This window comes from Diospyros lotus, chromosome 7 (assembly GCF_014633365.1).
Source record: "Diospyros lotus cultivar Yz01 chromosome 7, ASM1463336v1, whole genome shotgun sequence".
Taxonomy (NCBI): Eukaryota; Viridiplantae; Streptophyta; class Magnoliopsida; order Ericales; family Ebenaceae; genus Diospyros; species Diospyros lotus.
Window position 1 is genome coordinate 29515242 of NC_068344.1, and position 72089 is coordinate 29587330.

General features: G+C 34.6%; 3 protein-coding genes and 1 long non-coding RNA gene across 12 annotated transcripts; 2 read left to right on the top strand and 2 right to left on the bottom strand.

The window, feature by feature from the left end:
- Positions 1 to 1164: 1164 nt before the first annotated feature.
- Positions 1165 to 3549, bottom strand: LOC127806510 (uncharacterized). Its single transcript, XR_008024429.1, has 2 exons — positions 2994 to 3549; positions 1165 to 1776 (listed from the first exon to the last, which is right to left on the bottom strand). It is a non-coding gene; the product is annotated as an uncharacterized LOC127806510 (long non-coding RNA).
- Positions 3550 to 4472: 923 nt separating this feature from the next.
- Positions 4473 to 6901, top strand: LOC127806616 (protein SUPPRESSOR OF MAX2 1-like). The gene is made up of 3 exons (XM_052344003.1): positions 4473 to 5392; positions 5980 to 6283; positions 6372 to 6901. The coding sequence occupies exons 1-3, from the start codon at positions 4629 to 4631 to the stop codon at positions 6771 to 6773; spliced, it is 1470 nt and encodes a 489-aa protein (XP_052199963.1). The 5' UTR covers positions 4473 to 4628; the 3' UTR covers positions 6774 to 6901.
- An 8252-nt stretch (positions 6902 to 15153) lies between these two features.
- On the bottom strand, positions 15154 to 36798 carry LOC127806618 (uncharacterized). Of its 3 annotated transcripts, none has more exons than XM_052344012.1 (9): positions 36662 to 36798; positions 36461 to 36585; positions 36040 to 36140; positions 25269 to 25464; positions 24794 to 24886; positions 24566 to 24625; positions 24382 to 24456; positions 20198 to 20278; positions 15154 to 15653 (listed from the first exon to the last, which is right to left on the bottom strand). In XM_052344012.1, exons 1-9 carry the CDS (start codon positions 36750 to 36752, stop codon positions 15306 to 15308), a joined length of 1170 nt encoding a protein of 389 aa, XP_052199972.1. In that variant the 5' UTR covers positions 36753 to 36798; the 3' UTR covers positions 15154 to 15305. The 3 variants fall into 3 exon arrangements, with proteins under 3 accessions (XP_052199972.1, XP_052199974.1, XP_052199973.1); XM_052344014.1 differs by having other exon boundaries at positions 36461 to 36572; positions 36662 to 36786; XM_052344013.1 differs by lacking the exon at positions 24382 to 24456.
- Positions 36799 to 40699: 3901 nt separating this feature from the next.
- LOC127806617 (uncharacterized) lies at positions 40700 to 48806 on the top strand. Of its 7 annotated transcripts, none has more exons than XM_052344011.1 (10): positions 41011 to 41136; positions 41319 to 41378; positions 41654 to 41810; positions 41905 to 41991; positions 42711 to 42838; positions 46972 to 47068; positions 47157 to 47234; positions 47336 to 47561; positions 48239 to 48462; positions 48597 to 48806. In XM_052344011.1, exons 3-10 carry the CDS (start codon positions 41691 to 41693, stop codon positions 48618 to 48620), a joined length of 984 nt encoding a protein of 327 aa, XP_052199971.1. In that variant the 5' UTR covers positions 41011 to 41136; positions 41319 to 41378; positions 41654 to 41690; the 3' UTR covers positions 48621 to 48806. The 7 variants fall into 7 exon arrangements, with proteins under 7 accessions (XP_052199965.1, XP_052199968.1, XP_052199969.1 ...); XM_052344010.1 differs by having other exon boundaries at positions 41021 to 41136; positions 41250 to 41378; XM_052344005.1 differs by lacking the exons at positions 41011 to 41136; positions 41319 to 41378 and adding an exon at positions 40700 to 40864.
- The last annotated feature ends 23283 nt before the right edge of the window (positions 48807 to 72089 follow it).

The window sequence follows — 72089 nt, forward strand, 5'->3', positions numbered from 1 at the left end:
AATGGTTTTCTTTATTTGGTTTTGCCATTTTACTTCATTGTCCACTGTTGGATGCCTAGAAAGAGACTGGGATTTATTTGGTTTCATATTGTTATTGTTTTTGGAAATATGGAACTTGCAAATTCAACATACCATTGGCTGCAATTTAATTAATTAGTTTCCCTGACTTGATATTTTATCTGTTTGAATTTTCTATCCAGGAACATCTTAAGCCATATCATCCAGGACCAAAATGCAAAGAAGCAGCGTGAAAATCGACAACATACTAAGGGCTTGTGTGGGGTTGGCTCCAGAAAACAATATGATTTTGGAATACAAGTGAAGCATCGTTGTTTAGGAGGAAGAATTAATAGCAAAGAACTTCCGTATGAGAAATGTTGTTTTTAATTGTTTTAGGGGCAAACTTGTACGTGAACCCTCTGCCCAAGTGTTCTTTGTATTAGGAACTTCATGCAGCGTTTCAATTTTGAAGTGTAAAAAAGTAGGGGCAAACTGAGATCTTGATTTTCTATCTCGACGTCTATATTATACGGAAGCAAGATTATTATTAGGTTTTTATTTATGTCATGGACTATGCATCCTCAGCTTTGATACAGCTATCTGCCAATTCAAAGTGATTTATTCATTTTAGCACTCACTATAGTTTACTCTCTGTCTTGTGCCATGTTATTTGCTTTTTTTCTTTATTCTTTCAATCTTTCTTTGGATAGATTGTTTTATGTTATTATGGTTTGAGGGATTTCATCTAAATGATGTTGTTTGCTGAATATATGGACTTGCACAGTTACATGACCATCATATTCAAATTAATTTACATATGTTTTCTTCTATATAGGTTTAATACAAGTAGGAGATCCAATCATATAGGTGTAGTTGCTTATGAATATACATAGGCTTAGCCCCCCAAATGAGAGAACATGACTGTGAGATTGTGCCATGACTAACGATCACAAACACATGCACTGCGCATGGAAGCAAGGCGGTTGCGGGTCTATCGAGCATTTAGTGGGTCAATTTACCCTGCTGATTTTTTTCATATGTAAAATATGAGTATAATTATATTTTGATCTACTTTGCAATACTTAGATATTACATGTCTATCTTTAAACTAAAGTTTAACGCAAGCTTAAAAGTGAATTCAGGGATTAAAGTGAGCCAACAAAGATCGAAAGAAGTCAATTTGAGAATTAATGGCTTGATGAGCCAACAAATAGAAAATAGTCATGTTACTTTCTTATACTAGTTAGTACTTAACGTATTTGTACAATGTGACAAAGGTCATTTCTAATTTAACAACACATGTTAACATCATTTTAGTAGATTCGAGGTTTGACAAGCTCAAGAGGGTGCGTTTCCTTTTCCCTTGCGAATTGTTAGATTGAGAGATATCTCCACATCTTTCTCTTCAGAAATGCGAGCAAGACGTTGAACTAAGCGAGCCAGCTCCACATCTTTCTCATTAGATGCTTTGGCCGAAACACCACCACTTGATTCACCTTCGTCATACATCACTTCACTTACTTGTTCTCCAAAAGCATCAGCTTTCTTTTCAGGGCATTCGTCAGCCCACTTGAAATATCTGCAATCAGCACTACAACAAAAAAACATACGTCCTTTGTTCACCGTATTTTTCTCTACCTCCATCCACTTCACAAACCCCTGTCCACATGAAGGGCAATGTTGCTTTGTGGGACATTCCGACAAATTGTGACCAGAACGTCTACAGCTATGACAAATTCCTCTATTCTTTCCCGTCATTGTCAAATTCTGCAATGTCTACAATCACAAACAAATAATAGTTCAACAATTTCAACCGTCTAATATAAACTAACATAAAATTAGATAATAACACAAGTACTTCACTTTTTAAAATGTTTCAACCAAAACTATGATTTCAAATTAATGTAGCTTAATTTATGCATATCAACCTATCTAACTTAAAAGCTCATCAATGCTTGGATGGGTAAGCAATATAAGGAGAGATTTTAACAATGAACCATGGGTTAATCAAAAGCAAAACCATATTGCTCCCATTGGCAATGTCACATAATTAGAGTAAATATATATTGTTTTTGCTCAATATAGGATATCACATTGGTCCTTCAGCAAGCAGAGCCTTCAGTAAGAAGACTTAGTCAAAATTTATCACATTCAACCAAAAAAAAAAAAAAAACATTATGCATGCATAATATAGGTTAATGTAAGGTAGAAGAGTAGTATTGGTATACTCTGTAGGTGTGGTTCAGATTAGTTTTTTGACTGTTATGGCATGAATAATCAGATACCTCCCAGATATAGATATTCCCTAGTGTAGGTTATATCTCAAAGAATCATCAAGATTCATTTTATGCATGCATAAGAGGAATCTTCACAAGTCATTTAACATAGATTTGCAACATTCTCTTAATGTGTGGGTACTAAATGGATTTGATTCATGTTTGTTTGTTATTACCTGGATTCTCCACATATACTACAAAGCTTATAATAGTTTTGCAGTTGATAATGGATCAAGGAGGCATACGTTGTACGCTAGATAATAATACATTTAGATTTTTGATAAACTCGTCCTACGTGGCTATTTTCTTACTTTAGTACTTTGCAATTTGGCAAGTCTTTAGCTTGTGAATCTAATGTGTGTTTTCTTTTATTATTTTTTTCTTTTCCCTTGCACAGCTTCATCCTATTTTGATTTTGATTGGCCTCATCATCTTTAGAGGAGAAGGTGATTTGTGATTTTTTTATTGCTATTTTCATATAATTCATGACAGTTATTTGTTCCCATGCCATTACTATATCTTTAATTATTTTCTAAATGCAGCCATTATTAGTTACAAGACTCTTCCTTGGTATAATTGGTGTTTATGCCGCATTCAAATATCACAATGAGAGCCATATAAGTTAATGTAATATGTCAGTCACAGCATCACAAATATCACAATGAGAGCCATATTATCTCTTTATGAAAATACAAATTAAATGTCTGAAATGTTTACCTCTTCAGGTAGGTGCGACTGGCCAGCTGGTGGGGGGCTTCAAAGACCGTTGGCCGACGATGAGGGATGTAGTGGCCAGCAGGTGGGGGCGAAGTAGTTGCAACAAGTGGTGGCCCCAGATGGTTGTGGGGTTCGTGGGTTGTTGCGATTGGGGGCGGTTGCTGCTAGGCGATGCGATTGGGAGCGGTTGCTGCTAGGTGATGCGATTGAGCTGAGAGAGACGACCGCTCCTGGTGTTCTGGTGGTCTCGTCGACGGAGCTAAGAGAGACAACAGATGCTGGTGTTCCGGTTCAGTTGACGAGAACGACCATCTTCGGGCAGCTACTGAAATGATGATGAGGAAGGGGGTTTGACGACCATCTTCGGGCGGCTACTGAAAGGATGAGGAGGAAGGGGGTTTCAATCTTCGGGCGGGAATTGAAAGAGCCTAGACTTAGAAGGGGTTTCAGGGTTTCAATGGTTTCTATGAAATATTAACAAAAACTGAGGGTAATTTTGTCAAATGATGGCCTTTCTGTAAACCCGTCTGTAACTTCTTTCTGGCTGTCTAGAATTTTCCAAGGTGAAATTCCTCGAGATTGCTGGAGCTCAATTTCAAGATTTACGTAACAGAGATTAATTATGAAATCTAAGATCAAAGATTCGATTACGATTACGAGATCTTACACTAACAACTACAATCAAAGCTCTTTGGAATCAACGCATACTCATCATCAACTGTTAGATAACGCTTGAGAGACATCTTTTTTATTTTTTGAATTATAATATTAGTATTTTTTAGATTATATCTTAAATTACATAATATATATAAAATAATAAAAATATCCCTTAATCCTAGTCCCACTGCCTCATTGCTTTAAATGAGTAATATTTACATCTCATAATCTTAAATAAAAAATATTTTTACCATTTTATATATATTATATAACTCAAAAAATATCAATAAGATTCCGCTTATTTTTTAGTTTGTGTTCGGCACCAGCAGCAATTTGTTGCGTATGCAGATAATATTTTATTTTACATACAATATGTAGTAACCGCCGCCAATATTATATACATATACCCACACACACACACACAACAGTTGATGAATATACCGTTGAGCCTAATCGTGCGTGCCAAGTTGGCCCAGCTCACATGGCATGTAAGGAGGCTCAAGTGTCGGCCGAGCCACAAGGTCCTCCTCAACCCCAGAAATGAGAGGGAGCTGGTTTATAGGCAACGTACTCCGTTTTATATTTCTAGTAAGATTTAATTTAATTAAACTTATTTTTATTGACTGAAATTGATTTTTCAATTACTTTATGATTAGGCTATTATTGAGTCTGAAATTTTACACTTATCATAATGAATCATAAAATGCCAATTTGGTCCATAAACTTTTTCCATCTTAATTAATTTAGTCCATTTAACTCTTTTTATGTTCAATTCATTGCTTAACTTTTCAAATGGTTGTAACTTAAAGGTGAATTTTGTAGAAGAGTTCACACTCGGAACCATTGACAGAAAGATATTGATTCAATCATAGAGGAATCTGAAAAACCAAGTTCAGAGCAAGGGCAGAGAAAGAAAGAAAGAAAGAAAGAATCAATATCTTTCTTTCGATTCTCGACGACCGGAGCGTCAGCCGCGTCATGCGCGAAGCCAGCTTCTCCAGCCCCGCCGTGAAGGCCACAATTGAGCAATCGCTGAATTCCCAACCGCAGAACATAAACCCGGCCCCAGTTGGATTAGGGTTCCGTCCCAATCCGGTCCCCATCCCCAGTCGGAATCTCTATTTGAATCCCCGGTTGCAGCAAGGGAATTCGGCTCAATCAGGGCAGCAAAGAAACGAGGAGGTTATCAAGATTAGGGATGTGTTGTTGAGGAGCAAGAAGAAGAACCCTATTTTGGTTGGAGAGTCGGAGCCAGAGGCGGTGATAAGGGAGCTTCTGAGGAGAATTGAGAAAGGGGAATTCGGGGAAGGACCGCTCAAGAGTGCCCAAGTGATCCCAATTGAGAAAGAGATCACTCTTGATAAAACTCAAATTCCGACGAGGATTAAGGAATTGGGGGCCCTAATCGAGACCAGAATGGGGAATTCCAGCGGTGGAGGCATTATTCTTGATTTGGGTGATCTGAAGTGGCTAGTGGAGCAGCAGCAGCCTGCCGGGTTGGGGGTTCCCTGCTCCGGCGCGGTGCACCAGCAGGTGGAGTATGAGGCCGGGAGGGCGGCCGTGGCGGAGATGGCCAAGCTGGTGGTCCGATTTGGGGACAGTGGTAGGCTTTGGTTGATTGGAACTGCTACCTGTGAGACGTATTTGAGGTGTCAAGTGTATCATCCTACAATGGAGAATGACTGGGATCTGCAGGCAGTTCCTATTGCTTCGAGATCGCCTCTTCCCGGAATGTTTAGGAGGTATACCCCGTGATCTTCTCTTCATTAACTCCATTTACAATGCGTTTGTATCAATTTTTAGGTTTACTTTAACTGATTAATTTGAATCCTAACTATACTCGCAAATCATCCGGAAATAGAAATACAAGTTTCCATTGTATATTCTGGAATTTGGAAGTAGATACTATCATCCACAGCTTGCAGCATCCAGAACTTAATTTTGGAAGATCCATGTTCTCCCCCGCTCTTTTTTCTTTTTCTCCTTTCAGATTCTTGTCTTGTGCAGTACGTCTGTGTTAATTACCAAGGATGTTTGATAATGTTTTTGGTGAACTTTGCTCGACTTAAGAGGCTCTGTCACAGCCAAATTAGTTTCTATTCCAATTAGGTTCATGTTTTCTCCATTTTTGGTGCGTTGGGAACGTTTTCCCTGGTTCTCATCTTTTAAAATTTCTATATGTTTGCCATCTGTTTCTTCAACCTGCAAAGTTATCGTGATTCTTCTTTCTCTAGGGGGTGGAGGTTCAGATTTCTCAATGAAACCTTCTTTTCCCCTTTTGATGCCTAATCTCACTCGGTGTTATTATGTGGATTCTCTGAACTTTTAGGCCTGGGCCTCATGGAATTCTTAGCAGCTCGGTCGAGTCTCTAAGCCCATTGAAGGGCTTCCCAAATGTGACAGCTGCTTTGTCGAGGCGTGCATCTGAAAACTCAGATCCTGCTCGAAGAATGAGCTGTTGCCCACAGTGCACCGACAGCTACGAGAAAGAGCTAGCAAAACTGGTTGCAAATGTATACGAGAAATCCTCTTCTGAAGTCGGGTCAGAGGTAGTAGCTCAGTCAGCACTTCCACTGTGGTTGCAGAATGCCAAAGCACTTAGCGGTGACACTAAAACAGTGGACCAGTCCCAGGTATGTTCAATTGAATTATGAGCTCGACAGTGCCAGACTGTATTTTGGCGATAGATTTCATTATTTCCGTTGAAATCATTTTTTGCAGACCAAGGATCAGGAAATGGTGTTCAAGCAGAAATCTCAAGAATTACAGGAGAAATGGGCTGATACATGCTTGCAACTTCACCCTAATTTCCATAACAATCTTGGCTCTGAAAGAGTTGGTCCAGCCTCTGTGTCGATGACAGGATTGTACAATCCGAAACTTCTTGTTCGCCAGCCTCTCCAGCAGAAGTTGCAACAAATGAAGACTCTCGGGGAAGCCTTGCAATTGAATTCTAATCCGGCGGCCAACCAACCTTCAGAGCGAGCAGGTAGCCCTCCCAGAAGTCCAGTGAGGACAGACCTTGTTCTTGGGCCTACAAAAGTAAGCGACAACACCGCAGAGAAACCCCATAAAGATGATGTTACAGATAAAATCGAAACAAAAATAGTGTCAAAAATTTAAATTATGTCTTCATTAATATTGACAATAAAATTGTACAATTAATCCAAATCTCAAGACAATAGACTTCAAGTTATTAGACACGTTCGAATATCAATTGTAATTTCAAAATTATACAAATGTTCATATGACATGACATTTGTTAGTTCAATGGTGTAATTAGAATCGAGCAAAGTTAAGAGTGCCACAATTAAAGAAAAAAAAGATAAAAATTAAGGATTGAATTTATGCATTTACCTAAAAATCTAAGTTCATGATCTCATCTTATTAAATTTGTGATTTGTATAATGAATTGATTGCCAATCTTGTCAAATAGTGAAATGATGTTATTAAAATTCAATTTCTTTAATCTTAACAACTTAACTGCTAAACTACGTGGCGATATATTGTTCATTCACACGTTGAAAAAGAAAATTCGTTAGCTAGTTATAAAAAAATTATTAAAACAATATTGTTGTGATGATATTTTATACAAAATTAAACTATATATATAATAATAATAATAATGTATTAAAGAACCAAGGCAAAGACAAAGTAAATAAGAACAAATCGACCATCTATATAACGTGCAATTGGAAGTTGACAAAATAAATAAAAAAAAAAGGAAATGGAGGATTTCTTTTTATAGGCAACTAGTTGTTGCCTAATGGGTTGGAAATCTAAATTAAAAGTGTGAATTACATTTAACACACTTATGATTTGATAAAAAAAAAAGTAGGTGAATTCTTAATATTTAATAAATAACATTTTTTTTTAATTTTACAATTTTAACTATAATTTTTTCTATGTTGTTACTTTACAAAAATTAAAAATTTTAATATGATTAGAATGCTTTAACATTTTATTTTTCTGACTCTTATGTCTTTGTATGATAAATAAAATCATTATCAAGTTATAGAGAATAAAAGATTGATACATAACTAAATTCTAATCAATTGTTAGATAAAGAAAAAAATAAATATAATAATATTTTTATTATATTAATAATTTTAACAATAATAAAAAAATGTAACTAAAGTTATAAAATTAAAAAATTACTGTCGTCATTTCTCAAATATAAAAAATGTCATTATAATTTTGTCAAACCTCTTGGGTTGTAAGTGTAATTTACCAAACTAAAAAGAAGATGAGGCTAACTTTTCTTGAGTCTGTGACAACTTAACAGCCACCACTTGCAACTTTACTTTTGGCGCGCGCGCGCATGTATATGTATTTCCACTAATAATAATGTTATGTCTTATTGCAAAAGGAATATCAAATTGATAGTATAAATATATAATTAAATATGCGTGAACTTGGGATGCCTTACTTGAAGTTTTCGGTCTCATAATTTTTTATGCAGACGTTTTACGTCCAATTATTTCGAATAACGCTTGTATTCTCTGTATTATCGTGGCTATTGACACAGAATTAGTCGATATTTATTCTCTAGATACTGTTATTGCTTCTTCTCCGAAAAAAAAGTTTACGACGCGTGAGCCTTCTACCTCCACGCGGCATTGCTCCGTCAGTCTTTCACACAAATAAATTTGAATCTAATGTACAGTAATTACACAGAGAATAAATTTGAATCCTTAATATGAAAAATAAATCTGAATCTAATCCATAGTGACTCCATAGAGAGTGAATTTGAATCTCAGAACTCAATTCGTCTAATACTCTTTATTGATCACTAGAATAACTCCCCAAAAAAAAACCTAAATCTGCGTGAACTTTATATATGTTTGAGTTGTTAAAAGCAACGAGAGCCCATATTTTTAAATCAAGAAAAATATACTGTTATTATTGAGAGGCTATTAGACAATCATGTTTGAAGGTGAGAGTGGTGAGGTAGCTGTGGGGTAGTCAATGGGACATAATGGATGGTTGATAATCACATTGGAGTGTCATTATTAATGACGTAAAAAAGTAAGAAGCCTTAGCACCCGCATTATTTCAGCACCTAATTTTGATATGTTATATCATATTTTGTATGAATAATGTTAATAATTACGATTAATAACATATATATCATATTTTTATTAAATTAGATATTATAAAAAAGAGATAATGATACATAATTTTTTATAATATTTTTTAATAAAAAAGCGTTGCATGACTGATGACTCTTAATATTATTTATTATGTATTAATGTTTAGAAAATTATTAGTGATTATTTATTGATTAATAAATAATTATTGTTAATATTAATCATCACATAAAATATTAAAGCCTCTAAAAATGATAGTTTCAATAAATATAAATATATATCGAAAAAATACAAAAGTGATGTAGTCATTGCAGAAAAGGACTGCCCCTCTCAGCCATCAGGAGGAAAATGACTTCAATTTCCCCCAATTATCTCAGGATTAATAGAATCACGTAAAGCCAACTCATTACCAAGTGGATCAGCTAAACGGGCTAGGCCAATTAAGCTCACGAGTTTTTTTTTTTTTTTTTTATCAAAAGGTGAAATTCCCCGAGACTCCCGCACTCAATCCCAATATTTATGCAGTAGAAGATGATCACGAAATTCAAGGATAAAGATTCAAAGAGTGGACCTTACACTAACTATATGACGACTATAGTGAAGACTCTTCGGGATCAAAACGTACTCGTCCTTAATTGCTGGGCTATACCCGTTGAGGCATCTTTTTTTATTTTTTGAATTATAGTATTATTATTATTTAGACTACATCTTAAATTACATAATATATATAAAATAATAAAAATATCCCTTACACCTTATCGCACTTCATCACCTCACACTGTCTCACTGCCTTAAGTGAGGAATATTTTAGTGATACATCTCATAATCTTAAATGGAATATATTTTTGTCATTTTATATACATTATATAACTTAAAATATAACCCAAAAAATACCCATAAGATTCCCTTATTTTTTAGTTTGTGTTCGGCACCAGCAGCAATTTGTTGCGTATGCAGATAATATTTTATTTTACATGCAATATGTAGTAACCGCCGCCAATATTATATACATATACCCGCACACACACACAACAGTTGATGAATATACCGTTGAGCCTAATCGTGCGGGCCAACTTGGCCCAGCTCACATTCAAGTCTGGGCCGAGCCACAAGGTCCTCCTCAACCCCAGGAATGAGAGGAAGCTGGTTTATAGGCAACGTGCTCCGTTTCATATTTCTAATAAGATCTAATTTAATTAAACTTATTTTTATTGACTGAAATTGATTTTTCAATTACTTTATGATTAGGCTATTATTGAGTCTGAAATTTTACACTTATCATAATGAATCATAAAATGCCAATTTGGTCCATAAATTTTTTCCATCTTAATTAATTTAGTCCATTTAACTCTTTTTATGTTCAATTCATTGCTTAACTTTTCAAATGGTTTTAATTTAAAGGTGAATTTGGAAAAAAAAAAATTATCAATGTAGATCAAAATGGACCCAAATTAAAAGAATATGATAAGGGTGTTAAAAAAAATTAAATTACAAAAGCGACAATTAACTTTTTTTTATATATCTCAAAATTCTAGAATATAATAGAAACATCGATTGCGGTTGAGTTGATGTTTTATTTGGATACACTACGATAATAGTTGTGAAATATATGTGGGTAAAGGTATAAATGTACTCTTATACTTTAATACAAAAGTTTTGTAGAATCTCAAACTTTTAAAATGTTCAATTAGAAATATTAACTTAAAAAAAATAGAACTATTATTATTTTTTTAATTTGTATTAAATTAAATTCACTTTTGTACTTGCATTTGAACTTCCTTAAAAAGTGTTTAATAGTTTCACTTGTTAAATTTTTTTAAAAAAAGTTCAGGGTGTCATAGAGGTTTTTTTGATAAAGTATATGGATACATTTAATTTGATATAAATTAAAAAAGATTTAATAGTTCTTTTTTTTGAAATAGAGATATCTAATAGGGCGTTTGAAAGTTTGGGGTACCACAAGAATTTTTTGCTAACTTACAGAGATGCATTTATTCCGTCACCTAATATATGTTAAAATGGGTAAATATTATAGTTAGTTCATTAATTTTATATTTTTTAATATAATAATCCTTGTATTTTAATTTTTTATAGTAATTATTAAATTTTTAATCTTGTCATAATTTTTAATTTTTTTTAAAAAAATCATTAATCTCTATCAAAAAATTATCATATTGCTTATATATAAAATAAAAAAACAAAAAAAAAAGAGCTGTTGTTGATGACCTGTGCTTAATATTTTAAATTTTTTTCACAAATATATATCTACACACATAATTTTACATATATATATAAAATTTATAATAAAATATTGATAAGACATAAAGAGGAATTTTTTGATTTTAACATAATTTTTTTGGGATGTCGATGGAAAAATGACTTCGAAAAAAATGTAGTAATTTTCAAAGAAGAATAAAGATCTAGTTATAAATTTTTCTACTAATGAGTCTCTAACAGCGTTATCAATGACGATAGTTTGGCTAGTAATTATTTCTTTCATGTTTCTATTTTTTTATACTTGTTACATTATAATTTTTTGGCAAAATTTTTAACAATGGGACTAAATTATAACAAATTAATTTAAAATTTTAATATACAATTGTTACATGACAAGTGAAAGTATAACAACTATTTTATTATAAACTGGGTTTAATGCTGAATTAGTGGAGAACCGTCTTTGAGAAGCATGAAGAATATTAATGCTGAATTAGTTGATGGAACTAAACTGTTACAACTATCGAGATTTTGGAATTCTCGATATCTTTGAAGTGTGTAGAATTAATTGGGTAATTTCTATTTCTAGTGCCACTACAGTTATTAAACTGGCAATGACATTTGCCTTTTTATCCGACTTAGATTTAAAAAATATAAGGTAATGGATTCGACTTCTAATTTGGAATATGTTAGCCATCTTCGCCTGCTCCCTCTCTTCTCTTTCCCTCCCCTTCCCTTCTTGGCATTAGCAGTTACAAGTGACCAATCAGTGCTGCACATCGAACTTGTAGTAACTTGTAGTTTGTGCATTTCGTTGTGTACACTACTAAGAAATTGGATTCTATATCCCCATTACCATTCGCACTTCATATGTTCTCCAATAATCTGATCACCTGCTAATTTAGGCTTTCTTTTCGAGTTTTCACTTATGATTTATCCATATATATGTTCGAGATTGTAGGTGAATTAAAGAATAAGAGAAGACAAAGAAAAAGAGAGGAAAATTTTGGACAGAATAATTTGGAACAGGTTTTATAATGCAAGATATAACCTCATCTTTTATAAATTAAGTTAGAACTCCTGCTTGTATGTGCTAAACAGTATCTGTTACAAAGCTTTTCATAAGATAAGACAACCTTTACAATAAACTCAAAAGGGAAAAATATTTGGGTAAAAACTTACAATGAAACTCAAACAACTCTCAAAGAAAGTGAATGAAAACTCACAAGGGATTTAAGAAATTACAATAAGAGAGTATAAAAGATAGAAAATTAAAGTACTTCACTATCTTTCTTGATATCAAAACTTTGAAGACAGAAAAATAACAATAACAACAGTTGGCTTTCAATTCACCTTTTCTTTTTGTTATTTCTCATTCTCTTTAAGAGAACATTTTCTTATCAACTCAGATCAATGTGTCACTTTATTCTCATGCATGCCTCTGATATATATATAGCTTTAGGTTCTTCAATGCACTGTTTCAGTTTGCCCAGGGAGTAAAAACTTAAAACCTGCAAGATATATAAGGTATATTTTGCAAGTTAGTTGTATTGATTGTATTTACTTACCATTAGTGTGAAGGGTTATTTATTAGCTTTGTTCTTGCATTTATAAAGATTGTAAATAGTTTACCTCTTATCTAAAATTAGAGTTTTATTCATCTTAATAAAATCTTAAAGTATAGTCTTGAAGAGTGAGAACGTAGGCTTCTCAAACAATACCTCTACCAATAGTATGTGTTGTTTGTGCTTTAATGTTTGGATTATAGACTTCTTGTCACCTACAAACTTGAGAGTTTTTTAATAGAAAGTAAGAAAAGTTTGTGATTACCAATCTTCTCATGTTCAAATAGAAAAGTAAAATCCAATTACACCTATTCCTAGACAATAATAGCGTGAAATGTTATATTACTCGTGTCAGACAACATAACATTTATTCGATGTAAACAAACTTTTAAGGGTTTATATTGGCCCCACCCTTTTTCTCCCCCCTCCCCCAATGAGCAACAAATCACCTATGCAACAACATAATACCCAGTCTTTATGCTCACTTATTTATTCTTATTTTCATTATTGAAAATCTAACACCAAGTATTTTCTTATTTCTCCTAAAATAACATCATATTAAGGCTTTATACCACCATACATACGCAGTTAGCTACATGAATTCTACCTTATTAGTCATCTCTCTCTATGGCTTTATCTAGTAAAAATATATTCTTTATAAAATTCTAATATGCCATATGAACATCTTATATTCATTAAAAAAAACTAAAAAAAAAAAAAATCTTCTGTACTTGTAAAACTTTTTGGCTACTGAAATTATTTTTAAGGTTTAATTATAAAAAAGCCACTATTTATTGTATTTTTATTTATATATTAAAATTTTAATTTTTTTTAATGCTAGCTCTAGATTTTTAATTTGTATCAAATATATACTATTATCAATTTATCATTAAAATAATTGTTAATTTTTAATATTTTATTCTTAATTAAATAACGTGATTCTAATAAAAAAGATGAATTAACCAAATAAGATAATTTAAAATGTAAATCACTTATGTCTAAATCTCTTATATGCTAAATATAATGGATTAAATTAGACACATGGGTGATATTGATACAAAATTTAATACCTTTTATAAACTGAATATACATAACATTCATTATTCTTATATTTTTTAATAAACAATTTCAACGAAAAACTAACAATGGTACAAAGTTATAATAAATTAGAAGTTTGGTCTTAATATTGAAAAAATTAAAAGTTCACTACATAATCGACAATACAATAAAAGATGGCTCCTTTATGGTAATTAACTCTATTTTTAATTCTCAAATACTTTTATTGGTCAGTAATAAATTCACCATATTCCAAAACATTTCATTAACTAATAAAATTATTTTAATTTAAAAAATAAAATATAATAAATGTATATTATCTAGAAGTAAGCTGTATTTAGTACATTTTAAACCAAACTACTTATGTATTACACCTCCCATTAGTTACATTCATTTTAACACCAATTAGCAAGGTAAATTACATTTTTAGTCCCTCAATTTTATGTTTTATAATAAATTAGTCTTTTTACTTTGATTTGTCACATAAAACCATTAAAGTTTTAATCTTGTTATAATTTAATTTATTTTTAAAAGTTATGTTGACTCTGACATTGTAGATGCATAAAATAAAGAGGACAAAAATAGATAATAAAGAAACAATGGGTTATTGGTGGCTATTACTTGACATTTTGAAGACTGCAAAAATATATAAATTTATATACATGTAACTTCACACACACATATATATAGATATATGAAATTTAGAATAAAATTTTAGTAGGTGAAAAGAAAATTTTCTTTGATTTTGGTAAGAATTTTACAAAAAATTGAAATAAAAATGACTTAAAAGAAAAATCAAATATTTTAGAAGAAAAAGAAAAACCCCATGATAGTTTCTTCCACTGTTCGATCCCTAATGGTAGTTATCAATGATTACTACTGCTTTTGTGTGTTTTTTGTTTTTTGTATTTACTATGTCATAATTTTTTGATAAAGTTTGATAAATCTTTATAAAACTAATTGTAACAAGATTAAAAATTTAATTTTTATTAACAATTCTTAATGCCCACACCACCTAAATTAAGTCTCCCATTGCATTAACTTTTGAAAAATCATTACGTTCCCTCTAAAAATGCCTCCATAAAAAACCTTCAAAGATCTGTATTGCACTCTTTATTTTAAGCACAAACTTCTAAAGCTTCATCTTAACCAGAATTCGTTATTAAGAAAAAAAAACAGAAAATAAAAGAAAATTCTCATTTTTCTTTCGTGTTATTCCAAACATGGCCTCTGACTTGCATTTACGTCAGAATTTAAGATGTCTTCAAATAAATTATTCAACATGTGGACTGTTTGTAGGTCATAAGAAACAGATTTCATATTTTGATGAACAAATTCTCATCATCAAAAGATATTATAATGCCAATGGATCATCTGAATCATACCCTGATTCTGACTCCAGAGGTATCATTTTGCATACAAACGCATGCACCCAATACCAAAAACAAACAGAAATGAATCTAAAACAGATGTTGCTGACTGTAAATAATTCCTAGAATTGAAGTAAAAAATAGAGCTTCTAACTGTTAATAATTCCTAGAATTAAAATACAAAACAAAGTGAAGAGTCTTGATAAGAAATAGGTCAAGTAGCTCCTTTGTGATCGAAAAGTCATGCGTTTTGAGGAACATGCATACAAATATAGCCCTTTCCTAACTATTGGAAAGCCAAGAGCCTTGTGCATTGCGACAGCCCCTGAAGCTAAAAAATAATAATGCTTAGCTCTCCCGTCATGAATTTGCACTGTTTCCAGAACTACTTGGGAGGGGTTGAAGTTTGGCATTCTTAACAAGAACATTGCCATCAGAATCAATGCTGTATGAAACATCTATGCCTTCTAAAACCAGATGATAAATAATGTCACCTGAAGAAGCCTCCTCATTTCCACTGTTGGCAGCTCCCTCATCTCCATCATTGCCAAGATCCAAAGAGTTAGCGCCAATTTTTGTACCATTTTCTGTGTTCACAAGGGAATTATGTGGTCGACTACGCTGGGATATTGATCGAATATCCCAGGAAAGCACCTGCTTGATCAAGCTTTGAAATTCATCAGGGGATGCATAGAGCGACTTCTTTCCCTGAAATATTGCAAAACCCAAGAAATTATCTAAATTAGACTGTTTATAGAACAGGTTTCTAATGTGATGCTGATTGAACCTGTAAACAAATAGATATGGCCTGCTTTAGTACTCACTAAGCACCCACCATTAAAGGTGGCTTAGGCTTTACAGAACAAACCATCAAACTTAAGTTGGAGAACTACCATCTGAGGATGCTATGGCGGCCATGAGAACAAAATAGCATTACAACCTAACCGGAAACTGACACAATGTTTGGATTATTGACTTCTTGTAGACTATAAACTTGAGAGTTTCTGAATGGAAACAAGGGAAGTTGGTGATTACCAATTTTCCTGGGTTCAAATAGAAAAGCAGAGTCCAGTTACACCCACTCCTAGACAACAACAACATGATACCGAGCCTTTATACCCACTTCTTCATTCTAATTTTGATTATTGAAAACCCAACACTGCCTACCTTCTTATTTCTCCCAAAACAACATAATATCAAGCCTTTATACCACCATGTGCTACATGAATTCTAGCTCTCTAGTCATCTCTCTCTATGGCCTTATCTGGTAAAAGTATATTACTTATATAAATCTAATATGCCATATGAACATCCTATATTCATTAAAAAACTAAAAAAAATCTTCTGTATTTGTGGGACTGGATGTTGTATATGACCTTCCCCAAGGTATCTTGGTGCAGGCTCGTTCCCACTTGACTTCTCATTGTCTTTCCCTTCTGTTTTCCTGGCGCAGCAGGAAGAGTGAGAAAGGGTAAAGTACATGACTAAACCCTCAACCTTGTAAAAACAAAAGAAAAGGATTCTGATGCTACTAAAGAAAAAGATTTCAAACAAAAAAGTGATTCTCAAAGAACTGAAAAGTATTTGATGAAAATTTCTCTCATATGTAGCAGGTATTTATCATATGGCTCAAAATGTTGGGTATTTAGGTACTAACATGTGCATAACATGAGCATAGGAGAGAAAAAATATTTTGGTGGATGTGTGGCCAAACAAAAAAAAAGGTCACATGCATTAAGGTTGGGGGACACCTATTGAAGATATGATATGAGAGTCACAGTTAAGATGGTCTGAATATAAGAGAAAAATATTGATAAATGCACCCGTAAGGTAAGTGGCTGAAAGGGAAAAAATTTATAGCAAAAGAGGGAGATGAAGATCATCGCAAACTTGGTGGAAAACTCTTAAATACAACATATGACATAATAACCTGACATAGGAAATGGCCACATATACAAATGATATGTCTTAAACTTTATACATATTTTTATCTAATTTCAAGTTTAACTTTATGTTATTTGTCCTACTTAAAATGTTTGTTTATATGGATTTTATATAATTTAAATCTTTTTTTTTGTAGGAAGCAAGTAAAGGAATTAAAGTCAAAGAATTGGGTTTAAAAGAAGATATTATAAATTAATTTTATAATACAATTAAAGAATTAACACTTATGGAGAGACTTGGAATTGGAGAAGGTACGGCCGCATGCATATATATATTATTATAGAGCAATTGAGGGGAGAGGGAATGGGAGGAGAATTGGAGGCAGGAGAGGAAGAACGGATTCTGGGAGAAGGAAGCCAAGGCGCACAGCGAAGCTGCAACACCCACGCACGTACCAAGGCCTCACGCATGCAGCAGCAAGGCAGAAGGCGGACGTGGGCAGGCGCAGATCCGTTTTGCCCCAGATCTGGGCAGGGAGCTTCCTCTTCTTCATTCAATTTAGTTTTTATTTTTATTTTAATTGTCTAGCTAAATTGTTTTACTTAGGGTTTGGATGAATTTTAATTTTGATAAAGGATTGTTATAAATTAGATCCATTAACAATAAAAATCACATGTTAGACTATGATATCAAAAGATGATTAGTTCATGTATGAGAATCGAGAAAGTTTAGTAAATCAAATTCCTTTTAAGATTAGAGGTTTCCAAATAACTTAATACTTATTTGTTCTTTTGATATCCACTTAGAAATTTGACAGCATAATTGAATTAATAAATGATTAATATGACTTGAGAAAGCTTATTAATTAATTGAGAAAAAATTACCATCACATACAAATAATTTTAAAATACTATAAGGGTATTTTTGGTCTTGAATTTGATTGAATAAATAATTACATAACCTAGATTAAATGAAATCTAAAGGGAAATTCTATTTGCAACCATAAGTTTTGCTCTCCGCAACCTAATTTTAATATTCCTAAAATACCCTAAGATGAAAACTCATATTTGCCCTTCATTTAAATCTTTAACGCTCAACCACCCATCATTACTTTTCAAACGCGTTCACTCACTTTCTCGACCACGATTGCCATAGCCATTTTAATCACCCACAACTATAACTGAACATTACACAACCACTATTATTCAACACCAAACATTGCTCAGGCCAGTTCTCCTTGCCATAACCAATTACTAGTTACTATCAACGGTTATTATCAGTCATGGAAGATTATTATCCACTCTTATTTATGTATTCCAGCGAGAAACAACACAATTTACAACATTTATCACTAGTTAAATCACATAATTTACATATAAATACACGAGGGATGAATTAAAAAAATAAAATTAATTAAAAAATAAAAAATACGTCTTGAAACCCCGAACCTCGAGGTTCGGGGGTTGGGAGATGCCCTGAATCTCGGGATTCGGGGGCTAGAGGATGCCCCGAACCCCGAGGTTCGGGGGTTGGGGATGCCCCCGAACCCCGGGGTTCGAGGCAAGGAAATGCCCCCGAACCCTGAGGTTCGAGGGGTGGGAGATGCCTCGAACCCCGAGGTTCGGGGTTGGGGGATGTCTCCGAACCCTGAGGTTCGAGGGCTAGGGGATGACCCGAACCCCGAGGTTTTAGGTGTTCGAGTAACCCCGAATCTCAGGGTTCGATAAGCACTCGAATCTATGGATTCGAGAAAAATCAATTCTCCCGAAGTCACGAGTTCGGGAGAATGCAATTCTCCCGAACCACAGGGTTCGGGAGAATTGCATTCTCCTGAATTCAATTAATATATGTTAACATTATATTAATTAACATATATTAATTGAATTCGAGAGAATTGCATTCTCCCCAAATGTATATAATATATTATATACTATTATTATATACTATTATATATTATATGTATATTATACTATTATATGTATTATATATTATATAGTATATATTATATGTATATTATACTATTATTATATATTATATGTATACTATTATATGTATATAATATATTATATACATATATATTATAACTATATACATATATATATAATGATTTTATATATAAATTATTTCAAATGTATATAAATTATTCCGAATCATCGTATCCCGAATCTTTGGATTAATATTATATTTATTTTTTCTTGAATTAATGTTGCTTTAATTTTAATTTATTTTGAGTTAAATGCAAATCGTAATAAAATTATGTTTATTTTTATTTCTTTAAAATTTATATTAAATTTATGATATTTTTTTATAAATTAAATAAAGTTAATTAAATAAAATATAACAGCAAATACTAAAATAAAATATTATTACAAATAACTTAACATACGTTGAAAAATTATAATTATAATAATACAGCAAATAACAACAAATAATTATAAGAAGAAGAAGAAGAGGATTTGATGCGCGTAGGGCGTCTTTTTTGGGGATAGTGTTTGGAGGGTATGTTTGGTACATAAATGGTTGCAGAAAATAATAAATATGGTTGTAAATAGTAAAATCTAATATTTTACTTTACACTGGTTACGAAGAGCAAAATATATGGTTACAAATAGAATTTCCCAAATCTAAACCCTAATTGCATTCATTTATTAATTTTTCCCATAAAAGAATTTACTTTTGCATTAATTTTTCTTGTTAGTTTTATTTTTTGTTTTTAATTAATTAATTAATTAATTAGTTCAACTTAGATTAATTTAAAATTTATTTGGTATTGTGATTTAGTCCTTGTGGGATCGACACTCCTTTCATTGCTATATGCATATTTGATTAGGATATACTTGTCTGAATTAATTGTGCATAAGTCACACATTAACGACAGATGGATGAAAGCCTAGAAATCATGTAATTGATCCCATTCCGTGGGATTAAGGCTTGTAATTTTTGTTGTTATTGTTGTTTATAGTAGGTATTTATAGGGAAAGAAACCTAAATTACCTTTTACTAAGATTCTAGGCGTTTTAACTTTACAAGACTTACCTAGTAAAATAATTACACTTGTTTTATTTTATAGGATTTATTATCTAGTAAGATAAACAAATAAATAAAATTAGATTTACTTAAATTTTATATGGTTATCAACAAGATAATCACTAAAATTAAATTTACTTACAAGATATTAAAATTGAAATTAAATTTTCATTATGTGCTTCCTACATTTTTCTTTTAGTGATCAATTGCATTATACATGGACAATGCCAATGCAAAACTATAAGAAATGAAACAGAAACAATTAAATAGGTAATCTAGATATTGACAACAAATTTGAAAAAGCAGCTACAATTAGTTCCAAAGATGCAATTAACTCTAACCAGTTTTGTCCAACAATCGGCTAGAGCAGTTGTGAAATCCTCAGAGAAGTCCACAGAAGTTACAGTTAACAAATTGTCTGCCTGTCCAAATATCAGATCTTAAAATAGAGTTTGAGGGAGCCAAAAATGTACATTATATAATAGCAACCACAAAACCAGAAACATCAAAACAAAGCAAATATCCTTTTCATGAATATGTAGAGCACAGGGGAGTGGTGTGAAAATTTTAATTCAAGTCAAATTTGAACTATAAAAATGAGAAAGTTCAACAACTCAAAAGTCAAATCTCATCATCAGTTATACGTCACTGTGAATAAAATAGTGTATTCTACCAAAAATGTATAATACAAGAGAATATATATATATATATAAGTATTTTAAATTAATTACACTAATATCTCTTACTTATCGTATTTAACACTCTTCCTCAAACTGGAATATATATATTTAGCATGCCCAGCTTGATACAAATATAATTTACACGAGAACCTCTACGTGACTTGGTGAGTAAATTAGTCAACTAATCATTGGAATCCACATATGTTGTAACTACATCCCTAGATAGCATATTTTCTCTAACAAAGTGGCAATCAATTTCAATGTGTTTAGTTCTCTCACGAAACACAAGAGTAGAAGCAATACGTATTGCAGTCTGATTGTCACAAATCAATTGCATAGACTTGACTTGAGTAACTCCTAACTTCTCTGCAACATCCCAAAATTGGGAAATTAAATAAATGATTATTAATTTGGTCGAGAACAATTAATAATTGTTAAATATTTTTGGGTTTAAGAGAAATATTGATTTAATTTTTATTTTGGTGATTATTGAGTATTTATTGTTTAAGGAAAATAATTATTTATTGGGTTAATTTAAAGTAAAATAGTAAATTATGATGTTATGAGGAAAATAAGGAATTAAAGGTAATTAATTAAATTATTTGAAAATGGTTGATAATTATTAAGTATTGTATTTGAGATGATTATTGAATATTTGTGGGTTAAAAGGAAATATTAATTTATTTGGGAATTTAGAAATTTAAGAAAATGTGTATTTATGTTATTTTGAGAAAATAATTGAGTTAATTGGGAGTAATTAAGGAAATAGTAAAATAAATTAAATTGGTGGATTTTTGAAAGTTTTAGGGTGTGAGTGAAATAAGTGAAAATGGAGTTTTGGGTGCATGTGTAATTAAACTGTATTGTGTGGGGTTAAAATGTGATTTACGGAAGTGGTTATGATTCATTATAAAATTAATGGGCCGCATATAATGAGCAAAGGAAGCAGCCAGCTCATCTGGTCACGTACGCAGGTGCAAAGGCAGGGGTCGCGGGACCGAAACCGCGCAGGCGCACGCGCTGGAGGGAGTTTTGGCTGATTTTTCAGCCAAACCTTGCCCAAAACGGCGTCGTTTTGGGCAAGGCGGTGGGCAGCCAGCCGCAGCCACATGGCGCGCGCTGGTGCGCCCGCGTTGCTGCTCTCTCACGCCTACTGTTTTGCACGCTTTTTAAGGCCAAATTGGCTATGTTTTTCTGCCGATTTTGCTGCTATAAATTGCTTCAATTGAAGCTAAAATTTAGATTAAATTGGGAGCGAAGCAGAGAGCATTCGGGAGGAAGAAAAGCGCGAAGAAAGGAGAAATTTGAGGAAAAATTGCAGAAGTTGATTTTTATTCCGTGCAATTGAAGATCCGAAGAGCGAGGTAAGTTAGTTAGCGTGTACTAAACATTTTCTACGGATTAAATCGTATTTTTAGGCTGTATTTCAATTTATTTTAGTGTTAATATTATTTTACAGTGCGTGGACATTTAAGGCCAGAAATCTGCAAAATAAGGCAAGCTCTCTTTACCTTCTATATTTTAGTGACCTTGTATACTTGTAATAGCTTTCGGTTTTAGATCGATATAATCAGATTATTGGGGATTCGCGTATAGGATTTGTATTAGTGTTTAGTATAGTTAGTAATAATTGTTAATTTGCGCAGTAGCTGAGCAAGGAGATGGAAATCTACTATTAAAATACAAGCTCCTAACCCTCTTTTCCCGTTCTTTAATTCCCGTGAGAAATTCCGTAGTTTCTCGTATTTTATCCCTTCCCTTACTCTAATTCGGCGCCTAGCATTATTTATTGAGTTATTATTTAATTGTTTTAATTTAAATTAAATCCGAGACTTCTAGAGTTTTATTTATTGTGTGCCTACGGGGGTTTGTACCGCCCCCATTCCTTTCGGAATGATGACGAACCCAGCTTGGGGACTGGGTTCCTAGACGTGCGGGTTTATTTACGATTTTCTTAAGTTTATTTATGATTCGGTTAGAGCTATTGAGCAGTGGGGTAGGGGTCGACTATTTGGTGATGTTGGGGTAGACTATTGTACGGCCCTGAAGTGGACCGTCAGGCGGACACTCCTAGTCACTGGCCGTTAACCGGTGCCGGGCACTGCTGACTAGCTCTGCCAGTATGTGATTTACTGCACGATTAGATTCATTATATTACTGTTCATGATTTGATATGCACATGGGTACGGGTTGCATGTTGGGGATATTCATTTATTGAGTATGCTTGGACATGAACATTCTAGTATGATTAGGTTGCATCTGGCACAGGCATATGCATCGCGTGTGGTTTACTATGTGGGCGGAACATGGCCTGATGCCTGGATGTATAGGCGCCAGTGTATCACGTTGATGCTCACTACGCCATTGCATTTCTATGTGCATTGCATGGCTACTGGTAGTTATTAGTTCTCAAACGGGAGGATCGTTCTGAGGGAGCCTATGGCTCGGGTGTCGAGAGTACCAACACGGACACACGGGTGGCGGGAGCACCGACCCGGGATGGTGCGCACAGGCTGCTGGAGATATTTGTTACCTTTCAGAGCAGCGGCAGGTTCGTATGGGACTTGGGTGCCGTGTGACTTGTGTGGGCCCCAAGGACCGACATGTGCTTTTATTATACTATACTATTGTGTTGTAGCGTCTCATGGCTTGTGTGTACTTGGGGGTTAGTTCTGGGGGAAGTTTATTGGTTCTATGCAGCCTTCAGCCTTTCTTTTCTTATGCTTGCTGAGTCTCTCGACTCACTTTGTTTTTCCATCATTCCAGCTAGTGGCTGCGTGAGTCAAGGGCAAAGGAGTCAGCTTTAGCGGCAGAGTCGGTATGGTGTATAGGCAGTCCCGTCAATCCATGTCAACTCTGATGGTTGAGTAAGATTTACTCTATTATTTTTACTGTGCCAGGTCATTCCTCGAGTCTCGTGTATGTCGGCACAGGAGTTTGTATTCTTTTATTTATCTTGTGACCGCTGTGCTAGCGGGGTACCCATGGTGCATGCATATATATATGGTTTCACTTCCGTTGTTTTAAGTCTTGTGTATGCATGCCAAGGTAGTTCTTGTCTTGTGTTCATTCTTTCTCCTTCAGTAGGTGCTCCCATTCGGATAGTCCGAGAGGTTGGGATATCCGGTCGGGGGTGCTTACATTCTCAATTAATTGTTTCAGCCATATTAGCTCACATGTCACAACTATTGTCCTATATTCAGCTTTTGCATTGGACCTGACGACAACAATTTGTTTATTATTTTTCCAAGAGATTGGGTTTTCACCAGCAACCATGATACATGAGATTTGAGAACCAACGTTGGATAGCGACGGTGATGGCGGCGAACAAAGTGACTAGCGGGGGTGGTATCGGTTAGCGGCAACGACGACGATGGTGGCTGGATCTTGGGTTGGGTTACGGTTTGTCTAGTGGCTCTAATACCATATGAATAAAATAATGTGTATTTTACCAAAAATGTATAATTCAAGAGAATATATATATATACAAGTATTTTAAATTAATTACACAAATACCCCTTACTTATCTTATTTAACAGTCACAATGTTAAGTCTCAACTTATCAAGCATCAGGATATAGTTCAAGTCTCAGGAATATCAATTTGTGCAACTAATACCAAAAATTAGAGCTGTGTTTTGTCTTTGAATAGGAAAACAACTGCTAGTTCTTATTTTTACAATGTTGGGTTGAAAATGATATGCACAAAGAACGTTTGATACAAAAGGTAGGTTGAATTACAAGTAGCTAATGAATCATGGAGATGGTGTTATTTTGCTCCCCGTGGCACTGTTACCCATAGAGATATGTGAAATTATAATTAGCAAATGAATTACGATGATAATACCTTTACCCATGCCGGCACTGTTGCTTCTTGGATGCAGTCACTGTATGGCAAATATGGTTTGATATCCAGGACAGGCTGTTAATATATCCACACCCTTGGAAGGTGAACTTTTAATATAAAAACCAAAGAGAAGGCATAGAGTTTTTTACTTGGTTCATCACTAATGGAGGACAGGAATACTTACTGTTCCATCAACCAGATCCGCACCCGAAACTAGAACCATATGTTCTTGGATAGCCTCCACCTAAATTAGATAAATAATATCTGCATTAAGACAATGTACTCCTCTATATGGCACAATACATGCTTTTCACTCAAAACAATGAATTTAGGATATTGAAAAACTAATATATCCTTAAAAATCCAGTAATTATTAAAAATCCATGCATGCACTTAAAAGTGTTCAACATACCTTTGCAACTGTAAGACCGATGGGACATGGGCGATGTGGAGATCTTGTAGCAAATACTCCCATCCTTCTGCCTTTCAATCTTGGTACTCTCACCTACCCACCACCAACCTTCCTTTCTTAGAACTCTATTCATTCAGGAAACTATACAAATTATCAATCAGAGCGTATGTTAAAGGTGACTCCCCCAAATGGGTGGAGTACTTGTAGGGAACACTCAATTCAAATATGGGTTCTGATGGTTGTAGTTGGACGTTCACCTAGGAAGCATTCTAGTTATTTACATTTACCATATAACTAGATAAAGTTCCTATTCTATGCATGGAACATTTTGTCACTTTGTAAACACCATTTACATAGAAAATGAAAAAAAATAAAAAAAAACATTATGTACGAATCAGATCCAAACCATACATTTTTACATAACACTAAATAACAAAAAGAGAAAAATATTCAAATGCTTAAAACACGTACCTACCTTTGCCTTAAATTTTGAGTTAGATGGATCCTTCCATAGCTTTTCAAGATCAGTGTTTAAATGAAAGACATAAATAATCCAGCAATGAGAATATTCTTCAAGGCCCTCAAGAGATGCCGGAGGAACATGAGTTGGATAAAATAGCAACTGTGCCCGAGCAAGAGGTACAAGTAAAGGTTGCCTAGGTGTCCCATTCCTGCACACACCAGAAGTGTTCAGACATCAGAAATCAAACAAGCACCAATGCACATCAAGGTAGAAAGGTAGGAAGATGAGTGTGCACAAGGTGCTTCTGTTCATGGGTGCAGAGCAACATAAGCTACTTGTTTGCGCCTCAAGGCTCAAGCTCACTTGGGCCAATTCAGCCATTTTGGTGTTAAATTTGGAAAAGACCAAGGTTTAGTCAAGGAGCTTAGTTGCCTAATGAGCAAACTTTTAGCAATCCTAAGTTATAAATTATCTGATGCAGGTGATTCAGATTGTTCAACCATAGAAGGAATTCACCCAAAGAGAATGCTGAATGAAAAAGTTGGACAATTTAATAGGTCAAAAACCAAAGAATTAATAGGTTAGATCCTATATAAGGTGTCATAAGCAAAACAAGTGACAGACTATATCAATAAAAAGTGTCATAATTAAACAATTGATAGGTTGAATCATATATGAGGTGTCATTAAGAATTAAGTTCATCGATAAATTCAAGCCAAACCATACATTAACAAACAACTTCAGAACTATTAACAGAGCTCAACACCAGGCTTCGACATGATCCATTAAGCCAAAACAATCTTGGATGAGCAATGGTGACCTTGGCTTGCTCACTTACTGTCAGGACCCAAGGGTTTACTAGGGCTAAAATAGTAATTAGCCTATTTTACATTTTATTTGTATTTTTCTGTTAGTTTGTTATTTTCTGTAGAGTAGCTATATAAAGCTACTGAAATCTGTTGGTAGGACAGGTTATGAATGATAATTGAATTTCAGCTTTCCCCTCTCATCAATTCTCTCTCAAAATCCCCTCTTGTTTCCCTCCGCCTTCTCTTTAATCTCTCCCTTCCTCTGTTCTATCTGCAACTCTCCCTCATTTATGTCTATTATCTTCATTTCTGTCCAATTCTTCCCCAATCCTTCTATTCTTGTCCAAATTACCTCGGATTCTTCCAATTTTCAATCCAAACCCTAGGCTAAACCCTAGATACATGATAATTTGTTATCAGAGCAGTCGTTCTTTGGCTGTGAGTTCGGAAATTCAATAGTTGTTCCAATCCAATTTTGAAGAAATCAAGCTAGATTCCAAGTAGAGAAAATCAGTCATTGGAAGCAAATTCAGACGGTGATTCTTGGTTACTGATAAGCTATCGTTTCCTATCTAATTCCAAAGGTATCAAAGGTTGCTCTCTTAGCCGTGATAGAACCGACAGACTTCAATTGCTGCAGTCCCGATTTAGGAAGGCGACCTCAGCCATTATTGGAACTAATTGACAATTTAGGAGATTCCGATTAGAAGTCTGACGACTCATAGTAACGAATCAGAGAAGCAAATTCCATAGGCGGTGATTCCAATTGAATTCTAGGTTGTGAACTCTGGCAATTCTTATCCGATTCGACTTGAAAGTGATCTAAAAAAAGTGAAAGTCAAATGATTACTGATTATCGACGGTTACTGAACAAGGCATACCTATAGGCCGTTCGCGATTGTTTCTATCCTTTAAACTTAGGCGATTCCAACAGGTTGTGATTAAGGTGAACTCAACAACAAGCAGTGTCAAGCAAAATTCCGACGACTCTCAGTGCAATTAGTTGAGCAGCGAATTCCAGTGATTTCGACAAATTAAACAGAGTCGAATGACGATCGTCACCAAGCAACTCTGGGTTCGAATTGTTTGAAGGCAAAACAAAAGGTTGATTTCGGCTTTGAAATATGGTTAACTTTGTTCTAATTTGAAAGGCAAAGAAGAGCGAGTGCTCCTCAACTATTGAATTGCATTTTGAGGCAAGTATAGGAGACTATTGCAGCAGGCAAGCCAGGAGGTGGAATCGGATCTATCGCCTAGCGGCTCATTTCATTGGAGAATTGAAGGTCGCTGACTGTTGTGAGGTGATCATTTATCCTAGGCGACTGTTGTGAAACGGATGCAAAGGAGAAGTAATTCCAGAGGCAGATTCCATTAAGGGGTGGATTCCTCCAACTTCTCCTACTCCTTGATTGTAAACGATCTAAGTTGTTCATTGTTGACAAATTCAGGCGAATTCTAAGATTGCATCAAACTAGAGTTGATTAGGTCATGAGAAGTATGGAATTCATCATGTATAGAGCTCCTGTTTCTTGGCCTTCAACTTGTCCTGCTCATGAGATTTTTGCCATGGCTGATAGCACACATGTGAAACAATTCGAGTCTCAATTGCAGCAAAAGAATGTACATTTTCAGTTGGATACAACAAAAATCATGAGGAATTTAGCCAGAATCATGAGACATGGGAAAAGAAATTTGATAATAAGCTCAGTCAAATGCACGAGGAAACAAGCAATGTGATAAACAAAACGTGCGAGGAAATAGGTCATGTGATACGCGAGCAAATGCAAGAGTTTTTCATAATGCTGTCTAAGGAGTATCAATTTAGTGTTCTAGCTAAATTCTTCTATAAGTTGGGAGGAGATGCTTCAGATAATTATATCAGAAGTTCTAACCAAGAGATGATTGATTCAAACACTCAATCATTAGAATTGAACGACCGTAACAGAGAGCATGTCTGGACAGGAAGGGCAGTTGCAAGAATTGACACTGGAACACCATTGGAGGAGAAATTTGTTGAAGATAAATCTTGGGTGTACAACAGCGAGCATGAGACAGCTCAAGAGGAAGAGGTTTTTGCTATTTTATTTGTTCAAATTCCAGTTGGTGAGCTATCGTATCAGATCATCTCTTGGCTGGCAAAGAGATTTGAGTCCCTTACTATTACTGAAAATGGTATGATTGGAGATATATCCTTAGCTGAGGTATCTTCCAATATTGTGAAGGTATGTGGATTTGGTAAGGAAATATGGGGCAACTTGTAATTGGAGGACAGCTACGAAAAAGAACTGAAGCAGGCTTTATCGTTGGAAATAAGGTTTTGCATGAGTTGGACAATTCAATTTTTCAAGGAAGGTTACGATACTTTGTGCTAGTAAAGCAAAACACTGCTGTGGAGATGTCAGAGTATGGATTCAACAAATAAATCTCTATTGAGGTTTCAGCTGAGGGAAATAGCTAAAGGAGCCAAAAGTTCTGTTGTGGAAAACAAAGCTCCTACTATTTTGTTTGTTCTCATTCTAGCTGGCCAATTAGGATTTTTGTCTACTATAATGAAGGATGGAGTGATGACTGGAATTGATGTTGCAGCAACTCCTAGTTCTACTGCTCTCCAACAGCTTTTGTTTGGGTATCTAAAGCAAGTCTACATTACTCAATCGCTACATCTGCAAGTTATTGCAAATATTTTTGCAATAGAGAATGATTGTTGGCTTGTCAAGAATACATTAACTGCAGCTATGGATGTGTGTCTGCCATCCTTACTAGTATTAGATGGTGATGAACTATTAAAGGAAGTTAAGGGCATAGTTAGTCTTTCCTCGGGACTCCAAACAACCAACATCGAATAAGCAGTGATGGGAAAATTGGTATGAACAACAGTCAACAGGTTTTAGCTGTTAACTACAATAACCAGAGAGTGGTTGCTTTTGGTTTTGTTTCAACTAATGAGTCCAAGAGAGCTATTGACAACACGTTAGGCTTAGAAAAGTTTTTCAAGATTGCGCCAACTAAGCTATGGAAGAGAAGGAAAAGCATATTGGAAGCTATGGAGGTTTGGCATTTCTTGGGGACAAGAAATGTTTTAAGACAGGGGGAAAAGTCAGGACCCAAGGGTTTACTAGGGCTAAAATAGTAATTAGCTTATTTTACATTTTACTTGTATTTTCCTGATAGTTTGTTATTTTCTGTAGAGTAGCTATATAAAGCTACTGAAGTCTGTTGGTAGGGCAGGTTATGAATGATAATTGAATTTCAACTTTCCCCTCTCATCAATTCTCTCTCAAAATCCCCTCTCGTTTCCCTCTGCCTTCTCTCTAATCTCTACCTTCCTATGTTCTATCTGTAGCTCTCCCTCATTTATGTCTATTATCTTCCCCATTTCTGTCCAATTCTTCCCCAATCCTTTTGTTCTTGTCCGAATTACCTTGGATTCTTCGATTTCAAATTGTTATTTATTATGAAGCATCAAAGTGATGCCGTTTTGGCCCCTAGTTGGAGGAAGGTAGCGGGGCAACCCGGTTGCCTTTTGGCAACCCGCTGGAAGGCCACGCGACAACCTCCAGCTGGCCCTCTTGGCAGCTGCTGCTTTGATCTACCCGAGTCTCTTTTTCCAATCTGATCTTGTCCATCCATCTTGCTTTATCGCGAGCTGATCCAAGCCATCAATCTTGCTTTATCTCAGGTTATCTCAGCCATCCATCTTGGCTATTTATGTGCCGCCTCAGGATTCGATCATTGATGGGAAAGAGAGGGGGAGAAAAGGGCATTGGGGATTAGGGTTTCATTTATGTCGTTTTGGCCGAGAGTCTGTGTGGGGTTTCCTTTCTCAGGGGTCCGGGTGAGATTTTCTATTCTCAATTTTTGTCTTCTGTAAATGCTCTGTATATTCTCTTTGTTCACTAGCTTGATTGGTAGACCTTTGATCTTGAATTTGTGATCATTGGGTCGATTTTGTTAGCAAGGTTAGTGATGTACAAAGAGTCTGGTATGTTGATGTAAATCGATTGTACTCCTTCTCTTTATAGTGCAGTGAGCTCTTCTTACCAGAGCTCAATGTGGATGTAGCTTAATTTTTGGGTGAACCACAGTAAAAGCCTCGTCCCCTTTGCGTTATTTATTTTTATGTTGTTTATGCTTTTATTCTATATATCTCGTATATGTTTGCCATGATTGTGTTGGGAGTTTAATCCTTTCAGTTCTATCAGAAGCTTTTGTTATCTGTGGTTTGATCTTTGTGAGCAATTTATTGTGCGTTTATTGTCCAACAAGTGGTATCAGAGCCCTTATCTTTGATAGCGTTGTTAGGGCTTGAATACTCTCAGAGTCGATCGGTTTCAAATCTAGGGTTTTCGTTTGTTTTGTGGTCTCTATCCCTTTAGGGTTTTCTGAGAATCTAAGTCAACAGGTGTTTGCTGTGTGTGTCTCAATAAGAGTCTAAAGCCACTTTAAGTTACCTTCGTGCAAGGCGAAGATGATGTCTACCTGATTTGAAATCGGAATATTTGATGGCAAAGGAGATTTTGGAAGCTGGAAAAAGAAAATGAGAGTTCTGCTCTCTCATCATAAAGTATTGATAGCACTAGAAGCTGATGACCGAAAATGGTCACTTGATCAGCTTGCAAGAACCCAGGAGGTAAGAGAAGAGGCATTCAACCTCATTTTCCTTCACTTTGGTGACACTGTCATACGTAAGGTAGATGGTATGTCTAACCCTATTGATTTATGGAATAAATTAGATTCATTATACTCTGTAATGTCTGCACCTAATTTAGTATACTTGAAAGGCATGCTGTTTAATTTCAAAATGAATACATCTAAGTCAACGGATGAAAACATAGACGAATTCACTAGATTTGCATTATTACTTAGAGGTATTGATCAAGCATTAGGTGACACAAGTGAAGCTATGATTCTGTTAAATTCTTTACCTGATGACTATGATGTAGTAAAGCATGCATTAAGGTATACTGGCATTGTTCCTAGTCTGGACCTTATTATCTCGGGTATTAAAGCTATGGAACTGGAACTAGAACTGGAACTAGGAACATCTAAAAGGTCTGGAAATAATTTGTTTGTAAAGAGTAAGAATGAGAAAAAATCCTTTAACAGTAATAATGATCACTCTAACGGGTCAGGGCAAAAGAGTAAGAAGAAAGACAAGAAGGGTAAACAAAAATGGAAGTGTTATTACTGTGGAAAGGAGGGTCACATTAAGAAGTATTGCTATGATTTTATTAAGAAACAAAAATAGGGGGAAAATACAAATGTAAATGCAGGAACCTCTAATTGTTTAATTGAAGTACTTAATGTCTCTTGTTTATCTGCTGAACATGAATGGGTAATGGATTCTGGTTGTTCTTTTCATATGTGCCCTAATAGAGAATGGTTTCTAAATTTTAACCAGAGGGAAACTGGTACTATCTACATGGGTAATAATCAATCATGTAGTGTTCAAGGAATAGGAAATATATCTTTAAAACTGCATGACAACAAAACCATAATTCTAACTGATGTAAGGTATGTACCAGGCTTAAAAAGAAATCTAATATCTCTTGGCACACTTGATGAGTTAGGTTATTCATATAGAGCAAAAAACGGTTTCCTGCATGTTCTTAAAGATGATAATCTTATCTTGTCTGGTACTAAGAAAAATGGCTTATACATTTTGAATGGTTGTTACTCTTCCTTTGTTAACATGCTTTCTGCCTACATAGCTAATACTGATAAGACAGATCTATGGCACCTGAGGCTTAGCCATATGAGTCTGAAAGGTCTTCAGGCACTGTCAAACCAAGGTTACCTTGGAACAATGCCTGTTGGGTCTCTCGACTTTTGTGAACCATGTGTTCTGGGCAAGCAACACAGGGTGAGTAAGGGAACTCACTTGGCGAAGGCATGCCTGGAATATCTTCATGCTGACCTATGGGGGCCTTCTCAAGTCCCCACCTTTGGTGGTAACAGGTATTTTCTATTTATTGTGGATGATTTTACTTGAAAGGTATGGGTGTTTCTATTAAAATCAAAAGATCAGACCCTAGAGAAGTTTAAAACCTGGAAAACAATGGTAGAAAACCAAATAGATAGAAAAACCAAAACCCTTAGGATTGACAATGGCCTTGAGTTCTATAGTAGAGCCTTTGATACTTTCTGTAATGATCATGGTATACTTAGACATAGAACAGTTATGAACACTCCCCAACAAAATGGGGTAGTTGAACGAATGAACAGAACCTTACTTGAAAAAGTTAGGTGCCTATTATTTACATCTAACATGTCTAAGTCATTTTGGGGTGAGGCTCTATCCACTGCAGCTCATTTAGTAAATAGAAGTCCTTCTACTGTTTTAAATTTTAAATGCCTAAGGAAAATTGGACTGGTAGGAAGCTAAATTTAAATTACTTAAAAGTATTTGGCTGTGAAGCCCATGCTCATACGTCTAAAGGAAAACTTGAACCTAGGTCCATCAAATGTGTGCTTGTTGGGTACCAAGGGATATAGGTTATGGGATAGGGGATTTGCTAGAATCAAAATCATAATCAGTAGAGATGTTATCTTTAATGAAAATATTTTCCCTTGTAAGACCAACAACCTAACAGAAACAAACACTCAGCAAAACCTAGATGATCTTGTTGTGTTAGGGGGATCTCAGATTGAGATGGAGCAACCAGCAGGAAATAATTACCTGCCAACTGTTCCAGCCTCACTTGATCAAAATCAACCAAATGTTACCTTGCCTATGTCACATGATGAAAGTACCTCTGATCATGATGATGATTAAGAGGAACAAGAGAATGAACCTGAAATTGAGGTGGAGCATCATAGCTCACCCCAAGATCTTAGTAACTATCAGCTAGCCCGCGATAGGAGCAGGAGGGTTGCTAGATCCCCTGCAAGGTATGCTTACTCTGACCTAGTGTACTGTGCTTTAATTGTTAGGAAAGAATTGAGGAGCAATGAGCCAACCTCTTATGAGGAGGCTGTCAGCTCCAAAGATTCTGTCAAATGGAAACAAGCCATGGATGAGGAAATGAACTCCCTCAAGATAAATGGCACCTGGAATTTGGTCCCTAAGCCTGAGAAACAGAAACTGATCCAGTGCAAATGGCTGTTCAAATTAAAAGAAGGTATGTCTCCCACTGATCCACTTAGATACAAAGCTAGATTAGTTGCTAAGGGTTTCACTCAAATGGAGGGTATAGACTACAATGAAATTTTCTCACCAGTAGTCAAATTTAAGACCATTCGCATGATGGTTACTGTTGTTGTTCAATTTGATTTAGAATTAGAACAATTAGATGTAAAAACAGCTTTCTTGCATGGTGACCTTGATGAATGTATTTATATGATTCAACCAACTGGTTATGTTAATCATACTCATCCTGAACATGTATGCTTACTGAAAAAATCGTTGTATGGCTTAAAACAATCCCCAAGACAATGGTATAAAAAGTTTGATAGTTTTACTCTAGGGATTAGTTTTGTAAGAAGTCAATATGATAATTGCTTTTACTTCATTCTCTCTGATATCCTTGTTTATCTACTGTTGTATGTAGATGATATTCTGATAATCAGTAAGTCCAAAGATAAAATTAGTGAATTAAAGTTAATGTTAAACACTAATTTTGATATGAAAGATCTAGGACCTGCTAGGAAAATCCTAGGAATGACAATAGAGAGAGAAAGAAGTAAATCAACTTTGAAAATTCATCAACATGACTATCTTATTAAAGTTGTTCAAAGGTTTGGTATGCATAATTGTAAAACTGTAGGAGTTCCTTTAGCTGGACACTTTGCTCTATCTAAATCTCAATGCCCTATAACTAATTCAGAATTAGTTAAAATGGAAAATATCCCCTATGCCAATGCAATCGGAACTGTTATGTATTCAATGATTAGTGCTAGGCCTAATCTTGCATATTCAATATCTCTGCTTAGTAGATATATGTCAAATCCTGGGAAACCACATTGGGATGCACTGAAATACATGTTAAGATATATTAATGGATCTGTAGACATTGGCCTGTGTTATAAAAGGAGATTTGATACTCTTGATCTTGTGGGATATGTAGATTCTGACTTTGCAGGTGATAGGGACTCAAGGAAGTCAACAACTGCATACTTTTTCACCTTGGGTGGAAATTGTATCAGTTGGAAATCCCAACTTCAGCCTCTGGAGGCTTTGTCCACCACCGAGGCTGAATATGTTGCTGTGACTGATGCCTTCAAAGAGGCTATATGGCTGCAAGGCCTAATCAACGAGATCCACTTGCTTCAAAGCAAAGTAGCAGTGTTCTCAGACAGTCAAAGTGTCATTAACCTCTCCAAGAACCCGGTATATCATGAACGAACCAAGTATGTAGAGGTAAGGTATCATTATGTTAGAGATTTAATAGCTAATGACACTGTGAGCATTTTGAAGGGGCCTACAGAAAATAACCCAACTAACATGGGGACAAAAGTTCTAACTGCAACCAAGTTCAAGCATTGCTTGGACCTGCTGCATGTTGGAGTTGGTTGAACTATTAGCCAACATGAGCTATGAAGGTAAAAATTGAAGCATGCTGCACTTTTTTAAGATTGGGAGTTTACTGATGCTTTGATGCTTCAAGGTGGAGATTGTTATTTATTATGAAGCATCAAAGTGATGCCGTTTTGGTCCCTACCTAGAGGAAGGTAGCGAGGCAACCCGATTGCCTTTTGGCAACCCGCTGGAAGGCCACACGGCAACCTCCAGCTGGCCCTCTTGGCAGCTGCTGCTTTGATCTGCCCGAGTCTCTTTTCCCAATCTGATCTTGTCCATCCATCTTGCTTTATCGCGAGCTAATCCAAGCCATCAATCTTGCTTTATCTCAGGTTATCTCAGCCATCCATCTTGACTATTTATGTGCCGCCTCGGGATTCGATCATTGACAGGAAAGAGAGGGGGAGAAAAGGGCATTGGAGATTAGGGTTTCATTTCTGTCGTTTTGGCCGAGAGTCTGTGAGGGGTTTCCTCTCTTAGGGGTCCGGGTGAGATTTTCTATTCTCCATTTTTGTCTTCTATAAATGCTCTGTATATTTTCTTTGTTCACTAGCTTAATTGGTAGACCTTTGATCTTGAATTTGTGATCATTGGGTCGATTTTGTTAGCAAGGTTAGTGATGTATAGAGAGTCTGGTATGTTGATGTAAATCGGTTACACTCCTTCTCTTTATAGTGCAGTGAGCTCTTCTTACCAGAGCTCGATGTGGATGTAGCCCAATTTTTGGGTGAACCACGGTAAAAGCCTCGTCCCCTTTGCGTTATTTATTTTTATGTTGTTTATGCTTCTGTTCTGTATATCTCGTGTATGTTTGCCATGATTGTGTTGGGAGTTTAATCCTTTCAGTTCTATCGGAAGTTTTTGTTATCTGTGGTTTGATCTTTGTGAGCAATTTATTGTGCGTTTATTGCCCAACACAAGTCCAAATCCTAGGCTAAACCCTAGGTACATGACACTTACCCAGATACCTCTAAGCTTGACAGATTAATACTTCACTCACAATAATAACCAATGTATTATTTTAACAACCTGAGGTCAAATCGATATAGTCTGGATCCAGCTTTTCAGATATTGATAAACCTGCAATTGATTGAAGACAATAATTTCCGATCTGTATCATTATTCAGCAAAATTTCATGGTTGCTTTAAACCATTCATCCAGGAATTATTGCTCCCAAGTTAGCAATTTCCTTTAACTTATGGTTTTCTAAACTAAATATAATTTACAAAGACAGGAAATTCTCTAGCAATTAACCAGTATCCAACATCTGAGTGCAATGAGATGTAGTCAAACCGGCAAACAATTTACGCATATGCGTAACCATTCCATTAAATCCAGCTTCATGTCTAGCGGCAAGGACTAGGCTTCTAAGACAGGAATAAGCAGTATCACATAAACAAGTAAGATTATTTGATCACCAACCTAAAACAGTAGTATGCCATTTATCCCCATTACCTAGTAGAGTAACACGACCGGACCACGCCAATAGGTGCCATGGGATAAGAATTCAACTGCAAATTCTCAGAATTATTTTTGACTAGTGTTTCTCTCAAAGCCTGCAACACATAGAAAACAAAAATTAAATAGATACGTCATTCGATGTCACAAGACTGGCGCTGCTCTACTGAATGGCTTCATAAGCTTTAATCAATAGGCTAATCAGCAACTATCCAAAAGCTTTTCACTGCAAGGGGAAATGTCTATTGTTCCTAATTCACATCCATTCTGAATTAGTACTAATGGTCTTTCTAGTTCATACTTCATAACTCCCTTAGAAGCCAAGGCTGATTCGGAGGTTTTCCTTTCTGCTAGACATATACATAGGTTAGATACACACACACAGAACAGTGAAACACTACATAAGAATGATCAATACCTGCTGGGCCCTGATGCGACCTTGCCTCTCAGAAGCACACTTTTCCAAGCTCGACTTGAGAGCTTTCTCCAGCTCTCGAACCTTCTCCTTCCCATCGAATCTCGAGTTTCTTCTGCAAAAATACACTAACAAATAAAAATAAAAATAAAGATTATATTTTTCACCAGTTAGAGAAAGAGGGAGAGGTTTCAGAGAGAGTACCCGAGACGGCAACGGCGGAGGAGATAGTGGCGACGGCCAATGTTAAGGAGAACGCTAGCCACTTCGATTCAGTTCGGTCGGAGGCTGCCATGTAACTGTTGTGTTTCTCGCCGGACTCCCCGAAACCAAACTCTTAATAAGCCTCAAGGCCCAAATATTGTGGGCCGTTCTTTCCCAGGCCCCAAAGTTTCTTTCCAGATCTTTTAACAAATTTAAAATAAAAATAAAATTATCTGCATCCATGTTAGACAAAATATAACTGTAATACCATGTAAATATGATAATATGGTATTGCAGTGATGTTGTAATGTTGTGTTGGTTATGAAGCATTTAATGACACCGTTTCAATTAAAGGAGGCGGGCAGAAGGGTCAACTGCAATCGTTGCCAATTGATAACAGAGGGCACTTTGGAAACCTCTTGATTGTCCTTCTCTTTATCGTGTCGAATGCCTTGTTCTTGTGCGCAATTTGGATCGTAGATGTTGTCTTCTATCTGTTGTAATCCTAGCCATTCTTTTACATCGTGTGACCCTTATTTATTCATTGTGCATCGAGATTTGCAATGATCAGAGATTGAGTGAAAGGGTGAACAGACGCTAAGGGATACGAGGGTTTCTCTCATTTTGTTGTTTCATATTCTCTGGCTCCTTCTCGTTCTTCTATCTGGTTCAATAGGGTAAGCTTCTGATCTTCCTCTTGTATATGATTTTGAGGCAATTTTGTTAGTGAAACAGTATGAGTAAATAGAGTGACTATGAGGCTTATATGTTGTAAGTATTGTAAATCTTATTTTTACTTCGATAGTGTAGTGAGTTCTCTTTTATTGGAGCTCAACGTGGACGTAGACTGTTTGAGTGAACCATGATAAATCTCTCGTATTATTTTTATTTGTGTGTTTATTGTTTATATTTTTTAATTTCTGATTTTGTTTGTGTTATTGGGTCTAAATACTTGTAGTGATATCGGTATGTGTGCGCACGTGATCTGTTTGCGCAACATGTTGCATTTGAGTTCAGCAATTCCATTCCATGTAATACTTACTGAAGATTATCTCCACACGGTCTCTCATAGTCAAGACGGTTGAGAAGATGGTGCCCCCGGTGCATCACGTGTTGGTTGCTATTTGTGTTCCTTTTCGTCAGAAACTATTGCTTTTCTTTTGCTACATCTGATCCACTCCCCATTTTTATCTTCCTTGAATCCAATTCTCATAGCTGTGACTGCATTTAAATATTGTGCTAGTGATATATGCTTTTCTCACATTTCCTAAACTAATAATTTTGCTTTCCAAAATAGAACTCATAGCCGTGCCATGTTCCAATGATCGATTCCCCCCCCCCCCCCCCCCAAAAAAAAAAAAAAAGAAAAAAAGAAAAAATGCTCTTATCATTTGGTTCCCTATCAAAAGACATAGATTTGGCCTCTTTTTGTGATAATAGAACGCATGAGTCATAAGTCCTCTTTGGTAACTTGAGTAAAATTTTCTTTTCTAGGTACAAGAACTTGAGTACATATTATATGTAACAATTGGTTATGCAAGGACATCTTAGTGGGATTATTGACAAATTTCGGCATTAAAGTCATCCTTAAAAATTAATCATAAGCCTTCTACGAGATTGAATGTTCAAGAAGTGTAACCTTCACCTCCTCTCGATATTTCAAACATGTTATGAATTAAGTTCATATTAACCTCAAGCAACATAGGTCCAATGTTGGCCCCTAAATTTCTTATTAGATTTTTTGTAGTTATAAGTATTGTTTTCATTTGAGAAGAAAACCTTAACAACATTAACAAAAATATTTCTATGCAAGGTTATCAAATTCTACCAACTAAACTCCTTGAACGTGTCTATATAAGGAAATCCAATATGTTGAAGAAAGTCTACATCTGTATACTAACTGAGAAGTACCTCGCGGCCACCAAAGATATCGGTGAATCGATTTTGTTGCTGCTCATTTTCAAAGTAGTTGTGTGGTTGGCTTGCAGGTTATTGTGATGGAACCTTATTTTCACTTATTTGACTTTTATTTAGATTCTTGGTTCAAGCCATATTTGATAAATCTCACTGAATTAAAGGAATTTCCCAAACGAGAGTTTGATTTCATGCAAGAATGACAGTCGGGCCAAAATAGAATTGGTGCTAAAGTTCAGTCAACTTGTTGGGTGATAAAATGAAATAGGAAAAATAAAGAAATAGACTAACTTATATGTTGGAGGAATAGATAAAAATGGCCAATAATTTTTACTAGAGAGTCGACTCTTTTATTAAATTGGTTAACAGTTCAATGCCATTATTTTTTTCTTTTGACAAAGTTGAATAACAATTGATAATTACATTAAAAACAGTTGATAGATTTTTTACGTTATGTTGATGTTATATTTTAATGAAACCTCAAATGAGGCCCAAGACTGGAGGGCTTCTTATGGCAACCGTGGGCTGCTCCTTGGGCGCCCACTGGAGGGCCATGAAAAGCAGCCACTTTGGGCCAGCCCAATGTCTTGTGGCTTTTGTCGTTTTGTCTACTGTTGTACCTCTTGCACGATTTGATCCAGGCCATTAGTGCTGCTTTTATGAGAGCAATCCGAGCCATTAAATCATATTATATCTCGCCTCGAGATTGTCGATTCCGAGATGGCATTGAAGACGGAAACGATCGAGGGGTTTGTGGAGAGTCGGTCATTTTCTAGGGTTTTCTTTTTGCTCTCTCTCTCTCGTTCTCTCTCTGTAAATGTTGTATAGATCGTCTTCTTTAGCGTTCCTGATTTTGGTTTTGTTTAAAGGTAAGCTCCCAATCTGTTAGTGATCTCGTAGCTTACAGTGTAGAAAATCAGGGTTATTTTTGTTTATATTTTTCGTTGTAATCAGATTAAATCTATTTAGTGGAGTGAGCTCTTATCACCGGAGCTCAAGTGGACGTAGCCCCTTTTTGGGGGTGAACCACTATAAATCTCGGGCCTCTTGTTTCCTGTTTATGTTTTCAATACTGTCCATATTGATTTGTGTTTATCGGTCAGTTCGTGTGAATTTATCTGTGGTGATTTTGAACTGTGTGTGTGCGTTTGGAGATTTTGCTATCTCTGTTTGCTCGTAACAGTTGAAAATTTGAAAAAAAAAAAATGCTTCCCAAAATAATTAAACTCGCAACTTCCTTAAAAATAGATAAATCACATATTTTATAAAATTCAAAGCCTTAGATACGAACAATCATCATGTACATTTAATTTTAAGAACTAATCATATGTAATTCACTTATAAGAAATTCAAATTTGCTTGTCCAACGGCTTTGTAAAGATGTAGCAATTTGATTATTTGTGTCTACTACATTCTCGTCTTTTTTTTTGGATATGATATATGATAAAATAATATTTAATTTCTATATATTTCATTCTTCATGCAAAGCTAGATTCTTTATTAATACTATAACACTAGTATTGTCACATTTAATTGAAATATTATAAAGTTTTGCATCAAAATCTTCAAGTTCATGTTTTATCCAAAGAATTTATACACAATAACTTTCAACTATTACATATTTAATTTCAGTAAAAGAGAGTGCAACTGTATTTATTTTTTACTTGACCAAAAGACTGATGAGTCACTAAAAATTTGACATAAATGACAAGCACTCTTTCTATCTATCCTACATCCATTATAGTACATCACACTAACTCAAAATTGTTTGTTTTAGAATTACTAATATACATGACACTAACTCAAAATTATTTGTTTTAAAATTATTAGTGCTATTTCTGTCTGTATCTATTATAGATTAGAGGATGTTTTAAGTTATTTAAATATTATTTTTATAACTTGAAACTAAAATGATTAGACAATTTCATTCCGTTATAATGCCGAACAACTCTTATATTATTTGATTGAGATAAAATGAGAAGTAAGAGGCGTCGATTATATGAGAAATATGAATTTTACTTATATTTACAATTTTAATTTTTTATTTTGTTAGAGTAAGATAATAAATTCTATGATTGAATTGAAATCTAAAACACAACCAAAATAAAAACAAAATTAAAATTGTACATAGAAGTAGCATCCACGTTTAGAAATTCCGAGGACTGCTCGACTCTGAAACCGACAACGCCCGGGCTTTTAACTACTGCACAGACCGCTGATTTCTTTCGTTTCTCTGAAGAAGCTGCTTTCATTCCTTATACCCGCTACTCTCTCTCCTCGATTGTCAAGGTATTATGAATTTGTGATCATTATAATGATGCTACAGTTAGATTTGCGGAATACCCATTATTGTAGAGACAAAAGGAGTAGGTATTCATAAAAAAAACACCTAGTCGGCCTATTTCCCTTTGAAGACCATCAAATGGCAACAATAAACTAAAAAATTTTGAAGCAGGTAACGGGTTTTGTTGGCCCGAGAATGTGAAACTAGGCACTAGTTTTAGGCACTTCAAGGTACTTCTGATTCCATGTGCACTTGCATTTGGAGGTGTCTTCAAAAGGTTTCCATCCTTCTTTCCGTTTAGTTCTTGGTAGAAATGAGGAAATTGTTTGCAGGCTTTGCTTTGGGGCTGTTTCCTTTGTCGTCTCTGTTTATGTTGTTGTCACTTTCCAGATTTGCTTCTTTGCAAGAAACTTTTTCTGGGTTCAGCAGGACTTTAAGCTTTGCCCCTAATTTGTTCAGTTCTAATTTCCAATTGCATAGCCATGGCTTGTTTAATCCACTCCGTCTGCTTCTTGGCAGGTGCTTATGCATTTCTTCTTGTTTCTGCCTTGATTGTTTTGTTGAATTCAACTTGATATCGTTGGAATTTACTCTGACATTAGGAGTTTGTGAATTGCGATCAATTTAAAATGTTTCTGTACTTAGAGCTTTTCTTATGGTTTTGTTTTCTGAATTATTATTAACACTGGCTGTACTCTCCTCCTTCTTCTTCTGTTTCTTCTTGTTACAAAAGACAAGCTAATATGTTTAGATCTTCCGAGCAACAGCTAAACATGTTCTGAAACGTAATGCAGTAAGGTTGGTGGAGTTTGTGTTAAAACCACTACTGGGATGGGTCTAGGTTCGAATATCAGACAGGATACTTGCATTTATAGGCCTCTGATAGAGGAATTCACATTTCCTGCAAACTCAACCGCTTTCAATAGCTGTCATGCTTCTACAATTGTTGAGGTAATGCCAATAATACGCAATGGGAACATCATTTTAGTTCACACTTTAATCATCAGTAGAAAAAGTTAGGGTTGCTGATGCACTGTGCCTACAGGTTGAAAAAGATCATTTTTTGGTGGCTTATTTTGGGGGTGCATCAGAGGGAGCACCTGATGTGAAAATTTGGTTACAGACATACAAGGTAATTGAGGAATTGTTTGGTTATGTTTTGTTGGTTTTCATTTTCTTGTTTCCCACGATTTCAGAAGCAAAAAATTATTTTTATACAAAATTTCATTTTTGTATGATAATGATTTTCAGCAAGAATGACAATATTTTTTGTTTCCTTACCTAGGGTATTTTTATATCAATTTCCTAAAACTAGCTTGCAGAGGCAATTCATCAAAAGACCCATAACCAAATAGACCCTAAATATTCAACATGTTGGGCTTCATGTAAGACCCTTTCTGTTTCCCATACGGGCTGGTGCTTTTATAGATGGTTAATGTATGAAACTGACTTGATAGACGACAATTCTGGTTAATTCCTTACCCATGCTAGGGCATTGGTAGATAATCAGGAGGCTAGTAGCCTATCTACACTTGTTGGAATACAAATTTTGCTCACGTAAATGATTGTCTCAATTTCCAACTGAAGAGTTTGAATTTTCATTAATATAATCTCTCTGCATTCTTAACTTTTTGTTTTGATAAATCATATTACTGGTTAAATACAATTAGTCTTTTTTTCCTTTCATCAGTCATGATGAAAGTATCACCTATCCTTTCTAGTTGGGCTAAATTTTCATCCTTGAACATTTAGGCATTTAGGAACTTTTCCTACTCCTCCTGTTTCTTGTGTATTACTGGCAGGTAATACTGATGTTATGTTGTAACTCACGTAAGGGAATATTTTTTGCAGGATGGTCATTGGCACGCTCCTGTAATTGCTGATGAAGAAATCAATGTTCCAATGTGGAACCCAGTTCTCTTTAAGCTTCCATCTGATGAGTTGCTTTTGTTCTATAAAATTGGCCAAGAGGTCCAGAAGTAAGCTTGCTATGGTTTATCTCATTAATTACAACTCTATTAAAATTTTCTCATGGCAGAAAGAACCACAAAAATAGTAGGCTGGTGTCACTTATTTGTTGGTATACTAAAATCAACTGAAGTTGGTTTTGGGTTTATTTATCACTAGATTGAATATGCTTACCTTTTGCTGAAGACAATTTTTTGTTAGTCTCATGGGCGCAACCCTTGGATTTTGATGATGGCAAAATTTTTGACCCTCTAATATTCTACTTGAGTAAGTGATTTAGGCACATTAAATAGTACAAGCTTTGAAAACTCAAATGGAAGTGTTGAAGTGCATTAAAGACCTTTTTATCTTTTAAAGATAAGGAAGTAAGTTCTTGAAAATAGGTTTTAAGACAGGTAAATGCTCATAAACCTTGAACTGACTTTTTAAGTAAAGTTTGATGAATCAAGAAATAAGTTTTGAAAATGAAGTTTTAACTCAAGAACCTTGAGGTTCACTGAGAAAATTCTTTAAAGATGTTTTGGACTTGGTATAGTCAATTGAACAGACTTTTGTATTCGTTTTGAACTTAAAAATGAACTATTCTTTTTAATTGCCTTTCATTCAGTTGATCAAGTGTCTAATTCCGTTGATTGAAGCAAGGAAGTGTGCTAAAAATTGTTTTGCTGAGAGGATTAAGTTGATCAAATTATTGACTCAATCAACAGAATGGGTACTTAATTGAATCAGTGATTTTCTCAGTCAACTAAATATTGGTAGAATGTTTATGAAAAATCTGAACTTCAGTTTAGCTGACCAAATCGGTGACTTAAATGAACACTCAGCTGACTTAACGTCCTTCTCAGCTGAGTTGTCAATCTAGACCTCGTGTCTTGCACTCTAATGACTATATTTTTTAAGTCATTACACCGACAGTCATATTTTCATTTCTCAATGTAAATAGATGTTTTTCAAGAAGATTTTGAAAGAAGAACAAGTGCTTTCAAGGAGAAACAAAAAGAGAATTGATTAAGAATATCTTTTGAACATTTATTTTTTCTGAGCCCTAACTTTCAGATTGGAGATTCCAATCATTCCATCTCTACAAATCTGTGCTTCATTTGTTGTATTCAATCATTTGAGGGATTATATTCTAGTATTGACCTATCCTATCCTTTCTTTGTAAGAAGAGCTGAGAGTGTCTCCTCTTCATCTTTGAGCTAGGGATTCTCACTTGTGTGAGGGAGATTGTAAAGGACATCTATCACCTGTGAAAGCTAGAGCTGGTGTACTACTATCTTTTGAAATAATAGTAGAACACTCAAGTTGCAACTTGAGAAGAGAGATGCAGGCCTGTTATTGAGCTGAATCTCTATCTACTCTGAGTTTGCATTTTTCTCCCTACTCTCTAAATACGTATTTACATTTTGTAATATCTTTGTAGTATTTGCTGCACACTTGATTTACCCATTTACATTCAATTCATACACTTATTAAAGGAAGTGCAATTTTTACCCAATTCATCCCCCCCTTCCCGGCCACTATGTAGGCAAAATTACTCAAATTAGGCAAGAATTATCAGGCACAAAATTGCAGCCTTTTGGTGACATCAGGCTTATGGCCATATGTCGAGTTAATGCTTGAAACTACAAAAGGGGGTGCTTTGTAGTAAGTTTAGGATGCTTAGCATTTTTTCAATTTCATATGGAGTTGACATGATGGGTTTATCATGAGTATTCAAAGTCTGAGGGAAACTTTGATGATGCTTTAGTAACGTAGATATCACTTATTTGCATGTTGAGGATTTTTGAGGGGAGGATGTTAGGGACATGAGCCGACCCTATAGTAAGGCCAGCAAGGCGGCTGCCTGGGGCCCCCAAATTAGGAGGGCCCCAAATTTAAAAAATTTGTTATTTATATATATATATATATTAATTTTTTAATAATAAATATTTTATTAAAAAATTAAATACAAAATACAATTTAATAAAAATATCAATGATGATAAAACAAAATCTATTGAAAAATCCTTTAGAGTTGATTATTTTATGTACACAATTAATCAAGTCATTTCTTCACTTCGAAATAGGTTTGAGTAATTTGGAATATATGAAAAATTTCTATGCAATTTTAAGAAATTAAAATCAATGGATGAAGATGTTTTAAAAGGATATTGTTTGAATCTTAAAAATGTTCTTAAATTTGATGGACTTTCTGATATAGATGGTTTAGATTTATTTTTAGAATTAAGAGTGTTAAGAGAAACTTTTTAAAAGGAAAAAAATGGTACATTGAAAATTCTTTACTACATCAAAATAGTTGATTATTTTCCAAATGCATATATTGTTGTTTATAGAATATTATTCACAATTCCAGTTTCAGTGGCTTGTGTTGTAAAAAAAATTTCAAAATTGAAATTGATAAAGTCATATTTGAGGTCAACTATGTCACAAGAAATATTAAATAGATTAGGTATATTATCCATTGAACATGATTTATTAGATAAACTTAATTATGGAGATTTAATCAACGATTTTGTATCTCAAAAAACAAGAAAAATTAATTTTACATAAAATTGAGTATAGTTCAATGCATATTTGTGGAATAAAATTTGCTCATTATTGGTGAACTTTACCTTTTTAATGTTGTCAGTTTAATGCTTTATTTTGTTTTCTTTTATAGGAAAATCAGGAATGTATAGTTTTTTACTCGAGTTGCACTAACCTTCTTAGAGTTTCAAGAAAAAATTAGTTTTATTTTTTCTTTATTTATTGTAGTAAGTTGTTTAGCATTTTTTAATCTCTGAGATATTATATTTTAATTAAAAATTCACTATCATTAAAAAATTATCAGATTTTGTAGTTGATTGAACTTCAGCTTTTTTTTTAATTTAATGAAATGATAAAATTTTTTAGTAAAAAAATATATTATTTATTTTTTTATAAAAAAATTAATACTCTTAAGAAGGCCTCGATAAATTTTTTCTCCTAGAGGCCCCAGATTGGTTGGGCCGGCTCTGTGAAATCCAGAAAATTTTTGAGGAAAATAAAATTTTCCAGAAATTTTATTAATTTTGGTTGTCATTATTGGGATATCAGATGATGTTTTCAATCCTTGAAATGGATGATGGATTCTCTCTGGAAATTGAAGAGATAAAATGGAATTTGAATTACTAGAAGAATATTTTTCATTTCAGGGATGTCTGAGGCATCCCTTCTCCCCTCTTTTCCCTCTCAGAATTTCAGGGGACAGTGCAAAGGCAATTTATTATCTTCTTTTCTTTTCATTTTGGTCATATAAGTCAAGAGGAAGATGATTAATCTAGTGGAGTGTGTGGCTTTATGGTGGATTTGAGGTTAGTTGGGTAGGTATAGCTTGATGGTATATCATTTACTTCATGCAGATGATTCTGTTGTCTTCAGTTGTGTCCTCAATTAATGCAGCCTTATATGATATACTGTCAATTCCAATATTAAGAAAAGTTACAGCTAGAGGTTTTATATTTCAGGTCATTCCTACACCATTTGTACCAATAAGCAGCAAAGAGAGAAGCACCGCATCTTGGAGTCAACATGATGAAATCTTTGTTATATAGTCATCCCTTCTCAGGCTTGGGGCTATCTAGAATGTTGTAGAATGAAATAAAGCAGCTTGGTTTCTTTAGTTTGTGCTTCTGTTCAGTGTCCTGGGTTTGAGGTTGAACTTCAGGAAGTCAAAATGTTGCATTACTTCTATGATTGGCTAGTTTGATCTCTACTAAGCTTGCATTTGTGTTCCTTTCTTTTTGGCAAGGTTTACCTTGGATTGCATGGTGGAAAGGTTAAAAAATTTGGAGGAAGGAGCAATTCTCACCTAGTTTATTGTTTTTAACTCCAGTCAAACTTATTTAGCTGAAGCAAAAGTTTTCCTGTTGCCCCTTTTCTTTTCTTTTTGGTCCTTCCTGTTAAAAAAAAAATGAAATTGTAATATTATTATTTGCGTTGCTTTTGGCCCACTGGTGGAATTCCTCCATGGCAAGGGAGGTTGCATATATAATGCTTAAATTACATCCTTCCTAATAGTACTTCTGTCAACTAAAAAAAAGTGGGATCCTCCATAACTCTTGGATCGGTTTTAAGTTTTTCCTTGTCACTGCTTGACACTCACTTTTAATAGTGAACTTTAGATGGAGTGGATGCATGAAGCGGTCATATGATAAAGGTATTACTTGGACGGAAAGAGAACAGCTTCCTCCTGGAATTTTAGGACCAATCAAGAATAAGGTGCGGAATAATGATTAGATCTTATGATCATGAAGTTGTAATTCAGTACTTGTAGGATTCTGATGTTACACTTGCTGCTTACTCTCAGCCTATCTTGTTGGGAAATGGAAACTTGCTCTGTGGATCATCAGTAGAGAGTTGGAATTCTTGGGGAGCATGGGTTGAGGTTGTAACAGAACTCAAACTATGTTAGCTATTTGTGTTGGATGCTTTCATGAAAGGAACTAAAATGTTTTGTAATTAATTGATATTTCTTTTGTAAAGCAGATGACTGCAGATTCTGGCAGATCCTGGAGAAAGTATGGGCCAATATATATTAAAAATGAGTCCCTCAGCGTAATTCAACCAGTTCCTTATCAGACTGCAACTGGGACATTGCGTGTTCTATTGAGATCATTTACTGGCATTAATAGAGTTTGTATGTCGGAATCCCATGATGGTGGCCAGAGCTGGGATTATGCAAAACCTACTGAACTGCCCAATCCAAACTCAGGTTTTTGCTGGCACTGAATTGTTTGCATTAATGGGGTATGGCTTGGTTCCTCAGGTGTCTCACGGTTGTATGTGCCCTTTGGATTCCAGAAATAATTGCCAACCGCAATGGCTAACCTAGAGGGGTGGGGTGTGAGTTGGGGCAAGGTCACACTCAACCAAGAGTCCCTTGGTCCCTAGTCCTACCCTTTATTTAGCACCAAAAAAAAAAAAAAAACAGGTTGTTTTGATTCCTCATAATATGATTACTTGTGAATGTCTTGTGTTTGCTGCCTTACGAAATTCTTCTCATCTTGTACTACTCAGATATATTTATTTTTTTCTACCCTCCTTACAATTATTGAGCATTTTTACTTGATGTTTGTTTCGTGTTTATTTGCTATGGCTTGCTTTTACCGAATCACACATTCATATTGTTACAATTGAAAACTGTTGAGAATCAAAATAATAATATAAAAGATGAAATTAGCCCTCAATCTATAACTTAAGCTTTTAGATCAAACGGTGGTTAACAATTCAATAGAAATAAAGTTGACTGACTTCCGATTTTGCAGCTCTTTCCTATTCTTGGAGGTTATGCAGATTTTTTTGTTCTTTCAATTTCTGCCATGTGTATGTCTCATTAATTCTTTATCCTTCAAGTTACTGCAACCTGATACTATGAATTCCATTTTATAGGAATTGATGGAGTGAAGTTAGTAAACGGGCATCTTCTACTCGTTTACAATACAGTCTCCAGGGGAATTCTCAAAGTGGCCCTCTCAACCGTTGATGGGGACTCATGGAACGATGTTTTGACATTGGAAGACACAGCCGGAATGGAGTTCTCTTATCCAGCTATTATCCAGGCCAGTGATGGATTAGTTCACATCACTTACACGTATAACAGGACACAAATTAAGGTAAAGTCTAAACTGCAGTTTCCGTCCATAACCAATCTTTAATTGTCCTTTTTGTTAACAAGATTGCCCTACTGATCTTTAGAAGCTTTTTATAAATAATTTTGCGGCCTCTCATATTTTTCAGCCTTTTGCAGCATGTTGTCCTTCAACCCAATTGATCGCATGGCACATCACGTCTGCAACCTCTGGATTGAGATGAATTGCATAATCTAGCACACCTTGCAATATATTCTTCTGTTAAGTTCCTTATTTGCTGTCCATTTGTAGATATTGTTCTGTAGCTTGAAATTCTGGATATGTTGATCACTCATGAAATGGACTAAAATCAAACTGGGTTTTCTGTATGCATGTTGTCTTTTGCTTTTGATCTACAAATTGAATATCAAGTTGGGCTGTGCTTAAAAGTTTTCAAACTGAAAACCAAACTGGGCCCGGATTCAGTCATGGATCTGGGCTTGTGATTGATGTTGTCATCGTTAGGGGCGGCGGTTCAGCCCACAGACTCGGCTGCCCTTCCCAAGTTAATGTGAAACGAATTTGAAGATTTAAGTTGTCGTATTCTGAATAACAACTTCTGAGATAGTAAAGCAGGAATGGGTACTTAAACCAGAAGGCTTGTGTCGGCAGATATGACTAATTTGCTCAAACAGGGGAGAGACTATTCAGCTATTGCCAAACGAATAGGTTCTTCAACCAACCCATGCCAAAAGAATCAGAAGTTAATATGCCTACCCAACCTTTCGGTGTGGCTATAAATGTTAGTAGTACAAGCAGAGAACTGTGATTAGAGAAAAATTCTTAGGAAGAATATGCTGCTTTCACTGTTAAAACAACCGGACTTTTTACAAGAGAGAGAGAAAGACAATAGATTAAAATGCCTCATTGACCCCTTTATTCAATATGATACCAACTTAAATAATAAATCAAAATTATATGTCCAAATTACAAAATTGCCACTAAACAAGACGGCAACATTTAACAACAGAAAAGCACTAACTAAAACAATACACTAACTAGAACAATTCAACAAAATTATAAAATTAATACAATATAAAATCTAATAGTCATCTTGTTCATGAGATGAGATAGTTGAGGCATGAACAAAAATCTAATACTCCTCAAGATGGGCCGTAAACATCCAGAACAACCATCTTATTCATGAGATGAGATAGCTGAGGCGTAGACAAGAGCTTGGTAAACATGTCAGCTAATTGATGATGAGAATGAATAGGTAACAACTGAAAAACTCCTTCCTGAAATTTATAGTTTTGTTGTATTGTTCTAGTTAGTGTGTTGTTTTAGTTAATACTTTTCTATTGTTAAATGTTGTTGTGTTGTTTAGTGGCAATTTTGTAATTTGGACATGTAGTTTCGATTTATTATTTAAGTTGAGACCATATTAAATAAAGGGGTCAATGAGATATTTTAATATGTTATCTTTTCTCTCTTTCTCTCTCTCAAAAACTGAATTGGCTGGGTCAACTAAGAAAATTAAGAATCGATGGATCGATGAATTGGTTTTGGTTGGAAGCAAAAAACCAACTAGTTGAATCGGAGGTATTTTCTTCTTTTCTAACCATTAGAAGTAGGGGTGTGCAAAGTTTCAATCTAACCAAAATAACTGAATCGAACCGACAAAAAAAAAATTCAATTAGGCTCATTTTTGTTTTTTTAAATTTTGATTTTTCGATTTCACGATTTCAGTTTAGTTTTTGAATTGGAAATAACTAAAATAATTGAATTGACCAAAGTTATAAAATGATGTCATTTTTAACTCAGTATAAAAGAAGAAGAATAGAGGAACGAAAGAACTAAACTAATGCTTCGGTCTTTCTGCCATCCCCTTTGCTCGACCCTTTCTTTTCGTCTCTCGTCACTATCTTTGACTGATCCCATCGCTCATTCCAACGTCGACTCTTCCGCTCTACCTTCGACGCCAACGACGGCCAACCTTGTTCCCATCGACCATTGCTACTAGCATTTTTCTCCCATTGACTATTTCATCCGACTGGAAGCCACTAATTCCATCGCACGATTCACACCACCATTGTAACATCTCGTTCGAGCGATAGGAAGGAGCGGAACAACTTACCCTGATGGGCCTATACGAACTTCCCAGAGGGGTCACCCATCCCTGGATTACCCCAGGTCAAACACGCTTAACTTGGGAGTTCTTTGCCAACATTCAGCCCAAAAGGTATCCAGCTGGTGTTGTTTCCTTCCTTACACTATCCTCGATATATACTAACTTCTCTGGACTTTTGGGGTATTACAACCATGGTCACCTATCGACGCCACCTCGGCATCTACCATAGCCTCAAATGCCACCTTTATTTCCTTTAACGATTTACGGCATATGGGCTTTGACCCATTTGGTAAGTTTCTGACAATCTTTTCATGGGTGGGTATTCTATATTAAAATCTAGATTTACTGAAATTCAACTATTTGATCATTTTGATTTTTGAGTACGTGAATCGCTGTACCAAGCCTAATCTGATGGTCAATTTCGATTGTCAGAATCCACCATAGACGGTGGCCGACAATACTTTTCTAGAAATGAGTTTTGACAGTAAATTAATTTTAGATTTACAAAAAATTAACCGTTTGATCAAAATTATTTTTGGATATATGAATTATCGCAGTTGGGGGAATTTAATGACTGGTTCCGATTATTGCAATCATCAACTGACTAAATTAGTTTGGTTTGTTCAGTTAGTTTTAGTGTTTTTTTTGGATTTGCTCAGTTTATTCGGTTGATTCATTTTTTTTATAAATTTTGTTTATTTTTGTTTAGTTTGTTTTTTTGATTTAATTAATTGATTTTATATAGCAATTTAATTTTTTCAGTTATTAAATTTCACCATACCTACCGTAGCACACCCCCTAGTTAAAAATAAATTGATGTGAGTGTACGTGTGGCTCAAATTTATTCCTATTCAAAATGGAGGAGGATAATGTAATGAAATTATTTATAAATCATATGTAATTTGGAGCCGTTGATATAATGTTACGTAATAAATTTTTAAGTCTATTACCGTATTGTGCAATGAATTTTATTTGGCTTTATTTTTTTTATATTTAAGTTTTAGTTATTATTTATTTAATATATAAAAATAAATTCCAATTAACCTTTAACCCCTTCCCCCACATTCAGTTGAATACACCGGTATTTGGGGTTTCATATATATATATATATATACATACATGTTTTCTATTTTGTGTAATTATATGTATGTATATATATTTTGTGGGTTGTTGAGAGAAACGGCGTGCAAAGAGGAAAAGTCATTTTCCAGTGGACATAAATTCCAAGAGCACTTTGGGCGAGACTTTCGGGGGTTTGCATGGAATTGGACACACAAGCTTCCACTTTTTGCATTAAATGGACTGGAACGGCACTCTCTCTCTCTTTCTCTATCTCTCTCTCTCTCTCTCTCTCTCACGCACACACACACAAATCAGAAAGGGCCGGAAAAGTTGAATTCGAAAATTCAAATTCTGATGAGTTACAGAAGCAAGATGACAAGCCCACAGAATCATGAGGTGAAAAAGTGCCGTGGATTAATTAATTGGAAGCAGTGAAGGGGGAAGAAAGAAAGAAAAAAGTTCCACTGTGTCTCTCTGCATGTTTCCTTTCTTAATTCCTACTTTTTTTTTCTTCTACTGTGCTTAAATAAAGCCGTTCATCAAAAGAGGGTTCTCCTAGACAACTGAGCCATGCTTTTTTCACTTCAATCCTGAAGTGAGAGTTGCGTTTCTGGGTTGCTCAGCCTTTTTGGTCACATTCTACCAGACCATCGACTCCTCTCTCTCTCTCTCTAATTGAGTTTCTGGGTTGCTCAGCCTTTTTGGTCACTTTTTGCTCAGTCTCTCCCTCTCTCTCTCTCTCTCTCTCTCTCTCTCTAAGCTTGCCTTGCCTCCAGGCCCTCAAAAGGAAGAGCCATTTTCACTTCATTAACTATCTTGGAAGGAGCTTTATTTAAATAACTTTTTGGTCAGAAGATGTTACAGTACTTTATCACTAATGAGATCTTTTTGAAGCAATTAATTATACAAGCATTTATTTACTTTGGATCTCTTTGTTTTTTATTTGTTAAACATAAACAAGGTTGAAATTAGATTTTCATCGCTGTTCAGTGGTAGTATTCATTCAAACAAAATATCATTTTTATTTTACTTAATATGAAGCTTTTTGGGTTTAATTTCAAAGGTTAGTCAACTAAATATTATTGCTTATTAGTATTAAATATAAAAGTGTTGGTTTGTACATGCATGTGTATAATTCACCATTAATTCTATGTATATAATATAATTCTAAGAGAAACTGAGGGACTGAGAAAAAAAAAAACAAAAAAAACTAGAACGCCTGTTATTAATTTGAGCAACCATGAAAAGAATCACTTTTTAGTTTTTAGCTTCAACACAGATTTGGACACTGTACCCTTTTATCTTCTTCTTCTACTTTTGAGAATATCACTTTTATCATCTGCAAGTTTCATGCTTGCCTTTCTTCTTTCTCTTGTTTCAGCCACTTTCCTTGCTTCACTTTTCTTTCTTCTTCACTTAATTTGTTCAATCAAAAGAAAGGATTTGAACCAGATGATGAGATGTACGCCATGGCTTCAATAAGAATTTCATGTGCTCTTTGTCAAGCTGAAAATCGAGAAGAAAAGATCAATGATCGATGCTTCCTAATTAATAAGGCCAAGAATATTTTTCTATTTCATATGGTTTTCTTTTTTTTTTTTTTCTTTTTCTTTTTTGTTTATGTGAAGGTTATACCCCATTTTAGATTAACCAAAAATATTGTTTAGTAGATTAGTGATGCAACTTTAAATTGTATTTCAATGATACACGAACATGAGGATGAAGGCATATCTTAAATTAATTTGGTGAGGTGGATAAAGAAAGAACAAAGATGATAATGAAATCATAGATAAACGGACAATTACATTGTAGATAAGTGCCTGACTAATTGAGGATTATGATAACTAATCCAGGGCTTTATTTGCCCCAAACATCTTAATCTCAAAACTCTACGAACATCGGTATAACAAACGTATGATTACAGCCATTGAGGTATCTGAGATTAACTTCTTTAATATCCTCCTCTCTTGTTCAAGTATAAAAGATTCTTTTCAGGCTGTCATATCAGGTAATCTTCTTTTATAGTTGCAGATAACAATTAATTAACAACAGTCAATGCAAGGTTTACCAATAAACCATATAACCAATAATGTGGTCGGAATGTTTTATTACCATGGATTTCTTGCATCATCATTTAGAACATATTTATGGTTATAAATTAATCAAGTAAATATTAAAGTGATACTTTCATTTTCTCCTTGTGCTCGAAAAGGCGAGAATAGAAAGAAAATCATTGCCTACGTTTTGATAGTACTTAAAACCAATTATTAAGCATGATTTCATATCTAACGGTGGTCGCATTTCAAAGAATAATTGGACTTAAAACACTATTCTTGTCGCATATAGCACAGAAATAACTATGTGGTTTTTGTCATTGCTAAGATAATTATTAGCCCCAGATAAGGTTTGGCAATCACATGGTGATTGATTCACAGATAGATTTTAAGGAAGATTTGGATTCTTTTGGTACCTCAAAAGGAGATCAAGAGCCAGCCAAAGAACACCCATCACTTTTACATTAATATTATTCTCTTTTGACAAGAAAGGGCAAAATCTTTAAAAGCTAGTTCCCCAACTCTTCTTTATTTATTCAGATCCTTAGAAACAAAGATAAGCTTGCATGTCTGCCATCTATTCTATTCACTGTAACATTGCTTTAGTTATTTACTTTTCTTTACATGCCATGGATTGATTAATGCAAAGATTATACAAGTTATGCTTTATCTTAGTGTATTTGGAAAGACATGCTTCCACAAGCCGAATCATAGACAAATTAACTGACTAAAGCCCTTGATTAAGGAGTCATTAACTTTGAATATTTGGGTCTGCCAAAGCTTCCTAGCTCCCCCCCCCCGGAAATTCTGTTTTTAGCATGGGATATATTCTTGAGTTGACTAACACCAAGAAACTGAAATCTTCATCGGTGAAGAAGTATATTTAGATGTTTCTGGGTCCTGTGCCTTTTATATTGGTGTAGTTTGGGTTTGGGTACCTTATTTACAAAAGTTTCGGACTATGTATCACTCCCTTGCTCTTCCTTGATAAGTATTAATTGATTTACTTATCTCGAGTAAATAATTTCTATTTCAAACTATTAGTATTCCCTATTTATTCAAAATCTTTTGAGGACAATTCTCTTTATTTATTTAGTTGTCGCTTGCAAGATATCTAATTAGTTAGTTACTCGTGAATGCTCGCGGATGTAATTAAGAGGTGGAACATGCAGTCACGTGCCAAACAAGTTATTTTAGCCGTATTCAAATACATTTGGAAGAGAATATGTGTGTGTGGAGAGAGAGAGAGAGAGAGAGAGAGGGGGGGGGGGGGGGGGGGGGATGAGAAGTGAATATTGAGGAAAAACATATCGAAAGACGAATATTTAGGATAAGAAGTGATGGATTTAAGGATGTATAGTTGAAGGTGGGCTGGACTCCATTTGAATGAATGCATTTAATTTTTTATGAGCATGTCTTCATAATTAAGATATATAGATGGTGATGACATGGGGTATGATCAATCATTTTGCATAATGATCTATAGATCCATATGCCACATTGCAAATCCAAAATTCACTCGTCTTGTCCTGTTGCTTTCAAAATTAAACCAAAAGAAGATAAGCATGATTACTGTCTTTTGTGTTAAGGTAACTCCATATATAGCCCAAAAACAATCTTAAAAACAAACTTTAATTAATTAGTTACCAGAATTTGTTATATTGTTGTATTTTTGTTGTATTGTAGTGTTATTATATAGTTTTGTTGTATTGGTTTGTTTTATTATATTGTGTACTGCCAGTGGTATTTTTGTAATTAGATGATAAATTAGTTCTAAAGTATTTAAGGTTAAGATCTAATTAATGAAGAGATTGATGAGGCTATTATCTCCTTCTCGTTTCTTTATTGTTTGATATGGTATCATAGCACAAATTGAAACCCTAGGCTCACCTCTTCCGTCCGTCGACCTTTTGTTGATCCCTCGTCCTTCTCTTATTTTGTCGATTTTTTGATTTTCTTTCGAAGTCGAGAATCTTAGAAATTTTCATTGATTCGATTCATGAGGCTATTTCGAAGGTCTTTTATTGATTCGTTCAAGTTTATCTTGCTTCGAGATTCTTTCTTATGGCAGGGAGTATATTTGATTCGAATCCTGCGTCGATGAGCAACTCCGCCATCGATGACAAATCCAGTCCATATTTTCTTCACCATTCTGCCAGACCTGGGTTGGTTATAGTTTCTCAACCATTAACTAGAGAAAATTATGTATCATGGAATGGCTTGATGATGATTGCTCTGTCCATGAAGAACAAACTTGGTTTTATCAACGGTGACATTCCACAACCTACAAGTGATATCTCTCTTATTAATGCTTGAATCAGAAACAACAAAATCATTATATTATGGATTCTTAATTCTGTTTCAAAAAGAGATTTCTACAAGTATTAAATATTATGAATCGACATATAATATGTGGATTGATCTTAAAGATATCAACAAAGTAATGGACCTAAATTTTTTAGACCTAAAATTTTTTAGTTAAGACGTGAATTAATGAATCTAAATTAGGGGGATTTATTTGCCAGTGACTATTTTACTAAACTAAAGACTATTTGGGATGAATTAGGTAACTTTAGACATATGTGTACATGTGGAAAATGTTTTTGTGGGGGAAATAAAGCATTGGTAGATCACTATCAACTGGAATATGTAATATCTTTTCTAATGGGGTTGAATGATTCATTTTCTCAACTTAGAGGTCAATTGCTTCTCATAGACCCTATCCCACCAATTAACAAGGTCTTTGCCTTAATATCTCAAGAAGAAAAACATAGGAGTGCTGTGAATTATGTTGGTGGAAGTAATTCAGTCTTGTTTTCTATCAAACATGATATATATAGGTTTAGTCATAGTGAATTTTAGAAGAAAGACAGATTTGTATGTACTCATTGTGGTTACAATGGACATACCATTGAAAAGTGCTATAAGTTGCATGGTTATCCCCCTGGCTACAAACTTAGATAAAAGATTCACATTAATTAGAATTCTAATCAGGTTAATTCTGTAGTTGTCAATCAGGTGACTGAAAATGGCCCTAATCATTCCACAAGAAAAGATGTGGGAGAGTTTATGCAGTCCCTAAATTCCACATAATACCGGCAATTGTAGAATGTGTTGAGCTCCCATTTATTGGCTATTAAGAGTGGTGCTCAGGATGATGCTTCTCTTGATCCAGTATCAAGTATTTGCCTTTCAATTTTGGTCAGTTCTAAGCTTAGTTGTTCTAGATATTGGATAGTGGAGGCTACTAGCCATATATGCTATGATCAGTCATGCTTTAGTCACTTGAAGTCTAAATGCATATGCAACCTTACCTAATCATAGTAGGATTTATGTTTCATTTGTTGGGACTGTAAGGATTTCTTCTCACATAGTGCTTGAATATGTTCTCTACGTGCTTCAATTCAAGTTCAATTTGCTATCTGTGAGTGCATTAGCATCAAGGTCTCCTTTGCGCATCACTTTCTTATCCCATACCTATGTTATATGTACAGGATGTATGCCACTCGAAAATGATTGGCAGGGGTTACCTCCTTGACATATTATATGTCATTGATGCTGGTTTGTATTCTTTTGGTAATAAAAAATGGGATATGTAAAGATGCTGTTACAATAACTAATGTAGTAGTAAGTAGAAATACCTGGCATAATAGGCAAGGACATATTTCGTAAGAAAAATTGGACAAGTTGAATGGTTTGTTGAAATTTCCTGCTATTAATAAAAGAACAAAATCTGATCCTTGTCTAGTTTGTCCTTTGGCTAAATAGCGGAAATTATCTTTTATTTCAAATAATCATTTGTCCCAAAATGCATTTGATCTTATTTACTGTGATATATAGGGCTCATATCATGTTTCAACTCAGTCTAGTCATTGATATTTTCTAACACTTGATGATTGTACATGTTTTACATGGGTGTTTATTATGAGGAAAAAATCCGATGCTAGGGCCATAATTCCCAAGTTTTTTTCTATGGTTGAAATTTAGTTTAGTATGATGATAAAGAAGTTTAGATTTGATAATGCCCCTAAATTGATGTTTACTGATTTTTTTGCCTCCAAAGGTGTTATCCACCAATTCTAGTGTCAAAAGACCAGAACAAAACTTCGTAGTTGAATGTAAGCATCAACATCTTCTTAATGTAGCCAGATTTTATATTTTCAATCTCGGGTGCCTATTAAATTTTGGGGTGAATGTGTGTTGACTACCACTTTTCTGATTAATAGGACACTGGCACATATTTTACATCATCAATCCTTGTATGAAAAGTTGTATCATATACTTTTGTGGATTATGCCTCTTTTAGGGTTTTTGGATGCTTATGTTTTGCTTCTACTTTACCATCTCATAGAATCAAATTTCATCATTGAGCGAAAATGTAACACTCCAAATTCTCGGGCGTGTTATAACTTAGGAAATCTCAGGCTAATTTTTTTTAAAATAATTTTAGCATAATACAAACTCCCAAAATTTCCATTTACCTATCTAGTTTGAGAATCATTATACATTATCTATTACTAGGTGTTCATCAATAGGGAAAGCAAGAATCGAACCCACTTTAACATTAACAACAAATTCGATCATACATTAATAGCTTTCAAAATATTCCAAATTCAGAGTAATAAACTTAATTACATAACCACATAAACATAATCAAAATGACATGCATTCAAGTGCCATCACATGTTTCTTCCATGCCTGCTTTTGCTACGTCTTCATCTGGAACATTTGAATATTCCAGGGGTATTACTTGAGTTAGACGATGAATCATCTAAGTAAGATTATAAAAAAAAAAAAAAAATTGCGACTCGTGCATGGATGCAAATGGAAAATATCCTCATTTTGTTTGATTCGATCACAACTTAATGCTACTCCTCATTTTATACGGCTTCCTGATCATATCGAGGTGTATGGGTGCACCCTTGGTAGAGCAGCGCTGTCGGCTGGTACTCTCAAACCATATGCAATGCATGATCAACAAATCATTGTGAATAGATGCATACTTTTTCATAACATGTAAATGCAAATTATATGACATATACACATCAAAGCATGACAACATGATGATTTCATTTACATAAACCAAGTATTGGAGTAGAACCACTTACTTTTGCACAAAGTTCAATACACATCGAAATACATGTACAACCTCGAATTTTCACGCCAAACCTTGAATTTCATACAAATCACCTCACCTCAAGTATCAAAGCACCTTATCCATCATGTTTATTTACATAAATATCAAAACCTAATTTTCTATAATTTCTTCGCATTTATTTCTATTTTCTTTCTATTTTTACCTTAAAAATTTTAGAATAAATATTTTCTCAAACAGTTTTCAAAATATTTCTACACCAAAATTCCTAAAATAATTTTCTGAGAAATGTAAAAAAAAATCAAAAAATTCCAACCTGGCATGCACCCCCACGCGCTAGGGAGGTTGATTGGCACGTGAAGCCTATGCGCTGGTCGTCTTCTCCAAAAATTCGGTCGCCGGTGATGCTTCAAACCTGGATTTTCTTATACTACTTGAAATCTCTCCTCAAGGCCGATCACTTTAGTATCCTTGGTTGCTCGAAATGTTGGCCGGAAGTGCCTCAATCGAGTTGTTTAATCCTCATCTCCAGTGAACTTTAGCGACTCCGATGACCTCAAAACCCCTTCAAACTCACTCGAAAGCACCCTAACATCTTTAGAACCGATCCTTACTACCTTTAGAACAAAAGTCCTCTATTAAGAACCCTCGATTCACTCTCTAACACACGCAATTTTGAAGTTTAAACTCGATGAATTCGACTACCTTAAAGCACTTATTTATATCCAATTTCGAGCCTCCAAACGTTTACTCTTGTCAAATCTCTAGCCTCTACAATCATCATGATCATTTAATGGGCTTGCCATGCCCTGATCTAGCCACGTTTTGACTCCCAAAACACTGGTTTTTTCGGTGACTTCTCACGACCGATTTCTGTTAAATCGGCCACCGACATGGTTGATTCTCGGTTGTGGACAACTCCCAAAGCAGCTAGCCCTAGCCCTGATCCTTCTAGAGCCTCCCTTGAAGCCCTTACCGGCCGTAAACGATGATGGGAGAGGCGGTTGGCGGTTGGCAGTGTTCACTCTGCCAGTCTTTCTGAAATTCGACTTTTTCCTCTCCAAAATTTGAAATTACTTTTCAGCCCTTTTCAAGAAACCCCCTGAATCTCCCAATAATTCCATTACGACCCATAAGTTTCAAGATTTTCATTTACCTCTCGAAGATTCAAAAATAATGTCATTTCGACTTCTCTTAGACATTTTTAAGAAATTACACTTAGGCTCGAATTTACGTTTTGACCGTAAACCTTTTTCTTTCCTTCTGAAACTACTTAAGGGTTATTCTACATGCCAAATTAAAGTCTCATAAGTTTTCTGTTGACTTCCTGAAATTCCCCTACGACGATTCGATCTTTCAGCCTGAACCGAAGCTGTATCGAAAACTTTATCTGATCCGATTTCTTACGATGCTAAGAATCATGTTTTGAGATGCTTAATAGTCCTGTAGTCATTTTCATAGTTATCTAAGTCCTAGGGATACAGTGGATTCGACTGTTTCAGATTCCTAAACTACCTTATAAACTTTTCTATGTGCCATAAAATACAAAATCATTCACGTATTAATGACATATTTATTGGGTATCCTCTAGGTATAAAAGGGTATAAGCTTTATGATCTTACCACTAAGACTGTGTTCATCTCTTGGGATGTTGTCTTTCTTGAGCCTTTTTATTCTGTTACTACAATTGGTGAGGTATTGGACCTTTTCCCTGATCTTGTTTTACCCAAACCTACCCATGATTTGTCTCACCCTTCTTTGCAACCACATGCTTCTATGCCTTCTTTTGATATGATACTTAATGCTTCCTCTAGTAATTCTGAATCAGTTTCTCTTGTTGGTCCCTCTAATAATGCCACAACTATGATTTCTAATCCTGTTTGTAGATTAGTTCAGGTCACCAAACCCTTCTATTATATATCTTCCCAATTTTCATTGTAATCTCTTGACAAACCAGTCTTATTCTCCTGCTAAAATACATCATCCATTGGATCATTACATCTCTTATGATAAACTTTCTACATCCCATAGTTCTTTTCTTTTTACTGTGTCCTTTACATTTGAACCCCAATATTATCATCAAGCTGTCTGATATTCTCATTGGCAGGCTACTATGGATGTTGAACTTGAGGCCATGCAACAGAAGAAAACTTGGTATGTCACCACTCTTCCACCTACTAAATATTCTATTAGTTGCAAGTGGTTTACAAAATTAAATATAAATCGGATAGGACTATAGAATGTTAGAAAGGTTGTTTAGTGCCCAAAGGATATACTCAACAAGAAGACCTAGATTTCTTTCACACATTTTTTCCCAATTGCTAAAATGGTTACTATTAAGGTTTTACTTGCACTTGCTGCTATTCATAATTGATCCCTAATCCAGCTTGATATTAATAATGCATTTCTTAACATGGATTTTTTTGAGAAGGTGTACATGGATCTTTCTCCTGGTTATAAACCTCAAGCTCGTGTTTTAGCTCAGGGGGAGAGGTTAGTATGTAAACTCACATAAGTCAATATATGGTCTAAAACAAGTTTTTCAGTAGTGGTTTTCAAAATTCTCTTCTATACTTGTCAGGAATGGTTTCCATCAATTTTTATCTGACTATTCCTTATTCATTACGGGTATTGGCAATTCATTTGTGACACTTCTTATTTATGTTGATGATATAATACTTATTGGTCCTAATGTTGTAGGTCATAATGTTGCAGGCATAGAATCTTTAAAGGTATTTCTTCATAACCATTTTAAATTGAAAGATCTTGACCGGTTGAAATATTTTCTTGGATTGGAGATAGCTTAGTCTTATAAAGGTATTTTTCTATGTCAAAGACATTATACACTGCAACTTCTAGAAGATACAGGTTTTCTTGCTTGTAAGCCAACATCTTTACCTATGCTTCCTAATTTTAAGCTGTGTGTATCTGATGGAGAATTATTAACTGATCCTTCTATGTATAAAAGACTAATTGGTAGGCTTTTATATCTTACTATATCTCAGTCTGATATTACTTTTAGTGTACATAAGTTGATTCAATTTATATCTCAACCTAGGCAGCTTCATTAAGATGCGACACATCATTTTCTACAATATCTTAAGTCATCTCTAGGTCAAGGTTTATTTTTTTCAATTCATTTTTCTTTTCAACTTAGAGCTTTTTCTAATACTGAACAGGGGTTCCTGTTTGGACTCAGAAAGTCTACTACTAGCTTTTGTATTTTTCGTAGGAATTCTTTGGTTTCTTGGAGAGCTAAGAAGCAAAGCATCGTCTCTTATTCCTCGAAGCAAAATACCGGGCTTTAGCTACTATTGCTAGTGAGCTTGTATGGCTCACTCAGTTGTTGCTAGAATTTAATTTTAATTCTACTGATCCTACCATTCTTTTCTATGACAATCAGGCGATAGTTCACATTACCACTAATCCCATCTTCCATAAGCGTACAAAACACATAGAGTTGGATTGTCACTTTGTTCGTGAAAAGATTACTACTGGTACTATTAAGTTGATGCCTATACGCACAACATCAGCTTGCCGATGTGTTTATTAAACCTTTTCTTGCCGCTAAACTATTTCCACTTTTATCCAAGATGGACATCCTTGACATACATGGTCCATCTTGAGAGAGAGTATCAGAATTTGTTATATTGTTGTATTATACTATTATTATATAGTTTTGTTGTATTGGTTTGTTTTGTTATATTGTGTTCTGCTAATGGCATTCGTGTAATTAGATGATGAATTAGTTCTAGGGTATTTAAGGTTGAGATTTGATTAATGAAAAGATTGATGAGACTATTAGCTTCTTCTCGTTTCCTTCTCATTTCTTTATTATTTGATATTAGTTGATATTAATTAAGAAAAGATAAAAGGTGAACAAATTCATTTGACCAAAATAAAATTTAGGCCGAATCAACTGATTTATCTTGAACTTAGGGTCATATTACAATTTTATTCAATTTTGACATTTGTTTCAATTTAGTCCATGAATCTTAACTTTGGTTTCAATTTTATCCCCAATCGGCTAGGCGTGCGCCTCAACATATGTGGCGTTGAGGCGGTATGCTGATGTGTCTAATAATTGACACACTAGCAAAACCACATCATTTTTCCTTGCTTTTGTTGCAAACCACAAGGTAAAATGACATCATTTGGGTGAAATTAATAATCAAATCTGGGGTGGGCAAAATGGCGAGTTAGGTCAACCTATATCATGGTTGGTTGAAGCTTCTTGTTAATGGCAAAAAAACGAGGGGGCTTCAATGAAGGGTGGCGAAGAGCGACGATTGGTGATGGTGAAGTGGCTGGAGAAGATGACAAGGCAAGGGCTGATGGCAATGGGGCTACTAGAATTGACGATGGTTGGAGTGAGGCTGATTGAACTTGGAGACAGAGGAGGCTAACGATGAAGGCTTGGTTGAATATACCAGAGGCCACCGCTTGGTGAAGGTAACGACGTGCATGAGCCATCGATGAAGGCGAGTGAGAGCCCACAGTCGTGATGGCAAGGTGGCCAGCGTCTGATGACGGTCGGAGGCGGTGGATCTGGGCAGTTGTTGGCCGCATTGCAGGAGGAAGACAAGGTGACGATCGGCGTAGAGGCGATAGGAGATGGTGTCACTTGTGGTGGTAGCGATAGAGGAGGAAGACATGTTGTCATTGTCTACTCCTTGGCTACCTCTGATCTGTTCGGTCGAGCCTTCACCATCGACCACTTTTGGCTCCAAGTTCAATCGACTAATCTTGCTCCAACTGTTGTCAATTCTGGCAGCCCCATTGCCATCGACCCTTGCCTTGTCGTCTTCTCTGTCCACTTCACCATTACTGATCATTGCCCTTCGCTGGCCTTTGTTGAAGCTCATTTTTTCTACCATTAACAAGAAGCTTAAACCAACCCAAATCTCAACCTAGATCTAGGTTGACCCAACCCACTATTTCTCCAACCCCCAGATTTGATTATTAATTTCACCAAAATAACATCATTTTGTCTTATGATTTGCAGTAAGAGCAAGGCAAAACGACGTCGTTTTGTTGATGTGTCAATTATTAGATACATTAGCATGCCACCTCAGCACCACGTATGCTGGAGGACATGTGTGGCCGATTGAAGATAAAATTAAACCAAAGTTAAGGTTTGTGGACCAAACTAAAGCAAATGTCAAAACTAGATAAAATTGTAATATGACTTTAAGTTCAAGATAAATCAGTTGATTCGGTCTAAAATTTATTGATATACTTGAGTTTATACATGTGACACATGTTTTATGAGCCAATCTCAACCTCCATAGCTACATGGCTCAATATTGATAGATTGTACTTCTACATTTAGTACAAGTTCTATCTCCTTGAATGCATAGGCTAGTTTCAACCTCACTCAACAATTCTTACCATTCGAGTTAAGAAGTTTGGCCTCATGACCTTCATTTAGCCTGGGCATTGAATTCCAAGTTACGAAGGGCTTGGCCAAAGTCCAAGGATTAGATGATGCTAAAAATCCACGACTAGGATCTAGCCTTGGCTTAGAAAGACTCTTGTGATAAATCCCAACAAGAGATAAAGCTAACCTTGTTGGCTAGGACTCTCTACTATAACTTAGGTATAAACCTAATCTATCTTGAGATTCACCGATATAATTTCGAAACTCACTTTTCCTCCTAAAAGTTAGGAAGGTGGCCACTATAAACAAGGTAAACTTCCCTAGGATTGTCTATGATTGCTATTCCTAATTGTGACAATCATGGATATCTAACCTTAAGTGAAAAATTCTTCCAGTAAATATTGAGGATGAACTCTCATTTGAGGTAAACACTTTCACTAACAACTATTCCATTTATACTACTTTGATTCACATTTAACTTAAGCATTGAAGTAACTTTCTTGACAAGTCTCAAGTAATCTCACAAACTTTGTTTTACAAATCTAATAATCTAAAGTTTGAGACAAGGAAGAAAAAACCAAACCACTCAAACCAACCAAACCAAATTGCCAATCTTCAAGAGAAGCAGTTAGTTATGGTTTGGTAAGTTTAGAAAGCGTTTAAATTGATTTGGTTTGAGTTTTGAATTTCGATAAATTGTCAAATTACCTCCTTGTCGAATCCCAAATTAAAACTAAGTTTTTTATTATTTGAATTTTTTATTTAGTTATAAACTATCAATATTAATTGATTGCCAAGTAAATAACAAATTGATAATTTTTTACTTAATGATTTGGAGTAAAACCTTTGATAAACAATCAAAATGCCTTCATTTTTTTTTATCACACTCTCAACAATGCTATTGATGCATTGATACTTTCCTTAGTGTCATAATAGATTTCATGAAGAGAACTACCTATCAGTTATGTTTTTTAATATTTTATTTTAATGTTCTACTCAGGTAATACATTTGTTATAACAACAAAGTAATTGCTTAAATTTAGGAATGTTGAGAGTTACATTAAGCATGTTAGGAGTAGTGGAGATAGTTATGGCTCAATTCTCTCTCATATAAATTTGATTATAAGTATTTGATCAATGGAATGAAATTGATGTAGTTTCTTTCCTCTGAAATAATTTTTTGCATTTTATTTTCGGTCATTTCCTACAAATGGTATAAGAGCTTTTGTCTTGAGGGGTTGTGAGTTTTTCTTTCAAGAAATTTATGTGAATTTGTGAGCTGTTTATTTTTTCTTTTTTTCCTTTTCAAATTACTTCAAGTAAATTTTCTACTCTCAATCCTCTTGTTTTCACAGGGGAGAATTATCAACTATGGCCCATCAAGATAAAAGACTACTTCAAAGGTTTTGAATTTGTGGGAAGTTGTTGAGAGTGAAGCTAATCCTGCTCTTCTATGTAATATCCAACACTAGCATAGATTAAGAAACACAAAGAAGATTTGGTTAGAAAACCTAAGGCGTTAACTTGTATACACTCAACAAATATTAGATGTAATTTTCACAAGGATAATGACTTGTAAATCACCAAAATAGGCATGTGATAACTTGAAGGAAGAGTTTGAAAGTAGTGATATGGTAAGGATAGTCAAGTTGCAACCCTTAAAAGAGAGTTTGAAATGTTAAGAATGAAAAATGGGGATGATCAACCACAACTTGAGAAATGTTTGTGTATGGCCACTACATTTTCTCAATCACATGGTAGTAACCTATGACTTGTTGATAGTGGTTGCACAAGGCTCATGGCAAGTGATGTTAATATGTTTAACTTATTGGATAGATCCTAAATAATCAAGGTGATATTGGGAAATGGAGATCTTATACAAAATGATCAGGGCAAAAGAACCATTGTTGTTGGTACTAAAGAAAGTACAAAGTTCATCTATGTTCCTAGCCTAGATCAAAATCTATTTAGTAGAGGTGTGTGCGGTGTAGTTTGGTCGGTCTGAATCATTTTCAACATGCCGAATTGCTGGTATGATTTTTCGACCAAATCGCACCGCATTTGTGGTCTGATTTGGTGTGGTTTATCGCAGTTTAAAATCTGGTATAAATAAGCCTTAAAACCATTAAAAATGCTACTTAAAAATAGTAAATAAAGACACAAATATTGATAAATAAAGACAATTAAAGATAAATAAATAGGAGTAGAAAATAAAGACAAAACAGTGCAATTCAACATATAACATTTCAACATTGAAAGCATAAAATAACTTGTTTAACAATGAATTATACGATTAACCTGTTTAGAAAATAAACAAATTATCAAATTAACCTATCTAGTAATGAATTATGAATTATGAATTATGCAATGAAATTAATCTGTTTAGCAAATAACCTGGGCTGCTGAGGTGCCAAGGGATTTGCGATTGTAGGGGTTAGGGGTGCCGATTAGGGTTGCACGGGTGGGAGAGGGGGCTGGTGGGGGTGGTTTTTATAATAATAATTTTTTATATTTTCTTGAGTGGTTCGATTTAAAACCAAATTGCCAACTGTACAAATCATGAACCGCGCAGTTTGTACAACATTCAAACTGTTTTCGATCGCAAAAATAAAAAATCGACTGGTTCGGTCTGGCCAATTTTCGCAGTGCACCATTTTTTATGTTGATGGTTGTGAAATTGTAGGAGTAAATTTTGTTGATGATAGTTTTCCATTGGATTTTATTATGGTTACGCGTGTTTATAGTGCCAAAATTGTTGAAACTTGGATGTCGCATAGAAGATTTGAGCACTATAATTAGAAATCTTTAAATTTTATGAAAGAAAATAAATTGGTGAGGGTTATGTTTGTAGTTAATGTAAGTGATGATGTTTGTGAATGTTGTAAAAAGAACAAGATTATTATAAAAGCCTTTTCTGCTAACAAGGGTTGGGAGGCAACTAGCAAACTTGAATTGGCATGTACTAATGTTTGCGGTCCAGTAAGCATTCCATCTCTAATGGAAGCAAATATTTTATCTTTTTCAATGACAATCTTAGAAGAATGGTTTGGGTTTATTTTAAGGCTAAAAAATATGTTATTTTCTCCATTTTCAAGTTTAAGGATTTTTGTAAAAAACAAAGTGGATATAGTATCAAGACCTTAAGATCAGATAATGCAACAGAGTACAAATCTAGTGAATTTAAAAAGTTTTGTGAAGATGCAAACATTAATTATCAATTGATAGTAACCTATACTCCACAACAAAATGGGGTGTAAAAAAGAAAGAGTAGAATTGTGATTGAGTTGGCTAGGTGCATGGTTTATGAGAAGAAGTTACCCAAGAATTTCTAGGCTGAAGCCATAAATATAGTTTTCTACCTTTTAAACAAATTCACAAGAAGGTTTGTAGAGGGTATAACACCTTATAAAACATGGTTTGACTCAAAACCAGCAATTCTACATCTAAAGGTCTTTGATTCTGAAGAGAATCATTAGTATGGTAGTACACAAAAAAAAAAAAAAAAATTATCATGCATTAAATACACACAACAAAATATAATATATATACACCATACATAGGTTGGGAATTTAAATAACACGCATATTCCATAATTAAATACATAAATAAATGCATACCTATTATCGGATGTAAGGTTGGGGTATAGAAACGATTTTATACTGAGACCATATCCACCTCACGTTATGGTGGCCAGTTCTAGTCTGTTCACATCTAGTATACAATAGGGTACTGTTTTGATCACCTCTTCCTATGCTAAATACGGACGATCTGTGTATCACCAGTGCTTGCGTCTCAAAATTATACGCGTAACAATTACAGGTATAATTTTTTGATATTTTTAGAGGAAGCAGAAAAAAGAAGAAAAGAAGAAGAAGAATCGTAAGGAAGAGAGAGAGAGGAAGAGGCCTTGCCTTTGCTACTAAATAAATCCCACTTCCCATTTTCTTCCTTTCTCTCCCCAAATTGAAATATCTTTTGAAATTCGCACAGCCCCCCCTTAATAATTGAGTAATCATGTAATTTATTATACACTATGCACTATTGGTACGGAAACCAAGTGTCAACTTTTGACCAACAATTTTCAGAGACATTTTGGGCACATGATGTCAATACCAAACGGAATACTATATGGTGTGTAACTTTCTAGGTTCACTATTCGCTAGTAATTAGATAACACTGAAATCCTTTTCGGTATTGGTCAACCCCTTGTACCATCACCAGAACATCTCCAAATCCTGACGACATACCGAGAGTTCTTGAATAGCATATTGATATTTTACCACTATAAGAAAAACGACATTTAGCAACAGAAATATCTGTCGCTAAAACATCAAAATCCGTGAATTAATTTTAGCGACGAATTTTGTGACGATACATATTAGGGACGAAGTCAATGACATAAATTTTTGTCACTGATTAAAAAATAAAAATAAAAATAAAAATTATTTTAGCGACAAAAAATTCAGTCGCTATTCAGCGTCCGTCGCTAATACATAATAAAAAAATTTAACATTAAAAAAAATTAAAATAAATTTGAATCAGCGACGGAAACAGTTCCGTTGTTGACTTTTATTATAAAAAATATAAAATAATTAATCCCACAGGCGGACACGTGCACACACCTCTACGCGCCAAGCGGCGCCCCTTAAGCCGCCATGTGTACACTGGAATTAATCCCCCAGCGCAACCTCCTTCCCCTCTCCTTAGTTTCGATCCCAGGTCTCTCGCGTGAGTGCAAACGTGCGACCGTCCAAGCTGTCCAAGTTGCAAGCCTTCTTATTATATATACCGCGCATATTAATTATATACTAAATTTAGTTGCCAGTCATTTTAATTTTATTTTAAATTAATATTTTAAATTTTAAATCTTTTAAATTTATAAATTAATACTTAAAAAATAAATATTATAATTTTTTAACTCAACTAATGTAACACTTAAATGTTGTAATTAATTAATCTTTTAAATATTTAAGTTTTATTTGATTAAAAATTAGTTTAATACACATTTGTTATTATAAATTTTACAATATCATATCAATTTACGTATTTTGGTTTGTAAATAAAATACATAAAATATACATACTAAAGAAATTTAATTTTTATTTAATCTTTGTTTGATACATAATTAATAAATTTTATTTTCTTATTATTCACGCCCATTGCTAAAAAATAAAAATTCAGTGACGGGGTTATGCTCGTCGCTAAAAAAAATTAAATAAAAATTAAAAATTTAGCGATAGAGTCATGCCCGTCGCTAAAAAAAATAAAATAAAAAATGAAAATTTAGTGACGAGAAAACCTTGTCGCTAAAAAAAAATAAAAATAGCTAAAAAGTAAAAATAAAAATAAATAAAAAATAAAAAATCAGCGACGGGGTCACGCCTGTCCCAGTCGCTAAAAAATAAAAAAACAATTAAATAAAAATTGAAAATTCAGCGACGGGGTCACACCCATCGCTAAAAAATAATTTTTTTTAATTATTTAGGGACGAAATATTCAATCGCTAAATTTAAAATTTTAATAAAAAATATTAAAAATATGTAATAACGAAATATTTCGTTGCTAATTCCGTCGCAAATCCAGCGACGGAATATCCGTCACTGAGACGTCTCTAATTAGCGACGGAAAAATTTTGTCACTAAATTCGTCACTAAATTACAAATTTTTTGTAGTGTACTCTTGGGATTAAGGTTTTGATGATGAAAATATTCCTAGTAAATTTTCTCTATGTATAAAGTCTTTAGTTTACAATAAAAAATTAATTTTAACCTAATGAAGCAAGTATTCAAAACCTAAGTGTATGTTTTAAGGAGATTGGAAAAACAAAGTGAATACATTCTCAAATCAAACTTCTTGGAAGAAATATGAAAGATTTTTAAGGCAAAACCAATCATTTGTTGACTACACTAGCATTCTTCTTTTGATTTGTCGACTAATCTCAAGCCATCTATCAACTAACAGAATGGCAGATTTTGATTTGTCGACTAACCTATTTGTATCTGTCGACTTACAGTATGTAGTTTCTAATTCTTTTGCAAGTTTGTCTTAATCCGTAGACTAACTCTTTGGATATGTTGACTAACAAAATTAATAAATTATTCTGTCGACATATAATATCAATCTGTTGACTAAGTTTAGTATTATTGCCTGATTCAGTCGACTAACTCGTTTCTTATGTCGACAGTTTTTATCGCAGAATCTTGTAGCGGCCAGTTTTTGCACACATAAATGTGCCCCAACCACCACCAACGATATGATTTTTGGATACATTCACCCACAACTAGATATACATGGATGGTGGCTCATTTAAAGTGTTTAAAACATTTATTGCTCAACTACCAAGTGCTCAAAGCTTCAAGATGCTTCAAAATTTTCTTTGTTTTATCTTGTTTCTTTGTAAAGGCTTTGTATTCAAGTGTTTATATTCATTCAAGCCTTTTTATTCATTGTTAAGAGAACTTATAACTAAAAGTGTTAACTCTTAGATTATCTCTTTCAAATTGTCTTGTATTTCCTAGCTTGTAAGCTAGAGGGCTTGTGTATAAGTAAGAGGTTTATAATTTCTAGTATTGGATTAGAGGGTTTACTGGGGAATTAAGTAGGAGGTTTTAGTAAATTGGTTTAAAATCCTTAGTGATGAGTTAAAACAGTAAATTATGTTTGGTTTAATGCGAACCACTATAAATCATTTGCATTCCTTATCTTTCTTATTTTTTATCCTTTAAACATTGTATTTGTCATTCTATACAAATTTTATGTTTTAACTCATTAAAACAAGAATTGGGTATCTTTCTAGGTTATACAGCTCAGTGCAAAGGGCATAGAATTTATAGTATGGAGACAACAAAGGATTATGGTTTCTAGAGATGTTGAAGTAGATGAATTTTCTTTATGGAATTGGGAGAAAATTTTAGTTGAAAAGCAATCTGGAATTTCATCTCAAAAATCAAGGTTAGGAGTAACTATATGGTTTCTATGTCTTCTGCTGCAAGTGAAGATAGTGGTAATGATTTTGATTTAGATACTCCAATTCTAAAAACTAAATCTCTATTTAATATATATGAAAGTTGCAATATAGTCAATTCAGAACCAACTGATTTTTTTTTTTTTTTGAATAAACTAAATTTTTTTCTATATGAAAGTTGCAATGTGATATATAGTATTATTTCTATATGATTTTTTTTTGAACCAACTGATATATATATATATATATATATGAAAGTTGTAATGTGGGAATAAACTAATTTTTTTTAATTAAAAAAAAAGAATGAGATCACCTAATTTGGTCAACTAATTAGCAAGGCGATTAGGTAAAATACACCATCTACCCGTAATTTTGACATGAATCATACATAATGATTTTTAATGTTAATAGAAAGGTAACCAAAATGGAAGTCTAATATGATATGTAGCCTCATGTAGAGCAAGGGGAACAGACAAACACAAAGAACATGCATAGATATTAAGGGGATATGCTTAAACGACTTTAGAGTAGCTTCTAAATTCCACTATATTTTTGAAAGTAGGGTCCAAAAGGTCTTTTTGTTGGAGATGGAAGGGATGCCAGGCTTTGTCTTAACTTTCAAAAACAAATTTTAAAGCACAACTTTTTAATGGTGCAATTGCCAATTGAACCCTATATGCACTTCAAAACAATAATGTAAGGTTTAAGTGTCTCACATAAGCATGTCTCCCTTTTGCATATATATATCCAAACGAAAAAGGTGCAGAGATTCTTTCTTTCTTTCAAAAGGCTTTCCAAATTTTCCTGTCAAAAAAGTTGAATGCTTGTGTGTAAAGTAAGTGTGGTTGGTTACTGTAAACATTTGAGAGAGAGAGAGAGAGAACCCTAAATTTTCTACACCGTTAGTGGGGAGAAAAGTGGCTTTTGGCTCTCACAGCACAGCCCCCTTTCCGAATGGGATTTTCTATTGTTAGTAAATCCTAAGG

Excerpts from the sequence above, each read along its gene's own strand:
- LOC127806616 (XM_052344003.1), top strand. The coding sequence starts at position 4,629 with ATGCGCGAAGCCAGCTTCTCCAGCCCCGCCGTGAAGGCCACAATTGAG. Across the intron at positions 5,393-5,979 it reads CTTCCCGGAATGTTTAGGAG|GCCTGGGCCTCATGGAATTC; the intron begins GTATACCCCGTG and ends CTGAACTTTTAG. Across the intron at positions 6,284-6,371 it reads AAACAGTGGACCAGTCCCAG|ACCAAGGATCAGGAAATGGT; the intron begins GTATGTTCAATT and ends CATTTTTTGCAG.
- LOC127806618 (XM_052344012.1), bottom strand. The coding sequence starts at position 36,752 with ATGGCAGCCTCCGACCGAACTGAATCGAAGTGGCTAGCGTTCTCCTTA. Across the intron at positions 36,141-36,460 it reads GTCGCATCAGGGCCCAGCAG|GCTTTGAGAGAAACACTAGT; the intron begins GTATTGATCATT and ends TATGTGTTGCAG. Across the intron at positions 24,887-25,268 it reads ACTCAAAATTTAAGGCAAAG|GTGAGAGTACCAAGATTGAA; the intron begins GTAGGTACGTGT and ends GGTGGTGGGTAG.
- LOC127806617 (XM_052344004.1), top strand. The coding sequence starts at position 41,173 with ATGAGGAAATTGTTTGCAGGCTTTGCTTTGGGGCTGTTTCCTTTGTCG. Across the intron at positions 41,992-42,710 it reads TTTGGTTACAGACATACAAG|GATGGTCATTGGCACGCTCC; the intron begins GTAATTGAGGAA and ends TATTTTTTGCAG. Across the intron at positions 47,069-47,156 it reads TAGGACCAATCAAGAATAAG|CCTATCTTGTTGGGAAATGG; the intron begins GTGCGGAATAAT and ends GCTTACTCTCAG.